This window comes from Triticum aestivum, chromosome 5A (genome assembly GCF_018294505.1).
Source record: "Triticum aestivum cultivar Chinese Spring chromosome 5A, IWGSC CS RefSeq v2.1, whole genome shotgun sequence".
NCBI lineage: Eukaryota > Viridiplantae > Streptophyta > Magnoliopsida > Poales > Poaceae > Triticum > Triticum aestivum.
This window is the reverse complement of record NC_057806.1, coordinates 682200908-682261855: the sequence shown is the minus strand read 5'-3', so window position 1 is coordinate 682261855 and position 60948 is coordinate 682200908. Positions and strand designations below refer to the sequence as shown.

Here is a 60948-nt window from a genome sequence, read left to right as displayed (position 1 = left end):
GTTTAGATCCTTCCGATTGAGCGACAAATAATATGGATCGGATGGAGTAACAATATCGTTGAATGTTAATATATACACACTTATTTATCATACTAAATGTTTTTTCTTGGCTTAAGTAAACACATGTTGTATTTTTCAGCAAAAATATTTTAGTTTAGACAATATAAGTAAATAGTGCATTATAATGTTTTTTTCACCCTAATTTGAAGCGAAAGCTAAAAACCTATTTGTCCAAAAATTTGTACCACTAGATGAATTTACAGTGTGTGCATCTGTTTGCATCATAGTATCCTTATATATGAAAATGTATGGGAAGTGTTTGAAAATGTGTACTCCTAAGAGAGTATGTTTGTAAAGTAGAGAAAGTGCTATAGGGCCGAAGTTACTTACGTGTAGCTAAGCAGAGGATTCTAACAGCAGTCTATGAGATGCCAACAAGGGATGTCAAGTGAAGTGTTTAGAATTCTGGAGCGTTTGTCAGCTCATGCTCACTCACCGAATCCTCGTCCATTCCCTGTTCGCCGAACATTACTCTTTGGTTGCTAGCACTAGATTGTATGAATACTACTTAATCAAGTTCTATTTATGTGTTTTTAGTGGGAATTAAGAAACAATGTCAAACTCCGAGGCTGTCACCACGCGAACACACATCATTGGTATTTGAAACCAAGTCTTACAGAGCTATCCACGTCAACGCAATGCAACCCTATCGCCATATAGGCTGGCGGTAGCTTGTGCAACCCTACCGTCGAGATACCTGACGGTAGGTGGGTACAAGCACTGTATTTTGATACTTAGAAATTTTTGACGGTAAGACGTGCGACCCTATTGACAGGGGCCTTGACGGTAGGCTGTTATACCCTACTGCTATCGACTCCGACGGTAGGGAAAATATTAGATATCGAAAAAAAAATCAAACTAGAGCCAGATCTAGCTTAACTTTCACAAAATGGTCAAAACAACAAATTTGGTCGCGAGCCACATGTAGCAAAGTCAGATGCAGACCGCCATGGCCGAGGTGTGGACATGCATCAGTTTCTCTATGAGTGTTGCAGTTTTCATAGATGAACTATCGAGTTTTTGGTTTCATTTCCTGTGACCATGACTTGTCTGCTCTTTTCTTTTCTATCGTATGGCATGCTACAGTCCCAGCAGATTTACCGGGATTTTTCTTCTTCCTCTTAATTTCATTTTAGTGGAATGTTTGTACCCAAAATTTTACAACCCCATCCCAACCTCCAAAAGGCACATGCGTACCTGGTGGATGTCCACTTTCTCTATGCAGCCAGCAGCCATGGCTTGAGGGAAACGTGACCATGGTATCTGGTTATAGTAGAAGGCACGACACTTCAGGGCGGTGGTCGAGCTTCATGGGGGTCAAAGGGGGCCATTGCCTCCTCCCCCCACCCCAGTGGCGAAGGCAGGCAATATTTTTAGGTGTGGCGGAGTATATGAAGGAGAAATTACAATAAAAAGATGGCTTGAACATAGAGCTCCGACTTAAACCATATAAGCCAATAGAACCAAGATTCAATATAACAAATGTACGTGTTTAATGTTACATTATGAACTGGAATGAACAATGCAAACAACTTTTTTTTATCAACAATACAAGATGATTCCACATTATAATTGAACAAATCAATGTCTCAAAACCATTCCCTGTCCTAATTGAGAAAAAAAATCAGTGTCCAGAAGATGTTGAAAATCAGCATTAAACCATATGATGCAGGGGACCTCTTTCACGCATATACTCCCTTCGTTTCGAATTACTTGTCTTGGATTTGTCTAGATACAGATGTATCTAGCACTAAAATGAGTCTAGATACATCCGTATCTAAACAAATCCAAGACAAATAGTAATTCAGAACGGAGGGAGTAACTCACACGGGGCGAACTAAGGTTCCGCGGAGTAGAATCGGAAGATGGGGCACGCGACATCGAGATTTGGGATTGGAAATCGTTTACTCCCTCCTTTCCGGTTTATAAGGCTCAGTTCGAAAATCTCACCAACCAAGGCAGATGATGAGTGGTGGAATATTTTTTGTAGTTTGTAAAAGCACCCAATCAATGCTTTTATTTTCCTCAAAAAATTATGTTTATGAATGCATTAATTGCAATGCATGCATGAATAAAGTGATGCATTGGTCAATTTTTTCTTAATACTTGCATGCAATGATTTAATGCACCTTAAAGTCTGAACATGTGATGGGAACAATCAAATTGAGCCATATAAAATGGAAAAACTAAAATTTTGAGATAAGCCCTATAAACCGGAAAGGAGGGAGTATTTTCAGTCTGATGATAACAGCGACACATAAGTCGCCTCGTCCTAGCGACGCGTGTCCCCACGTGGACCGGCAACGCGCACGGCTTATCCCCTCCGCGTGTCCCCTGTTTTCCTCGTCTTCCACCACTCACCGCTGAAATCTTATCCGCTTGTTCAAATCCCCATCTCCTTCCGACACAGCAACAGCAAGACACCATCGGCCACCGGCCTGTCGTCACCGGCGGCAACCACCGTTGCAAGAGCCAACCAATCGCCACTAGCTGCTGCAATCGCTCCACTTGCTTCCTCTCTTTTCTTTCTAGACGCAAGCACATCAGCATTGCGAGCCTGCGACCCACGATTTCGCCGTCGACGAGGTACGCTACAACGTGAATCTCGCCATGGCGGCGGATCTACAGTGCAGCAAGCTGCACACAACTCATGGAGCCGGAGCCCATCGGCGCTGCATTGGAGCTCCGCCGGAGTTGCGATGGAGCTTCGCCGGAGGCCTCGGTGTTGCGTTGGAGCTCCGTCAGGGCTGCAATGGAACTTCGCCGGAGCCGTCGGCGCTGCCTTGGAGCTCCGCCGGAGTTGCAATGGAGCTTCGCCGGAGCCGTCGGTGCTGCGTTGGAGCTCCACCGGAGTTGCAATGGAGCTTCGCCGGAGCCGTCGGCGTTGCGTTGGAGCTCCATCCGGGCTGCAATGGAAGTTGGCCGGAGTTGCAATGGAGCTTCGCCAGAGCAGCGGTGCTTCGGTGGAGCTGCAATGGAGCTCGCCAGACGCCCTCGGCGCTTCGTTGGAACTCCGCCGGGGCTGTGATGGCACCGTGTTGACCGTGTCGAAGCTGTCGCGCTCGCTGCTGCTGTGATCCAACGGTTATCAGCACGCTAATCCAACGGCTGAATAGGCGGATGATTTCTCCGGCTGATTCGTAGCAGCCCGGATTAGGTCCGTACCTCGCTCCAGCTGAGAGCCTGAGACCATTGTGCTGGACGTCGAGCGCCAGTCGCCACCTCGCCGTGCCTCACTTGTCGACAGCCATCGCTTGCCGCTGATTGCGGCCGCCTCTGATGCTCTGCCGCCTGCAGGCTGCAGCCTGTGCCACAAACGACCACGAAAATTAAACAACCAGTGGTGGTCATGAGGGTTCGGCCGTAATCGATTAATCGCAAGCAGTCGTGACCCACTGGCATATGACCAGCAATCAAGCCCAGCAGGAGGCACGGCCCAGGTCAAAGCTTCACGTATGCATGTATATTTACTGCTTTGTCTCAAAAAAAAGTATATTTACTGCACAAGTACCTAGAATTTACCCCTAAAAAAACCTAGTATTTGCAGCGTATTTTAGGTATGGCAGATTGCTGGCTTCGCCACTGCCCCACAACCGCCCCCCCCCTCCCCCCCCCCCACTGTTGGAAAATTATAAGGTTGAATTCATGCATAACTTATCTTCTTCGCTCCCTCAACTTTGATTAGCCCCCTCAAGAATCTTCATCAAGCTCCGCCATTGCTTCACGGAACAGACTGACTATATACCAGTACTAGTACACGCACAGCTCACCTGTCATGAATATTTTCTCCCATCAGTTGTCAAACGACCCCCTCAAATAAAAAAAAAAGAACAATTGTCAAACAAGGACTTGCACAGCTTAAACACGCACAAGTTTGTTGCTCCGACAAGGAATGTATGCTGAGTGGATTAGGTCCATGTAATTGTGCAATCGCTTGATGATTGGCCACGTCAGACGTTGACTAGACGTGTACTCCATGTCGATCGGTCCGCGGGTGCATGTGTAAATGGATGTAGTATATAGCCTTAATTTTCTCGGCTGTCAGATTATAAGCTAATCCAGTGGCGGAGCCAGAAAAAATGTATTAGGGAGGCCGAGGGATGTTTGAGGCAGGTTAGAGAGGGCCAAATCATATAGAAACATGCTTTTAGCAGCAAATAACCATGAATACTGCACTGTTTATCAGTAAATTAATCACAAATTCTTGATGTTAAGGGGGGCCAGGGCCCTTGCTGGTCCCTTCTGTCTCCGTCACTGAGCTAATCTGAATAACAATCCACATCCTTGCTGATGCCGACCGGGAGTTGAAACTTACAAGAGTATCAGCTAGCTTTTTTTAAAAAAAGGAGGAGGACTCCCGGCCTCTGCATCTGGTCAATGCATACGACCACTTTATTAATTATTCTCACAAGACCTAACAAAGTTATACAAAAGTAAGACTAAAGCCATCATCTAAGCAATAACTGTCGCTACTCCTATCCAATTGATGAAGGGGCGCTGACAGTCTGGGCCTAATACCAAACAGACATCGCAGCCAAACCTAAACATTTAAGACCTGAGGTCCCAACCAGGACGCCTGCCGGGTATGGGGCACCTACCAGTCCGGCGCACTCCTCAAACAGGACGCCTGCCGGGTATGAGGTCGGCGCAGCCACCCGCCATTAATCCATGTTTAGTGATGTACTGCTGCACCACATTGCCCGGCCTCTCTATCATCGACGCCACCACGATGCCTAATAACGTCACCCTCTTGCGCGAGTCCCACGACACACATCGGGCGCCGAGTCTTCACTGCGCCACGCCACCGAGAATCGCCACCATTAATGTGCAGGATGAATCACCGCTCCATCAATTATTCCGTCCATTGGTCCCTCGAGCCCATGAACACCTCCAAGAATGACGCCATAAGAGGGAAAACAACACGATAATGCCGCCGTCATCCGATCTAACAAGAGTATCAGCTAGCTAGCCGGTTCAAAATATAGGCCATTGGTGTTGCATAATGGAACCAAGGCCTGCCGCTGTCTCACTCGTGATAGCGATCTTGCGTGCATGTAAGTCCAAAGTTACGATCGAGCTCGAAGCATTCCCTAGATTGCGATCTCCCAACAGAAACGTTGCCGGTGCTTCTTTCTGTCTGGAGGTTTGCTACGACCGTTTCTTTTCTTCTTCTTCTTCTTTTTCATTTTTGCGAGGAGGTACAACGGTTCCGCAATTCGTAAAGATAATACTCTCTTCAATCGAAATTACTTGTCGCTCTAATTTGAAGAAGACAACGCATTGCATGGTTTTGCCATCTACGTATCACATACTCACGTTGGATCTCCTTCCATGGGTTTTCAAATGTCAGAATAAAATATGCAAGGCTTTTCTTTGACGAGGTTCGGAGAATGTAAATGGCGGCGACTGTCTCAGTTGCCTGGGATCAAATGTGTCGCCCGACTGAGCTTGGGGGATGAGTCACACACAATTTGAAACTTCTGAATGATGCCCTCGAAATCGGATGGTGGTGGCCAGAGAAAGTGGCCTGATCAGAGCTTGGTCGGGGCTCTCGATGTTGATCCCTGCGGAAGTGCCTAACCTCTTTCTGGCAACCAAAAGATGTGTCGTGGGCAAGAGTTAATAATCAGGAAAATGCGTCCACGATGAACTGTAAAATCGAAAGAAAGTGCTTGCTGGTCATGTTTTAGTCGGTAAAACGCAGTAAATTGCTGAATTCTTAACCCATTGGCACAAAATTCAGATAACTTGCCTCTTACATCTGATGAGAATGATCTTCTCTTTGCCGGAACTGATGAGAATAATCTTTACCAACGGAGACTTACACCAAACGGTGCTTAATTAGTCGTCCGGACCGGCCTACCGCCTACATGATGTTTTTCCTTGGCATGGCGGAGAGACACTCTGCGGAACATCTCTGTTTTACTGTCGGTTGGTGATGTGTAATCGTTGCTTTACATCAGATCGCCTCCCAAGTAAAGGCCTGGTCCATTTCCCAGTTTGCCCTCTCTGCAATCAGCTCCCTAAATCCATTGATCACCTTCTCATGACCTCATCCAACGTCTGTTGCTTCATGGTGCGATCCAGAGGGATTGCCTCCATGTATGAACACAGCGACCGTGCTGCTTCATGGTGCGTGTCCCGCCAAGAAAGAAACAATAGTTGCTGCTGCTGGTGGTTGCATTGCAGGTAGAGGAAATTATGGTTACGACGAGATTCCGGGGTCTTGATCAGAGAACTTCGTTGGCCATTGAGGTGGCCCCTATTGGGCAGTTCAAGAAATCAAACTCTGGAAATCGGCGAGGAGTGTACCAAATTAGATTGCCGTTCTTGACATTTTTTCTGGCTGTAGTTTTTTTTTTTTGAGACATTCTCGCCAGGCTTTATTTAAACTGTCCCAACATTTACAGGAATAAAATTCAAGTCTCCGGGTTGGCCTAACCAAACATGGCGACCAAACCCTAAAGAAAGTGCATGCCTAGCGTGATTGTGAGCCTCGAAATTCGAGCTCCTATACTCGTGAACAATGTTACAAGCAGTAAAAGAACGAGAGCGATCTATGATTTCATGTATGATTGCAGCATGTCTGGCTGTAGTGGCTGCAAGCACATGCAGCGTTCACGATCAACTAGAGCCCAATTTATTGCACGGTGGCATACCTCGCAGTGTGTGGGCGGCAGAGCGGGGGATAGCGAGCCGACGTGCACCCCGCAATGTTTGAGCTGGGGCCATGTCACGTGTTGAGAAATGTTTACAATTTTTATTATAAAGTAAATAAATTTAGTTTCGAAATAAAAAAATGTACATGTTCGTGAGTATGAAAATATTAGTCACAAATTTTAGATAAAAATTCACCGCCTATTTCCAAAAATATTCATGATGGATTTAAAAAAATGTTCACCGTGTATTTAGAAAACGTTAATCACATATCTGTATTTTTTATATTGTATTGAAAATGTTCATTGCTATATAAAAATGTTTTGTCGTGTATTTAAATAAGTTTTCCATATAATAAAAAAATCGTTGAGTATTTGGAACAGGTTCGCCCCATATTAAAAAATGTACACGATGTATTGCAAAAGTGTCCATCTCGGATTGTGAAAATGTTCATTTGTTTAGAAAAATCTTGAATATAAAGAATTAGAAAGAGAAAATGCAATTAAAAACTAATGAAATATACAATTCAATAGAAATGAAATGGAATGAACCGACAGAAATTGGAAAGGAAAAACAGAATTTACTTTTTCAAAAACCGGTAAAGGAAAAGAAATATAAAATGAAGATAAATCAGCGGTCCAACAGTTGGCTGGCACAAAAAGCTCCTCGGGGGTGTGCATTTGCACGGGGGAATAGGATTTGCCTTTGTTCTCGCAGTGGTAAAGGAAAAGAAATAGGATTCAGGCACGAAAAAAATGTGCATGTTCGGGAGTGCGAAAATATTCGTCACAAATATTACAAAAACAAATTCACCGCGTATTTAAAAAGTACTCATGACGCATTTGAACAAAGTTGACCATGTACTTTAAAAAATGTAATCACATATTTGAAAAATGTTAATCATGTATTAAAAATGTTTGTTGGTATCTAAAAAATGTTTATGATGTATTTGAAAGAATTTCGCACATAATACAAAAAATGTTCGTCGAGTGTTTGGAAAATGTGATGGTGTACTGAAACATGTTCGTCTGCATCGCAAAAATGTTCAGCTCATACTGTAAAAAATGTCCATTGTGTATTGTTTAAAAAGGCCGTGAATATAAAAAAGTTAAAAGAGAACATACTGAACATAAAATAAAAAATAATGCAAAAGTAAAATAGAATAGAGTAAAATGAAATGAACCGATAGAAATCGGAAAGAAAAAGACAGGAAGGATTTTGTTGTGCAGAAAACAAATTAGGAAAAGGAAATATAAACTGAAAAAAAAAATCGGCAGCTCAACAGTTGGCCGGCACAAAGAGCTCCTCAGGGGTGTGCATTTGCTCTGGGGAACAGGATTTGCCTTTGGTGTCGCAGTGCTGAATAGCATGTGAGGCAGGAGCTGGACTTTTTTATTCATTCAGGCATGGAACAAGACGGGCAGGTTACAAGCATCGCAAGGGTTTGTAAGTATCTGGCACTGGCACAAGCTTGTGCAACTAGGAGTATATCACAACAATTACTCATTCTCCAAGGGCAAACGCAGCAGCATCAAAGGTCTCAGACAGACCAGTGCCGGTCTTGAAGGTGACCTTACCAGGGGCCGCCACGCTCTCAACATACTGCTGAAATTTGAGATGGGCTTTAGGCCCATATAGCAATTTCTGAAAAATCTGTAAGGGCCCATGCGAGTTATATGACACTAGGTGTAGTGGGAAGTTTAGTCCCACTCTGAAAGTGGAAGAGGAGTTGGACCTCCTTGTAAGGGTTTTTCTTCTATATGCTATTGGAGCTTGAGAAGAGAAGAGGCCCTCGAGCACTCCTCCTCCGCCGCCCGCCCCGGCACGGGTTGCGGGACTGAGCTGAGCCGAGCTCACACCTACATCGACGGGAGAGCAGGTCTTTGAAACCACGCCCTTCTGGTTCCTGTATGGGGTGAGGGACCTGCTCGCTTCCGATCCGCTACTTCCTCTACGTCCGCGTCGCCCTCATCATCATCATGTCCACCGAAGCCGACAAGAAGGCCACCGAGGATGCTGCGGTCGCCACCACCGCCGCGGCGTCTGCATGGCCTACTGGAGGGTATAACGTGTTTATCCCGCTCCTGATTACTTTCGTATTAGAAGTACTAGCAGTATGTGTAGATTTGTCTACTATTTGCTTAGTACGTGCATGTTTAGATCAGAGTCAGTACGTCATCAATTTAGTCAATGCTATGCTAGTGATTTATCTATGGATTAAATTAGTTGAAAAATTGCCTATTTACTCAGCAATCCAAAAACCTATTATGTGTAGGATTTTTCGGCAAGTGGCTTTGTCGCTGCACTGAAACCGGATAAGTTTACCGGTACATACTTTAAGCGTTGGCAGACTAAGACCACGTTATGGCTCACGGCTATGAACGTGTTCTGGGTCATCGGTGTCTCCACAGGAACGATTGCTCCTGAACAGGAGAAGGCGTTCAAGGAGGCTACCGTTGTGTTTCTCGGAGCAGTTCTTAGTGTGATCGGAGATAAACTGGTCGATGCATATTTACATGTGCATGTCGCCAAGGACTTGTGGGAGGCGTTCGAATCTAAATTCGGGGCCGCCGATGCAGGGAGCGAGATGTATATTATAGAGCAGTTCTACGATTACAAGATGGTTGAAAACCGTCCTGTATTGGAGCAGGCTCATGAGATAATATGCATTGTTAAGGAGCTTGAACTTCTTAAGTGCGATTTACCGGGCAAGTTTGTCGCGGGCTGCATAATCGCTAAGCTCCCTAATTCCTGGAGGAACTTTGCCACCACTCTGAAACATCAAAGGCGTGAATTCTCCGTGGAGGATGTCATTGGTCATCTGAGTGTTGAGAAGACTTCAAGGGCAAAGAACTCGCACGGAAAAGGGGCCGAAGGGACTTCTGTCGCCAACATGGTGAACCAGAAGAACTTCAATTCCCACAAGCCCAAGGGAAAGAACGGTGTCCAACACAATACTGACTTTAAGAAGAAGGGTAAGAAGACCTTCAAGAAGAACAAGAAGGACGAGGGCTGCTTTACTTGTGGTTCGGTTGAACATTGGGCTAACAAGTGCCCAAACAAGTACAAGAAGTCAGGACATGACTCCAAGTCTGTCAACATGATTGTGGGCAACAATGAGACTGGTGCATCTGGGTACGGTAATTTATTTACTATTTTTTCAGTGTTTCAGCCTACTTATTGGTGGGTGGACACAGGTGCAGGTGTTCATGTGTGTGCTGACATTTCATTGTTCACTTCTTACCAGGTCACAGGTCACGGGTCCGTATTGATGGGGAATGGCACGAGTGCTTCTGTTCATGGTGTTGGCACGGTCGATCTGAAGTTTACTTTAGGAAGGATCGTGCAGCTGAAGAACGTGCAACATGTCCCTGCCATCAAGAAGAACCTCGTTAGTGGCTCCCTTCTATGTAGAAAAGGGTTTAAGTTGGTTTTTGAGTCTAATAAATTAGTTGTTACAAAATATGGACTCTTTGTTGGAAAATGTTATGAGAGCGGAGGGATGTTCCGCCTTTCCCTCGCAGATTTTTGTAATAAAGTCATGAACCATATTCGTTCGAATGTTAATGAATCTGAAGTTTGGCATTCACGTCTTTGTCACATTAGTTTCGGTGTTATGACGCGGCTAGCCAAGTTGGATTTAATCCCGAGTTTCACTTTAGCCAAAGGTTCTAAGTGCCTTTCATGTGTGCAAGCTAAGCAACCTCGCAAGCCTCACAAGGCCGCGGAGGAGAGACACCTGGCACCATTAGAACTCATACATTCTGATCTTTGTGAGATGAATGGTGTGTTTACTAAAGATGGAAAGAGACACTTCATGACATTGATAGATGATTCCACTAGATATTGCTTTGTTTATCTGTTAAATACTAAAGATGAGGCTCTACACTACTTTAAAATCTATAAGGCAGAAGTTGAGAATCAACTTGAAAAGAAAATTAAACAAGTCTGGTCAAATCGTGGTGGAGAGTACTTCTCGAGTGAGTTTGATTCCTTTTGTGCGGAACACGGCATTATTCATAAGAGGACGCCTCCCTATTCACCCCAGTCAAACGGGGTTGCCGAGCGGAAAAACCGTACTCTAACTGATTTGGTTAACGCCATGTTAGATACATCGGGTTTATCCAAGGCATGGTGGGGGGAGGCTATATTAACGGCATGTCATGTCCTGAATAAAGTTCCGACAAAGGATAATGAGATCACTCCCTATGAGAAATGGGCAAAGAGAAGGACAACACTCTCATACTTGCGCACTTGGGGCTGTTTGGCGAAAGTCAATGTGCCGATCCCCAAAAAACTTAAGCTTGGACCCAAGACTGTGGACTGCGTTAATTTGGGCTACGCTAAGAACAACATTGGCTGTAGATTTCTAGTAGTGAAATCTGATGTACCTGACCAGAAGGTTGGTACGATTATGAGGTCTAAGGATGCTACATTCTTCGAGGATATTTTTCCTATGAGATATATGCAAAGCACTTCTAGACAGGAATCCGAGGAGACTCCTGAGCCTGCCATTCCTATGGATTATTATGAACGAACACATGATGAAAATCCTGAGGAGGATAACGAGGAAACCCTTGGTAGGGTCAAGAGACAAAGGACTGCAAAGACCTTTGGTGATAATTTCTTTGTGTACCTCGTGGATGATACCCCCACTTCTATTTCAGAAGCGTATGCCTCTCCAGAAGCTGATTACTGGAAGGATACGGTCCGTAGCGAGATGGACTCCATCATGGCTAACGGGACATGGGAGATCACTGACCGTCCATATGGTTGCAAACCATTATGATGTAAGTGGGTGTTCAAGAAGAAGCTTAGACCCGATGGTACGATTGAAAAGTATAAGGCTAGGCTTGTGGCCAAGGGCTATGACCAGAAAGAAGAGGAAGATTTTTTCGATACTTATTCACCTGTGGCTAGACTGACCACCATTCGAGTATTACTCTCGTTGGCGGCCTCGCATGGTCTTCTTGTCCATCAAATAGATGTTAAGACGGCTTTTCTGAATAGAGAGCTAAACGAGGAAATCTACATGCAACAACCAGATGGCTTTGTGATAGATGGTCAGGAAAGAAAGGTGTGTAGGTTGCTGAAATCTTTATATGGCCTGAAGCAAGCACCTAAGCAATGGCATGATAAGTTTAATACAACTCTGACATCCGTTGGTTTCGTTGTTAATGAGTCTGACAAATGTGTATACTATCGCCATGGTGGGGCAAAGGAGTTATACTGTGCTTGTATGTTGATGACATACTGATATTTGAAACAAACCTCAGAGTCATTGAGGAGGTCAAATCGTTTCTATCTCAGAACTTTGAGATGAAAGACCTTGGTGTGGCTGATGTTATCTTGAATATCAAGCTACTGAGAGATAATGAAGGTGGGATTACACTTCTGCAATCCCACTATGTTGAGAAGGTGTTGAGTCGTTTTGGATATTCGGACTGTACATCATCTAAAACACCATATGATCCTAGCGTGGTGATTCGAAAGTCCAAAGGCACGGCTAAAGATCAATTGAGATACTCTCAAATCATTGGTTCACTAATGTACCTAGCGAGCGCAACGAGGCCTAACATCGCATTTGCTGTGAGCAAATTAAGCCGGTTTGTTTCCAAACCGGGTGATGTACATTGGCATGCTGTTGAAAGAGTTATGCGCTATCTGAAAGGTACTATGAACTATGGACTTCACTATACTGGAGACCCGTTGGTACTTGAAGGGTATAGTGATGCGAATTGGATCTCTGATGCTGATGAGATGAATGCCACAACTGGGTATATATTTACTCTTGGAGGTGGCGCTGTTTCCTGGAAATATTGGAAGCAAACGATCTTAACGAGATCGACAATGGAAGCAGAATTAACAACATTAGACACATCTGGTGTTGAAGCAGGATGGCTTCGAGATCTTTTGATGGACTTGCCATTGGTTGATAAACCGGTTCCGGCTATCCTTATGAACCGTGACAATCAGACTGTCATCACCAAGGTGAAGAATTCAAAGGACAACATGAAGTCCAGCAAACACATAAAAATGAGATTAAAAGCTGTCAGAAAATTAAGAAACTCCGGAGTGATAGCGTTGGACTATGTCCATACGGCTAAGAATCTGGCAGATCCTTTTACAAAATGGCTATCATGTGTTTTGATAGATAATGCATCGAGGAAGATGGGTATGAGACCCACATGAGCTGTCATGGTGGTAACCCGACCTATGTGATCGGAGATCCCGTGAAGTAGGACCTGAGAAAACAAGCCAGTGATGAACTGAGGAGAGTAACTATACTAACCCACTCCGTTGGAGATGCAATACTCTCCATACTGTATGGTAGGATGACTACTGTCTTAATGTGTTCCAAAGCTTATGAAAGCAAGATGCTATCCTACAGAGCGAACTTTGAAGGAACACACCTATATGAGCCCGACTACTGGTCACAGTCTATGAGATCGGGGTGATCTCTAGTAAGCTCATAAATAGGCCAGGAGTGTGACTTATATGCTCCACCCGAGGGGTCAGCCTTCGGCAGCCTAGTACTAGTAAGACATGTGGTAAAACTTCTTTACGCCAAACTGACAATTCAAGGCATAGTCCATTGTTCAGTTGTGAAGGAGTGTAGCTACTTGCTCTAGGTGAAGTTCAATCTTAACAGGTCTTCACTAAAACACTGGTATATCGAAACAGTAATTGGAACAGAGGACACAATGGGCCCTCGAGATCTGGTGGGGGATTGCTGAAATTTGAGATGGGCCCTAGACCCATATGGCAATTTTTGAAAAATCTATAAGGGCCCATGTGGATTATATGACACTAGGTGTAGTGGGAAGTTTAGCCCCACCCCGAAAGTGGAAGAGGAGTTGGACCTCCTTATAAGGGTTTCTCTTCTACATGCTATTGGAGCTTGAGAAGAGAAGATGCCCTCACGCACTCCCCCTCCGCCGCCCACCACGCCTCGTCACGACGCGCCGTGCTGTGGGTTGCGGGGTTGAGCCGAGCCGAGCTCACACCTACGCGCTTATCTTTGCCAATCACTAATGGAGAGTTCTCTGACAGCTGGGCCTAAGACGTCGGATCGTGGGATGCCACGGACTCGGACGTGGGTCGAGCCCATGTCTCTCCACGTGGCTGCGCCTATATGAGTGTGCGGTGTCTCCTAACCCTAGCCGCCACGAACAGATCACATATTCTCCACACGCACGTCCACCGTCGTTCCCTTGCTGCTGCTGCCGCCGGTGACGCCATCCCGTACGCCGCATACACGGTCGACGGGAGAGCGGGTCTCTGAAACCACGCCCTTCTGGTTCCTGTACGGGGTGAGGAGCGAATAGGTTTTTGGGCAGCGACTACGCGACTGCTCGCTTCTGATCCGCTACTTCCTCTACGTCCGCGTCGCCCTCATCATCATCATGTCCACCAACGCCGAACGTGCCGCCGCCGAGAAAGCTGAAGCCGACAAGAAGGCCGCCGAGGATGCTGCGGTCGCCACCAGCGCCGTGGCGTGTGCATGGCCTACTGGAGGGTATAACGTGTTTATCCCGCTCCTGATTATTTTTGTATTAGAAGTACTAGCAGTATGTGTAGATTTGTCTACTGTTTGCTTAGTACGTGCATGTTTAGACCAGAGTCAGTACGTCATCAATTTAGTCAATGCTATGCTAGTGATTTATCTATGGATTAAATTAGTCGAAAAATTGCCTATTTACTCAGCACATACACCTCCACCACGCTCAGCCACAGGAACAGCTCCTTGGTCTTCACGCCGGCAATCTTCCTCAGCTTCCCCGGCTCGACGAAGGCCGTCACCTCGCCGGCGTACGACACGGTCTGCTTCACCTTCTTGAAGGTGTGCTCCGTCTTCTTCCTCTGCACCAGCCACATGAAGCCGGCCGCGCGGTTGTACCCGAACTCCTCCATCTCCTCCAGGGGCAGCAGGCCCGTGGGGAGGCCCAGCCAGTGGCGGAGCCACCGCCCAGTGACCCTGCGCACTTGCCCGGGCTCTCTGGTTCGTAACAGTAGCGATCGATAGATTAAATAAAGGGCTAAAACAGATCGGTAACTTGCTTTACCCGGGCAAAAAACACCGGGCCTTCGTTTCTCACAAGCTCAGAGCCCAACAAACGAGTAGTATAAGCAGTCAGCCCATGCCGAAACAAAAGAAAACAACACAAGGAATACCTACGACGGATCGATGATGCTAAAAAAAACCTACGACGGATCGATCGATCCAATTCTCTCCTGTCTCTTCGTTTCTCAGGCGCGAGCACAGGGGCGCTGGCGGCTAGCCTTGAGGCTGTGCCCTAGACGACGGCCGGCGGCAAGCGAAGCGACCCCAGCGTCCCACGTAGTTTATTTGTCCGGTTGTTCCACAGCCTCTCCTTCCTGAATTTTTTTCAAAACTGTGATAGATTTTATAGCATTTTCGGAAACTATATGACGTAATGCAAAAAAACCACAACTAGTAGCCCGTCGGCCATCCTCTGGCTGAAGTAGGTCTTTTCGGCCAAAGCTAGGCCGAAGTAGGGCTTTTCGGCCAAAGCTAGGCCGAAGTAGGTGATTTCGGCCATCATTAGGCCGAAGTAGGTAGTTTCGGCCATCATTAGGCCGAAGTGGAGCATTTCGGCCAAAGCTAGGCCGAAATAGACTTTTTGGTCTAGTCTAGGCCGAAAAGTACTACTTCGGTCTCATGTAGGCCGAAGTTGCATGGCTCGTGCTGAAATGTTCCCGCCACCCCTTCCCGCCACCCGTTTCCCGCCAACCCCTTCCCGCCACCCGTTTCCCGCCAACCCTTCCCGCCATATGTTCCCGCCACCCGTTTCCCGCCAACCCCTTCCCGCCACCCGTTTCCCGCCAACTCTTTCCCGCCTTATTTTCTCCTCTGTATCTATAAAACCCCCTTCAGGCGAAGGTGGATAAGCATTCCAGTGTAGTGTAGTCGAGATGTCCCATTATCCATTCGATCGTAGTTTTCACCCTGGGATGAGCACCACTCTTCTGAGTCTAGTTACCGATTTCAGGATGGACAATAGGATAGTTCCATGGGACGAACTCACCGGTAGTGACACCATAATGAATGAGTTGGCTCACCAATTACGTAGGTCTGGGTGGCCTGAAAGGACCTATGAGGAGGTACGTCAAGAACTTCTTAGGTTGCATGAAAGGTGGAAGAAGGTAGTGGAGCCGAAGAGTGAAACTTTCAGAAGGACTGCAGCAAAGAATACATTTTTATGGACTGAGGAGAGCGAGGACGACGAAGATGTCTTCATGCCGCCGCTTCCGGGTTCTGCATCGTCGAAGGGCAAGAGTTCTGCATCGTCCAAAGGCAAGACTTCTGCATCCTCGAAGGGCAAGAGTTCTGCATCCAGCAAGGGCAAGAGTTCTGCATCCAGCAAGGGCAAGAGTTCTGCATCGACGGAGGGCAAGAGGACCGCATCGTCGAAGGGCAAGAGGGTTGCATCAACAGAGGATGACGATGATGACTTCATGTAGTATGTAAGATGTATTCCAGTTTGTATTGTATTATTGTAGGGCATTATGTTCTATCTGAATTTCATTTTGTAGTATGTAAGATGTATTGCACAAGTTCAGCCGCACCGTTTAATTCAGATGTACTTGTATCTTAATTATCGGTTGTAATCTATTTGGAAATGTAGCTGGAATAAGAATGCGAATTAATAGTAAGCATATGCGAATAGTCTGAAACTAACATAGATAATGAGTCATACATAGATAATAAGCATATCACTGCGGGGGACGGCGACGAGTCTGGGTCTTCCTCGGGCGAGGACCGGAAGGCGATAAGCGCTGAGGCGGTGGACGAGGCTCGCGATAACCACGACCATAGTTAACCTCGTCTGTCACGGTCTGTGTCTCCTGCGTCGGTGGTGGTGGTGGAGTGTGAAACACTGTCTGCGAGAAGCCATAAATGTTTGTAGCATGGTCATCATCCTCGCGGTCGCCCTCAAAGTAATCAGCACCACCACTAAGGATGGGTGACTGCTCTGAATGCATGAACGGTTGCGACAGGTTGCCGCCTGCGGTAAAGTAAAAAACTTGTAAAATTGATACAAATGCATGTAGGGTTACAGCAGCGTAGTGAGTAGGGTTACCTAGTTCCATCTGCTGATGCCAGTAAGAGCTCCCTGGCTGTGAAGGAGGTGGTTGATGCCAGTAAGAGCTCCCTGGCTGTGAAGGAGGTGGCTCATTCCAGGAAGAGCTCCCTGGCTGTGAAGGAGGTGGCTCATTCCAGGAAGAGCTCCCTGGCTGTGAAGGAGGTGGCTCATGCCAGGAAGAGCTCCCTGGCTGTGAAGGAGGTGGCTCATGCCAGGACGAGCTCCCTGGCTGTGAAGGAGGTGGCTCATGCCTGGAAGAGCTCCCTGGCTGTGAAGGATGAGGTTCTGCACGGTGCACAGAAGGTCGTGGTTGTGAACGTTGCACAGAGGGTCGTGGTTCTGAATGCTGTACAGAGGGACGTGGCGGACGATGTGCTGGAGGAGGAAGTGCAACATCCGAAGACCGTCTACACGTAACAGCAGCGTAAATCCCTCGTAGCTTGTCATCAAGACGCCTCAACCATGAGACGCCCTCTCGCGGTGGGATAGTTTCTCCCCTCTGAAAGCGCCGCATTAAAGCGGAAACCTCCTCTCGCGCCTCCTCTGTAGAATATCCGCGGGGCAACGTGCGTCAGCTATCTCTCGTGCAATACCGATGAGTCGTGCATCGACAGTGGTCACGTGGTTCTCCGTAAACATCGTCTTGCCGAACAGCCAAAGAATATATGCCTCTAAGGACCGGTCAATCTGTGCCTCCGACAACTCAACATTGGGATGTCCTAACGAGACAATCTACATAAAAACGTAATAATTGTATGAAAATCGGGCAACTAAAAAACAACATTTGTTTACGTGGCCGTGATGGTTACCTGAAACTGGCTCAACCATCTAAAAAGAGGTCCATGAGGATCGTTGTCTATGGCCCTAGCAGTCGGGACCGCAGCCAAAAAACGGGTCTGCATCGCTGTTTGCCACCCTGATTCTGCCTCTAAGGGACCTATGGCAGCACCGGCCAGAGGTAATCCCAACAAGTACGACACATCCTGTAAAGTAGGCGCCATCTCTCCCCATGGGAAGTGAAACGTATGTGTCTCTGGCCTCCATCTATCTACTAAGCAGGTAAGGAGTGACTTGTCGTAAGAGAAACGTCTCACTTGCCTCTTGTGTAACTGCACTGGTTCACCTGCCTCATCTAAGTCCGGACCATCAATCCACTCATCCAATGTACCCTGAACCAGCCGTGCCAAGGGTAGAAGTCCAGCCCAACTTAACCTACAAAATAAAAATATTGTTAGCGGCTATAAAAAGTATGTAAAACATAGTAAGTCATTATATGGACTCCATTATATGCACACATACCTATCAACCCATGAATCGTGTATCAGCCAGTTAGTCTTTGGGGTATGAGTGACCAACACGTCTAAGTTGTTGCCCGCTTCCAATAGGGCGCCCCGGTGCTTTCTATCGATGTTGCCATTAAGCAACGGATACAAAGACATATCTGCAATTCAAACAACAAATCTCAGGCGCAAATAAAAACATAGATCTGACATATTACAAATTAAAACATAGTCCTGACATAGTACGAATTAAAACATAGTCCATGAGGATTTACATATTAAAACAAAGTTCTGACATATTACAAATTAAAACATAGTCCTGACATATTACAAATTAAAACATAGTCCTGACATATTACAAATTAAAACATAGTCCTGACATATTACAAATTAAAACATAGTCCTGACATATTACAAATTAAAACATAGTCCTGACATAGTACGAATTAAAACATAGTCCATGAGGATTTACATATTAAAACAAAGTCCTGACATATTACAAATTAAAACATAGTCCTGACATATTACAAATTAAAACATAGTCCTGACATATTACAAATTAAAACATAGTCCTGACATATTACAAATTAAAACATAGTCCTGACATATTACAAATTAAAACATAGTCCTGACATATTACAAATTAAAACATAGTCCTGACATAGTACGAATTAAAACATAGTCCATAAGGATTTACATATTAAAACAAAGTCCTGACATATTACAAATTAAAACATAGTCCTGACATATTACAAATTAAAACATAGTCCTGACATATTACAAATTAAAACATAGTCCTGACATATTACTTCTTCCTCGTCCGCCCCTTCGGCCTCGACTGCCACGACCACGTCCGCCTCTTCCTCTTGTTGTCGCAGCCGTCGATGTGGAAGCACTCGTCGATGCGGAAGCACCATCTTTGTTCAGGTCGGGACAATATTTCATCCTATGCCCATAAGCCGCGCATAACAAACATTGCCTGGTTGCTCCACCAGCTTCAGACTGGTCCATATCGTTCCGGATGCGACGGGCCTTCCGTCTGCCCCTACTTGTTCGCCGAAGGTCTGGATGCGGGATATATACTCTCTCACCTTCGTTTACCTTGTTGAAATTGCCGACGACTCTAAACCCTGTCATCTCGCCTGTCCAGGTGTTGAGCACTGCCTCTTTTAAATAGTATGGGGACACGAAGGAGATAGCATCCAACTCAATCTGCCCACAGGCAGCCAACACATGAGAGCAAGGTAGGTGCAACAACTTCGGTTTGTTGCATGTACACTCACACGTTGGATAAAATTCCGTTCCAATTTTTACCTCCTGTGTCTTCACCTCATTTCCAGAACCAAAACCATCGGTAGGAAGCTGAACCTCATACCTCCTTTCTTGATTCCCTATAAGTCTGACAGTGTGCTTCTTTGCTTTCTCTATCTTCTTTGCCATGTATTCCATGACACGGCTACAATAAGGTGTGTTCTGATTATCTTCAATATGCTTCTGTGCTAACTCGTGCCTTTCTCTGAAATATCTCAAAGTGCCATGGAATACAGCCTCCACAATAGCTGTGAGTGGCAATGCTCTGTCCCCTCTCAGCACAAAGTTATACACCTCTGCAAGATTGGTTGTCATGTGGCCATACCTAGCTCCATGTGTGTCATGCAGCAAAGACCAATTCACTGGAGGCTCTTTCTCTATCCACTCAGAAAAATTCTTTATTGCCCTTCCCTTCTTTCTCGTAGTATTAGGAGGGTCAATTCCTGGCAAGTCACAAAGACCTACTGGCTCCTCTAGCTCCGCGATGAGTGCTGCTAATTTAACTTGATCTTCTTCCATTTTCTTCCTCGCACGGACCTGCTTCTTAGTAAACTCATCTAGTTTTGACCAAATAAATTCGTATTTGCGCTGCTGGCTCTGCTTGCATAATTTTTTGAACAAGTTCATCAACCGCTTGTTCTTGAACTGTGAGAAAAAATTAGCCCCAAGATGGCGCATGCACCACCGGCTCTGCAAGTCCCTCCAAGGTGTTCGTTCGTCATCTGTTGGATTACGAAGTGTCTTCACGGCCTTCAATATACCAGCGTGTCTGTCATGAATGACACACACGTTTGGTCGGTCCTTCACAATGGCAATTTTCACTTGGCGGAAGAACCATACCCAGCTGAGAAAGTTCTCACCCTCCACAAATGCCATGGCAAGTGGGATGATTTGATTGTTCCCGTCCACACCAATAGCAGTCAGGATTTGCCCTCTATACTGACCGGTCAGGAATGTACCATCCACAAACAGAACAGGAGGACAATGCCGGAAAGCTTCGATGCACATACCAAAAGAGAAGAACACTCGTTTCAACACCTTGAAATCTGGTATACTCAGCAACCTCATGTGTTGTACGTTCACATAAGTGCCGGGATTCCTCTCCTTCAGTATGCCCAGGAGACGGACAACATTATCATATGAGTCGAAGAACGTCCCAAACCTTTCCTCCATAGCCTTCTGCTTAGCCCTCCAAGCCTTCCCATAAGGAATGACATACTTCCATCTGACCTTCACTGCTGTCTGGATGTGTTTTGCTTCCATATCTTTCTTCTCTACTATCTCAGTATACATGAGTTGCGCAATGAGACTTGAAGTCAGGTTCGGATGCTTCACCAGCAGGTTCTTCCTCACACAATTATGTGGGATGACAATGGTGACAACCCAGTGGATGTCGTACTTCGGCACGTGCCCGTGCACCTTCCCTGGACAACCTTTTTCAACACATTTCACGGTATAGTTTGTTGGACTTGATATGTGTGTCTTAAAAACCCTCTGCGTAGACATAACCCACTTTATCACCGCATACTTCAATTTTTTCTTTGTATCAAACATAGCCCCTATTTGTACTTGGTTCAGATTATACTGCCATGGAGTCTCATGGCCATCGTTCACCGTAAGGCCGGTGGATATGTCCTGCTCCCATGCAGAAGGAATCGGTACCTCAACTTCATCCTCAGAATTTTCAGAATCCAGTTCCTCCACCAATCCATCCTCGTCCTCTTCCTCCATCACCCTCTGCATTTCATCCCCTTCCTCATCCCCATCAGCAAAACCTGAACCAGCTAATATTATCGACTGGCTGCTCTGCCCAGTATCAGGACCACAAACATTGTGTGGCACGTAGTCTGACTCTTTCTCGGGTTGGCTAGCATCCACATCTTGTGGCTGTGACCCGGATAAAACAATCTCGTTAGCCACTTCACTGCCTTGGCCGGGTTCATACCCCCTGTGGAGTTCTACGGTATTCTCCTCCTTCGGCACAGGTTGCACAAGTGCATATGGGTGGATTCTTCGGTCTCGACAGCGTCTTAACAGGGACAACCAATGCTGGCTCCTATCTACCGGCATCAACTCCCACTTGACATTTTTACAGGATTTGGTCCACAATGCATGAATACTGACAGAACATACTTCAGCATCCAGACCGAAACTAGTTGTCAACCAGTACTTCAACTGTCTAATGTCCAGTCTGTCCGGGTCAGCTAGTGTCATGACGCCATTTTTAAACTCGCTAAGATCAACCCCCAACTCATTATATCGAACATTACCAGCGCCGTAGTAAACATTCAGATTTACTGATTCAGACATTTTCACCTGTCAGACATTGCCATCTTCTCATTAATCACAATATACACTAATATTATCCGCTACACGGACTATGCGCTAAAATGCCTCCAAAAATATATTAACACTAAAATTCACAATATACACTAATATTATCCGCTACACGAACTATGCGCTAAAATGCCTCCAAAATTATATTAACACTAAAATTCACAACGAACACTAATATTATCCGCTACACGAACTATGCGCTAAAATGCCTCCAAAAATTTATTGACACTAAAATTCACAATATGACTTATATACACTAACTAAACTATACAATTTACATAATATTTGTGACGCCGTGATTATACCTTCGAAGTGTGTGTACGCTTCTTGCACCACCGGAGAACGACAACGCCGCCCCCGACGACCGGAGGTTCAACTCCGGTCAGCCCCTAACCTGCTCCTCCTCCTCACCACCTCCTCCTCTGCTTCTACTAGTCACCACCACCTACTACCCGTCCTCCTCTCCACCATGGCTCCTCCTCCCCACCATGGCTGCTCCTCCCCAAACACATCAAAAACTATCCCATAGCAAAAAATAACACCATAGGCCGGTGGAGATTGCGATGATCTACCGATTCTGTGGGTTGGATTTGCAAATGAGTGGCAAATGGAGGAGATCGGCGCGGGGGGGCGTTTCTACAGAGAAGAACTGAGAGAGAGAAAGGGAAACGAAGAAGAACAGAGCGCTCGCGTCAGCGACCGGTGCTTATCCGCACCTTTTCGGCCGCAGCCTGGCCGAAAAGCTCCACTTCGGTCACCGGTGGGCCGAAAACGGCCCAGTTCGGCCTCTCAGCAGCCGAAGCTACTATTTTCGGTCGGGCCCCAGCCGACAGCGTGTTTTCGGCCCAAGCGCGGCCGAAAAGCCTACTTCGGCCATGCCCTGGCCGAAAACCACCTTTTCGGCCCACCCCTGGCCGACGGGCTACTAGTTTTGCGTTTTTTTCATTCTACACTATAGTTTCCGAAATTGCTACAAAAAACATGATAGTTTTGAAAAAAATTCCTCCTTCCTCTTATTCGGCTTCGACTTCGACTTCCTTTGGCAAGAAATCTCTGTCAAAATTAGGGCCAACGATCTCTCATCTCTGAAGTCTGAATAATTGGTCTGAGAAGTAGGATTGATGCAAAGTACCGATTGAGATACACACACTAATACAAGGAGTTTTGTACTGTGAACTTGTCACTTGTTGTAGCTTATTTTCTTATTTACTTGTTTAGCCACTAATTTCAAATTTTATCATTAAAATTCAGAGATGTGGAGGTTTTTGGTTAGCAGAGCAAGCACTGAAAATGTGAATGATGTGCAACCAGAGATAGAAGTGGAGCCACAACCACCTTCTAAGTTCTAACATTGCCAATGAATTTAATCCAAATGATATTGAGCGTGATCCAGGAAAGAGGAAACACATTTGCGAGTATCCTCCTAATATTCAAGATCAAGTGAGTAGGGCATATGTATTGAGTGGTCCAATGCAACCAGATTTGAATAAATTTCATCGTACTGAATTTGGCAGTTCACGTTCATCAAGAGCATTTTCTAAATCTTGGTAGAAAAAACATTCATGGATTGAATACAGTGAGTGGAAGAAGGTGGTTTATTGTTTTTATTGCTTTCTCTTTAAGCAACCTGGAAGGGCTGAGCACTTTGGTTTTGATGTATTCACCAAAGAAGGATTTACAGATTGGAAGCATGCATCTAAAGCCTTCAAAGATTATATTGGTGGCCCTGGTAGTTCTCAGAAAGGGCATTTGTCTCGTGATTTTCTTTAGTGCATTGTCGGTATGTTTCATCTGACTATCTCTATTATTGCAAGCTTTTGATTTCAAATCTCACAACTAATTTATTTAATTAGAAATCCATTTTTATATTGTAGTGCCTTCGAGGACTTTGGGAACATGGCAAGTTTGCCTCTACGCAAGGTTGATTGTATGTCTTTCTTTTGGCAAAAATGAACAAGTGAGAGATACTTTTGGCCATGGTGGAAGAAATTGCACGATCACATCTAGTGACATATGGTATGGATATATTTACTTTTGTTGGCAACATGGCGAGTTTGTCTCTATGCAAGGTTGGCTATGTATCTTTTGTTGTCATTTCTCAACTTTATTTGCTCTATGAAGTGAATATTGATATATTAGCTCACTTTAAAATTAAATTTTGTGTGACTATTATGGTTATGGTTTCACTTTATTATTAATGCGGATCTGTGATTCCGAAGCTTGACGGTATATTATATGTTGTGTATTCGAATACCCGATTTTTGATTTCTAGATTATACACTTAGGCATAATTTGCCCAGGCTCCACAAAAGTTCTGGCTCAGCCACTGGGCCCAGCTCCTCCAGCACCTCCACCGACTTCTTCTTGCACATGGCGTCGTCGCCGCGGAATATCTCCGCGCCGACACGATGGCTCTCGACGGCTTGGGATGCCATGTCAGGTGAGGTTCTTTCCTAGTACAATGCGGTGCTGATCTTGCGAAACGGGAGAGCTAGTTAACCGTGAATGATGGAGTCTGATATGGCAATTGCCAAGCCAAGGTGTATATATAGCTAGTTATGTAGTAGTAGATGCGAGAAAGCTTCAATATTGATCACCGTCTATATATATATATATATGAGTATTTTCTGTCTGAGAGCTAGGGGTTGCTAATTTCTAGTGGGATGTCAATACGTTTGGACCTACGTACTTTTCTGTCTTTTGATTGAATTCGTCAACAGATGTGAGCTTTATTTGAGCACTTAAGTGGCGAACAACGAAGATACGGTGATACTCACACAGCCTTCTCTGACTAAGTCCAGAAAGGGTCGCGACGGCATAGCACAGCCCGCCAGCCGCTGAATTGAATGGATATGCAATGTCATTTTAGCTTCGATACAACTCCCTAAACACATGAAGGGCTGAGATTGATCCGTATCTTTTCGTAATAAAGAACATGATGATCCTATTTGAAATAACCTTCGGTCGCCGATCCGAGCTGTACATAGAAATACGTACGCCTAAGCAGCCACGGAGGATGCGTTTGGGCCAGCGCATTTAATCCTTCTTTTTATGGTAACCTCCAAAAAATTATGCTCAGTCGCTCGGCCCCTTCCTCAGGAGTATACAATACAGTAACCTTTTTTTTGAAGTAACCAAGCGGGACAACTTGCTGCCTTTGTCTGTGCTCCATTTTGCTTCTCTTGTACAAAACGACGCGGCATGCTTGGGCCGAACCAACAGGCCCCGACGGCGTGTTAGGCCATGGATGCCGCATTTTTTTCTTATCTATTTTTTTCTTTCTTTTTTTCGTTATTTCATTTTTTTCCTTTATTCACTTTAGTTTTTTTTTCGTTCACAATTGTCAGGAACTGTTGGGAATTGTTTAGAAATTTTCATAAAATTGTTAAAGCTTTTATCATTTTCATAAATAATTTAAAATTCCAAAATTATTGATAAATTTAAAATAAATGGTTAGAACATAACAATATGTTCATGTTGATTCATAATTATGGAAATGTCATATTTGAAATAACAGGAGCATTGAATTTAAGAAAATTACGTGCTCACGGATGTAGCCGTCTAGGCTAGTCCCGCACCCTACTCTTAACTGGTGTCCTTTTGCACTATGGATAAATGACCCCAACTTTTTGCAGTAGCCTCTCATGGACATAATAGGCAACCATGCCTGATTGGAACGACTTACGACACTGTCGGGACGTTGCGACATGTGTGACCATTATATAGGCCGTTATTCACGGAAATAATTCAACAATATCAAAAACATGTCCTATGGAAGTACCAGTTGGCATGGTGGCATGAAATGGTGATACAAGGTGATGGAAAAAAATAGCGAACAAGGTGTCTAACATGGTTTTTTTGTACATGTGAGAATGACCCTGAATTTTGCCACCAAGGGTGCATGCCCGTTGTAGGAATACATGTCTGATTTGAATGAATTTAGACACCATTTGCGCCTTGCAACACGTCTGGTCATTTATCAGCCTTTTTTCATCGAGAAAACTTTAGAGTCCCGCACCTTACTCTTAACTGGTGTCCTTTTGCACTATGGATAAATCACCCCAACTTTTTGCAGTAGCCTGTCATGGACATAATAGGCATCCATGCCTGATTGAAACGACTTACGACACTGTCGGGGCGTTGCGACATGTGTGACCATTATATAGGCCGTTATTCACCGAAATAATTCAACAATATCAAAAACATGTCCTATGGAAGTGCCAGTTGGCATGGTGGCATGAAATGGTGATACAAGGTGATGGAAAAAATAGCGAACAAGGTGTCTAACATGGTTTTTTTGTACATGTGAGAATGACCATGAATTTTGCCACCAAGGGTGCATGCCCATTGTAGGAATACATGTCTGACTTGAATGAATTTAGACACCATTTGCGCCTTGCAACACGTCTGGTCATTTATCAGCCTTTTTTCATCGAGAAAACTTCAAAGTCCCGCACCCTACTCTTAACTGGTGTCCTTTTGCACTATGGATAAATGATGCCAACTTTTTGCAGTAGCCTGTCATGGACATAATAGGCATCCATGCCTGATTGGAACGACTTACGACACTGTCGGGGCGTTGCGACATGTGTGACCATTATATAGGCCGTTATTCACCAAAATAATTCAACAATATCAAAAACATGTCCTATGGAAGTACAAGTTGGCATGGTGGCATGAAATGGTGATACAAGGTGATGGGAAAAAAATAGCGAACAAGGTGTCTAACATGGTCTTTTTTGTACATGTGAGAATGACCCCAACTTTTGCCACCAAGGGTGCATGCCCATTGTAGGATACATGTCTGATTTGAATGAATTTGTGCACCGTTTGTGCCTTGCAACACGTCTAGTCATTTATCAGCCTTTTTTCATCGAGAAAACTTTAGAAAATAGGAAACTTGTCGAAAAAGAAAACAACCTGACATGATGGCATGAATTGGTGATACAAGGTGATAAAAAAACTGAGGCCATTTAAGGGATGCAAAATACCATGTGTTCACAAATGGACCATTCTGGCTACCCGAACACCCTCTATCATACATGATTTTTGTTGTACATGTGAGGAATGACCCTGAATTTTGTCACCAAGGGTGTGTGCCCATAGTAGGCATCCATGCCTGGTTTGAATGAATTCAGACGCCATTTGCATATTGTGACACGTTTGGCCATTTATCGGCCTTTTTTCACCGAGTAAACTCCAGAAAATACAAAACTTGGCAAAAAAATAAAACAACTTGACATGGAAGGTGATGAAAAAAATGGGGCCATTTGACGGATGTGAAAAACCAGGTGTTCACAAACTGACTCTTCTGGCCTACCCGAACACCCTTTGTCTAACATGGTTTTTGTTGGACATGTGAGGAGTGACCAAATTTTTTGCTACCAAGGGTGTGTGCATGTGGTAGGCAATCATATGTCTGGTTTGAATGAATCCGGACATCATTTGCACGTTGCGACTGGTCCAACCATTTATTGACCTTTTTTCATTGAGAAACTCCAAAAAAATACTAAACTTGCCAAAAACAGAAACAACTTGACATGATGGCATGAATTGGTGACACAATGTGATGAAAAAAAATTAGGACCATCTAACGGATGTCAAAAACCAGGTTTTCACAATCAAACTCTTCTGGTCTACCCGAACACCCTTTGTCTAACATACTTTTTTTGGACATGTGAGGAATGACCCCTGCCAAGCGTGCTTGCCCATGGTAGGCATCCATGTCTGGTTCGAACGAATTTGGAATCCGTTTGCATGTTGCGAGACGTTCGGTCATTTATCAGCCTTTTTTCAACAAGGAAACTCCAAAAATATGGAACTTGTTAAAAACCGAAACAACTTGGCATGGTAGCATGCATTGGTGATACAAGGTGATGAAAACATTGAGGTCATTTCACGAATGTTGGAAAACGAGGTGCTCACAACTCGCTTACTCGCCCGCTCGCCCGTTTGCTCGCTCTCTTGCTCGCACGAGATTTTCTTGGTTTTTTTGGTTGGTCTGGTAGGGAAACACTGCAGGTTTTTTATTACTGTTAAAAAACTCAGGAAATAAGGTAAGTTCGCAAAAAATCAAAAAACAATCACTGAAAAACGAAGAAAAGGTCACAATTTTGAAAAAAAGTTCATCGATACTGCAAATGAGTTCATAAAAGTTAAAAAAGTTCATCGATTTAAATGTTTTTCATCAATTTGAGAAAAAACATCACAAATTTGAAAAAAGTTCATCGAGTTTGAAAAAGGTCATGAATTCTAAAAACAATTATGAGATTTTTAAAAGTTCACGAAATATGGAAGAAAAAAAATCAGAGATTTGAAAAGAAAAGAAAAACAAAGAAAGTGCACGGAATTGTAAATTCACGAATTTGACGAAAACAGAAAAAAACGAAAAAAAAACCAAAAAAGGAAAAATAAATAAAAAACCGACCAGCGAACAACAAGTAGAAGAGACAAGTACATTCATACACAAAACGTGGGCTTCCTAGTTGGTTATGGTGAGTTGTTGTGAACCTTGAGGTTGTGAGTTAAAATCCCACATGCGCATTCATTTTTGGACTTTGGCGCAAAAAGAAGTGCACCAAAAGAAAGTCTAAAATGGGCCGGTCCATGACTGAGGGGAGGTGGCCAGGACGTGCAAATGTGTCCAGGTGTGCGAGTGCAAAGCTGCACGAAAGTTGGATTTGTGTTCAGAAAAATTGGATCATATGAATTGTTTGCATCGTTCTAATTGTGTAGGACAAAATTTCCCAACAAAGATACAAAGACAAGAAAGCTACGGAAGGCGGATTCTTCAAACTAGAGTATTGTTGGGACTTGCTCAAGAATTGCGAGAAGTGAAAGTTGATTGAGAAAGAATCCCCACCGAAAAGAGGTCCACTTACGAACATGTATGAAGATGAGGATGATGATGGCCCAAGAAACTTGAACAAGCCCGATGGCGACAAGAAGACTAAGGAGAAACTGAAGAAAGAGCATGAAGCGTCGAGCTTGAGGGAGAAGATGGATGCCATGGTGCAATCAAATGAGATGATGTTATTGAAATCGTTGGAGATCAAGAAAGACTTGGCTGAGAAAAAGGCACGGGAGAAGCAAGAGAAATGGCAATTGCTGAAGGAAGAGGGGCTGCGCAAAGTGGCCATTGAGAAGAGAAGAGTATGTGCCGCTGAGAACGAAGTCACGTCCATGTTGCTCGCCGAAGAGAACAAAATCATGTCAATGAACCACAATGACATGGATGACCTTACCAAAAAATGGCATGATATGACAAGAAGAGAAATCTTCAAGAGGAGAATGGTTGCGTCGGCCAGTACGTGTTACAGTGCGGGAGGTGGATTCGGTGCGGGGTTTGGAGCCAATGTCGCCGATGTGTTCAGTGCATCAGCCGATGATTTCGGTGCGGGAGTTGGAACAAGCGCCGGAGGTGGATTCAGTGGTACCGAATGATCTCCATGGACTTGATGGCGCAGAGTGAAGATCGACCAAGACAATACCGGACGTGATCGTCGCTTTTGCAAGTCCTTTTGCGTTTGTCCTACCCAAACTATGCTTTTATTTTGCGCGCGAACTATGTTTTAGCGTTTGAATTTGAACTCATTTGTCGGAATCACTGTCAAATGCGCTTATTGAGGTTTTCGATTTGCGGATCGGTGCGGCGCTGCACGAGCAGACCCGGCGTAGCCGACCCGTAAAATAGCATATTCGCCGTTTTGCGGGGTCTGAGTCTGACCTCACCGTGCCGGCCTGCATACACACTTTTGCGCGAACTGCAAAACACTAATGCGGGTTCGGATTTTACAGGGTCTGCTAGAGATGCTCTAAGATGTTCATCAACCTGAGTTCCGCTCGCTTTGCCGTCAAGGTGTATATTGCATTGTATGGACCGTTCTTCTTTTCAAAACGCCCGCTGTGCCGCCCTGATTGAGAAGCGTCATCAAACACAACCTGCAATGGTGTCGGAGTCGCAAGCAGGGGACGTGACAATGGTCGAGAGACCATAATGGGAACTCCTCCATCGAGACTAGATGAGCCTCGACTTGAATCGCACTAGCATCGGCACACCTTGTATCAGCCTAAGTCCCAATGGAATGTCTGAGTCGTCGATCATGTCGGCCTCCAAAGAAACATGTGGCTCTGCCAAATGCAGCACCGGATGTGCAAGGAAAGATACGTCGACCGCTACGAACGGCTCGAAACATCCAACGTCAAAGTCGTGCGACCACGATCTGTTTACCTCGGCAAAACCGAAAAAACCGGTGTAAGCAAAATCAGAAGAAAAATAGCTGTCAAAATCTCGTTAATCTCGCCACCCTCCCCAAAACAAAGAGAATTAGAAACCTACACGGTTTAGTTTCGTAATAATCTATAAGAGTTTGTGAAAAAATTAATAAGAATTTTTTTCTCAATTTTGTATTTTGCCTGGTTTTACATAAGAATGTACGCTAATACAAAAATATATTAGTGAATTTGAAATATATTCTTGAAATAATTTTTTATGGATTAAAAACTTGTGGATTGAAGCAAATATTCATGAATTTAAAAAATGTTTTTGAATTTGAAATACTTTCATGAATTGGAAAAATGATCAAGAATTCAAAAATTGTGGATTCAAGAAATGTTCAGTAATTAAAGAAACGTGAATATTGTAAATACTTGTCAATTGAAAACAATTCATGGATCAAGTAAATGTTCACAGATTTGAAAAACAAAACTTTGTGAAATCATTAATATCATTAAAACTTTGTGACACCTATATATGTAGTACAAGGATGTTGAAGACAGATCACAACATCGATATCTCTAGGTTGTGATCTGTCTTGACAAGATATACCTGTTGGGGAACGTAGTAATTTCAAAAAAATTCCTACGCACACGCAAGATCATGGTGATGCATAGCAACGAGAGGGGAGAGTGTTGTCCACGTACCCTCGTAGACCGAAAGAGGAAGCGTTAGCACAATGCGGTTGATGTAGTCGTATGTCTTCACGATCCGACCGATCAAATATCGAACGCACGGCACCTCCGAGTTCAGCACACGTTCAGCCCGATGACGTCCCTCGAACTCCGATCCAGCCGAGTGTTGAGGGAGAGTTCCGTCAGCACGACGGCGTGGTGACGATGATGATGTTCTACCGATGCAGGGCTTCACCTAAGCACCGCTACAGTACTATCGAGGTGGACTATGATGGAGGGGGGCACCGCACACGGCTAAAAGATCAAACGATCAATTGTTGTGTCTCTAGGGTGCCTCCCTGCCCCCGTATATAAAGGAGCAAGGGGGGAGGTGCAGCCGTCCAGGAGGAGGCGCGCCAGGAGGAGTCCTACTCCTACCGGGAATAGGACTCCCTCCCTTCCTTGTTGGAATAGGAGAAGGGGGGGGGGGGAGAAGTGGAGGAGAAGAAGGAAGGGGGGGGGGCGCCCCCTCTCCTTGTCCTATTCGGACTAGGGGGGAGGGGCGCGCGGCCCTTGCCCTGGCCGCCTCTCCTCTTCTCCACTAAGGCTCACTATGGCCCATTAACCCCCTGGGGGTTCCGGTAACCCCTCGGTACTCCGGTAAAATCCTGATTTCATCCGGCACACTTCCGATATCCAAATATAGGCTTCCAATATATCAATCTTCATGTCTCGACCATTTCGAGACTCCTCGTCATGTCCCTGATCACATCTGGGACTCTGAACTACCTTCGGTACATCAAAACATATAAACTCATAATATAACTATCATCATAACTTTAAGCATGCGGACCCTACGGGTTCGAGAACTATGTAGACATGACCGAGACACGTCTCCGGCCAATAACTAATAGCGGAACCTGGATGCTCATATTGGCTCCCACATATTCTACGAAGATCATTATCGGTCAAACCGCATAACAACATACGTTGTTCCCTTTGTCATCGGTATGTTATTTGCCCGAGATTCGATCGTCGGTATCTCAATACCTAGTTCAATATCGTTACCGGCAAGTCTCTTTACTCGTTCCATAATACATCATCCCGTAACTAACTCATTAGTTACAATGCTTGCAAGGCTTATAGTGATGTGCATTACCGAGTGGGCCGAGAGATACCTCTCCGACAATTGGAGTGACAAATCCTAATCTTGAAATACGCCAACCCAACAAGTACCTTCGGAGACACCTGTAGAGCATCTTTATAATCACCCAATTACGTTGTGACGTTTGATACCACACAAAGTGTTCCTCCGGTAAACGGGAGTTGCATAATCTCATAGTCATAGGAACATGTATAAGTCATGAAGAAAGCAATAGCAACATACTAAACGATCGAGTGCTGAGCTAACGGAATGGGTCATGTCAATAACATCATTCTACTAATGATGTGATCCCATTAATCAAATGACAACTCATGTCAATGGTTAGGAAACATAACCATCTTTGATCAACGAGCTAGTTAAGTAGAGGCATACTACTAACACTCTGTTTGTCTATGTATTCACACATGTATCAAGTTTCCGGTTAATATAATTGTAGCATGAATAATAAACATTTATCATGATATAAGGAAATAAATAATAACTTTATTATTGCCTCTAGGGAATATTTCCTTCAGTCTCCCACTTGCACTAGAGTTAATAATCTAGTTCACATCACCATGTGATTTAACACCAATAGTTCACATCACCATGTGATTAACACCCATAGTTCACATCGTTATGTGACCAACACCCAAAGGGTTTACTAGAGTCAATAATCTAGTTCACATCGCTATGTGATTAACACCCAAAGAGTACTAAGGTGTGATCATATTTTTCTTGTGAGAGAAGTTTAGTCAACGGGTCTGCCACATTCAGATTCGCATGTATTTTGCAAATTTCTATGTCAACAATGCTCTGCACGGAGCTACTCTAGCTAATTTCTCCCACTTTCAATATGTATCCAGATTGAGACTTAGAGTTATCTGGATCAGTGTCAAAAACTTGCATCGACGTAACCCTTTACGACGAACCTTTTTGTCACCTCCATAATCGAGAAACATATCCTTATTCCACTAAGGATAATTTTGACCGCTGTCCAGTGATCTACTCCTAGATCACTATTGTACTCCCTTGCTAAACTCAGTCTAGGGTATACAATAGATCTGGTACACAGCATGGCATACTTTATAGAACCTATGGCCGAGGCATAGGGAATGACTTTCATTCTCTTTCTATCTTCTGCCGTGGTCGGGTTTTGAGTCTTACTCAATTTCACACCTTGTAACACAAGCAATAACTCTTTCTTTGACTGTTCCATTTTGATCTACTTCAAAATCTTCTCAAGGTATGTACTCATTGAAAAAACTTGTCAAGCGTCTTGATCTATCTCTATAGACCTTGATGCTCAACATGTAAGCAGCTTCAGTGAGGTCTTTCTTTCAAAAACTCCTTTCAAATACTCCTTTACGCTTTCCAGAAAATTCTACATCATTTCTGATCAACAATATGTCATTCACATATACTTATCAGAAAGGTTCTAGTGCTCCCACTCACTTCCTTGTAAATACAGGCTTCACCGCAAGTCTGTATAAAACTATATGCTTTGATCAACTCATCAAAGCGTATATTCCAACTCCGAGATGCTTGCACCTGTCCATAGATGGATCGCTAGAGCTTTGCACACTTTGTTAGCACCTTTAGGATCGACAAAACCTTCTGGTTGCATCATATACAACTCTTCTTTAAGAAATCCATTAAGGAATGCAGGTTTTACATCTATTTCCCAAATTTCATAAAATGCGGCAATTGTTAACATGATTCGGACAGACTTTTAAGCATCGATACAAGTGAGAATCTCATCGTAGTCAACACCTTGAACTTGTCGAAAACCTTTTGCGACAATTCGAGCTTTGTAGATAGTAACACTACTATCAGTGTCCGTCTTCCTCTTGAAGATCCATTTATTCTCAATGGCTTGCCGATCATCAGGCAAGTCCACCAAATTCCACACTTTGTTCTCATACATGGATCCCATCTCAGATTTCATGGCCTCAAGCCATTTTGCAAAATCTGGGCTCATCATCGCTTCCTCATATTTCATAGGTTCGTCATGGTCAAGTAACATGACCTCCAGAATAGGATTACCGTACCACTCTGGTGCGGATCTCACTCTGGTTTACCTATGAGGTTCGGTAGTAACTTGATCTTGAAGTTACATGATCATCATCATTAGGTTCCTCACTAGTTGGTGTAGTAGTCACAGGAACGGATTTCTATGATGAACTACTTTCCAATAAGAGAGTAGGTATAGTTACCTCATCAAGTTCTACTTTCCTCCCACTCACTTCTTTCGAGAGAAACTCCTTCTCTAGAAAGGATCCATTCTTAGCAACGAATATCTTGCCTTCGGATCTGTGATAGAAGGTGTACCCAACTGTCTCCTTTGGGTATCCTATGAAGAGGCATTTCTCCGATTTGGGTTCGAGCTTATCAAGTTGAAACTTTTTCACATAAGCATCGCAACTCCAAACTTTAAGAAACGACAACTTTGGTTTCTTGCCAAACCACAGTTCATATCGTGTCGTCTCAATGGATTTAGATGGTGCCCTTTTAACGTGAATGTAGCTGTCTCTAATGCATAACCCCAAAACGATAGTGGTAAATCGGTAAGAAACATCATATATTGCACTATATCCAATAAAGTACGGTTATGACGTTCGGACACACCATTATGTTGTGGTGTTCCAGGTGGCATGAGTTTGTGAAACTATTCCACATTGTTTTAATTGAAGGCCAAACTCGTAACTCAAATATTCTCCTCCACGATCAGATCGTAGAAACTTTATTTTCTTGTTACGATGATTTTCAACTTCACTCTGAAATTCTTTGAACTTTTCAAATGTTTCAGGCTTATGTTTCATTTAGTATATATACCCATATCTGCTTAAATCATCTGTGAAGGTGAGAAAATAATGATACCCCACTTTGGGTGTCAAAACCGGCGGATCTCGGGTAGGGGATCCTGAACTGTGCGTCTAAGGCGGATGGTAACAGGAGGCGGGGGATACGATGTTTACCCAGGTTCGGGCCCTCTTGATGGAGGTAATACCCTACTTCTTGTTTGATTGATCTTGATGATATGAGTATTACAAGAGTTGATCTACCACGAGATCGTAGAGGCGAAACCCTAGAAGCTAGCCTATGATATGATTGTTGTTTTTCTACGGACTAAACCCTCTGGTTTATATAGACACCGGAGGGGGCTAGGGTTACACAGAGTCGGTTACAAGGGAGGAGATCTACATATCCGTATTGCCAAGCTTGCCTTCCATGCCATGGAGAGTCCCATCCGGACATGGGACGAAGTCTTCAATCTTGTATCTTCATAGTCCAACAGTCCGGTCAAAGGATATAGTCCGGCCATCCGAGGACCCCTTAATCCGGGACTCCCTTAGTAGCCCCTGAACCAGGCTTCAACGACGATGAGTCCGGCACGCAGATTTGTCTTCTGCATTGCCAGGCGGGTTCTTCCTCCGAAAACTCCATAGAAGATCTTGAACACAAGGATAGTGTCCGGCTCTGCAAAACAAATTCCACATACCACCATAGAGAGAATAATATTTCCACAAATCTAATCTGCCGACGCATTTTGCAGCATGACATCACACCATGGCCCGGTCATTATTCGAACTGCGTTTTTCTCAACCAGCCACTGCACGTATTGCGAGGCGGTTTTCTTGGCTCGTCTTGTCGAAGCAGAGATCGTGTCCCCTTATCACAGGATTCTCATCAATACGGATATGGGTAACCCAACCGCGCCATCAATTACGGCGCTTGGGGAATAAGCGAATTTTACTAGGCAGGTGGGGAGGCGTATGCCCCTATAAAGGGACAAGGATTCCTCTTTTTACCCACGCCTTCTTCCTCCTTGCTCATCCATTCTTGCGCACTCGATCTCCAGCACCCAAGTTCACGTTTTTCCCCTAAAACCACTCCAAGCATGTCCGGAGTGGGAGGCAAGTGGATGGTCTCCTCCGTCACGGAGGAGAACATCACAAAGCTACGGGGAGCCGGATATCTGGCCGCGGACATCACACACCGGCTGCCAGATGCGGGGTAGATCATCCCTATGCCCGAACCCCATGAGAGGGTGGTTTTCCTTACCCACTTCGTCCGCGGACTGGGATTTCCCCTCCACCCATTTGTCCACGGGCTCATGTTCTACTACGGGCTGGATTTTCACGATCTGACCCCCAATTTCATACTCAACATCTTGGCGTTTATCGTCATGTGCGAGGCCTTCCTCCGCATCAGGCCCCACTTCGGCCTGTGGCTGAAGACCTTCAATGTTAAACCGGAGGTGGTGGTCGGCCAGCAAGCGGAGTGCGGAGGCGCCATGGTGGGCAAAATGCCTAATGTCACCTGGCTCGAAGGCTCCTATGTGGAGACCATAAAGGGGTGGCAATCGGGGTGGTTCTACGTCACCGAGCCGTGCGACACCAACTGGGTGGCGGCCCCTGAATTCCGATTCGGAATCCCCACACGGCTCACCTCCTGGAAAGAGAAGGGCTTGTCCTGGGGTTCACCGGTGGAGCTGACCGGACTCCAGAAATGCATCAGAAACATGATGAGCAAGAAAATCAAGCTCGTCAACGTGGTCCGGGTCATGCTCTTCTGCCGGATCCTCCCGTGTCAACGACGGGCATTAAATTTGTGGGAGTTCAACCCGGTCGAGCACAAGACGCTGCTAGAGCTCTTCGACACGACGCACAAGGACATCTGGAAGGTGCTGTTCAAGGGCGCCGAGGTACCTCCTCCCCTTACCGAGGACCGCAGACTCAACGCAAAGCGCCGTATCAATCCGGTAAGTTTTTTATATCTCATAGGGTGTTTATTTTCCCCAGTTTAATGATGCGCGGGATCTAAGTCTCCACGCCATCAACAGGACTGGGTAGAGATAGCGGAGCAGATAGATTGCCCAGCCCCCCTGCCTAAGGATCCAGCAGATGCTCTCTTAACGGAGATGCTGGTCCCGGCGCCTTACGAGGTGCCGATGAAGAAGGCCAAGAAGAAGGCCACGGGGACCTGAAAGGGTCTCCGTCGCACGGTTGTATCGGACTCATCGTCCGAACACTTTGAGGCGCACTCCTCCCATGAAAATGAGGAGTAGGAGGAAAGTTCTCCCCCCCAGCCGGGGGAGACAAGAAAAGGAAGGCCGCCCCAATCGGGGAGGCCGAAGGGTCCAAGAAGGGAAGGACCCTCCTTCCGGACTACTCCACGACCGCCGTCTACAGCGACGATGAGTGGTTGCCCAGGGACAAGCCCCTGGCGAAGTTGTAGTATCCGGATACCATAGTAATTCATGGTATGTTTCTATTGCACCGCTTCTCCTTACGCCGAACATGATTATGCAGTCCGTCCCGAGCCCGTATCGACGTATCTTCGTCGGATGGTTCTTTGGACCTGTCGGATATGAATAGAGATTCACTTCCGACCGTCTCCACCCCTCGCCCTACGGACAACTTCGAGGTGTTGTCTCAAAGGGCACCAAGCCGAGGGGAGGTAGTCCCGGAGGCGCCTCGAGGCGACCTTCCGGACCCTGAGCGCAAAGGGAGCAAGATTCCCATGGGCTCCGATTTCGGCCTCCGGCTGAACACTGCACCGGGACCTCCAGTGGTTCCAGACTCTGTCAGGCGACCCCCCGTTAAGAGGGGCAAGCCGCCCGTGCCGGTGGCCTCTATCCATCCAGAGGCACCGTACGACTTGCTGGAAGCGCTTCACGGCGCTTCCATCGATGAAGAGCACCGCACTATCATGAGTGCGGTGATCGAGAAGGTTTAGTCCTCCAAAAGCGGACTAACTGAAGCTTGTGCCAGCCTCCTAACAGGCTTTCAGGCAAGTAATCAAATTATAGGGAAATATTACTGCATAGACAGTAGCCCCTGATGCTCTGTTTGGCGTTCGTGAAGAAAGGCCGAATAGAGGATCAAATAATGACTCAGGAGTCTAATTAGAATATGTCTTATGTGCATATGCAGGCTTCACTGCTGGCTGCTGCCGCACGTACCGCGGAGGTCGCTGCATTGAAGCAGGACCTTGAGCGGTCTAAGGAAGAGCTCGACCTTACCAAGAGGCAGCTCGAAGAGAACAAAGGTAAGCGATACCCTGTCTATATATTAAAAATAAATTTGGTTGTAGAATAATTGGATCATCATGAATTTGCCAGGGGTCACGACTGAAGTGGCGACCCTGAAGAAGGCGCTGTCCGAGGCCGAAGACAAAGCGGCCAAGGAGCGCATCGAGCGAGGAAAGCAAGAAGCCTGGGTAGGCGAGGTGCAGCAAGAGCTCGAGGCTCTCGCAAAAAAACACGAGTCCTTGGAGCTTGACTCTAAGACGCAAGAGTCCGAGCTTGCGAAGGCGCTCGAAAGCGCACAAAATGCCAAGGCTGAAGCCCACAAGGCCCTCCAGGAGATTGAGGCGGTGAAGAAGATAGCAGCGGGTAAGGCATTCATTATGCAAAGCAAGCATGTGAAGGAAACTTTCCTTTTACTTACCCGAGTTCGGAGCTCTCCATGAGCGTTCGCAGATCTTCCCCGAAGTGTGTTGGATGCCGCGGAGTTTTACCGAGCTGAGGAGGGGAGCTCGACGGAGAAGTTGTTCTGGTCTCAGTATACTGGGACCGAACACCCAATGCCCTTGAGTGACCAGCTGAAGCAACTGGTCGAGCTTCACAAGGCGGCCGAACAGGCCATGAAGGGTCTTATAGTCCGGATGTGGCCTAGCGATCCCCTGCCTGACAGGTACTTCAGTCTGGTGAGGCGGCTTGTGAATGCCTGCCCACGGCTTGAAGTCATAAAGCGGTCCGTCTGCATTGAGGGTGCGCGCAGGGCTTTTGCCTGGGCGAAGGTGCACTGGGCGAAGCTGGACACCGTAAAGCGGGTGAAGGAGGGGCTGCCGGAAGGCAAGGAGCACCGCCGCCCCAAAATGTATTATGATAGTGTCCTAAAGGGTTCCCGCCTTGTGGCGGAGGAATGTGCTAAAGATGTAATTTTTGAATGAACGTCCTCATGTGATCCTATAATGTGAAACGAGTTCATTTGCGTTATGCAACGCCTTTTGAATTTAAAATATTACCTTCTATGCGGCTGTTTATAAAATCTGAGAGTTGGCCAGTCGTCGGCTTCTGCCCCCATGTAACTAGTACTGAGGTGTTTGGGATAAACCTGAGCACTCTTTACCCCAAGTTTGGGTCCTTCGAGGGAGGTGTTCAGCACAATGAACCAGGCAATCAGACTATAAGGCTTTATCACTCTCACTTAGCCATAGAAGTCTACAATTTTAAATTTTGGCGAAGCCCCTAGTATTCGGAAGGCCGAATTTGGGGCGCTATATACGCCTAAGTCGGGCAAGGCCGACTCCTCGCCCGAAGCGGAAAAAGTCTTTAAGGACTTGAGACCTCTCGAACAGCGACCAACTCTCGCCTTATCATGACAGTCAGTTTTCGGCTTTCTCTACTGAGGTGCTCGTCCGGAAGAACTGGGACACAATCGCAGTAGTTCTCCCAACGCTACCTTAGCCGATATTGCGGAATGTAAGGTACCAAAACATGGGAGCCGGGCAAACCCAACTATTGACCCAAGACATGATTCGGTGCTGATTCATATAATGCTATAAGTTCGGGGTGCCGCACTGTCAAAAGTGTTCGGACTTCTCACGCCGTATTATGGGGTATACGAAAGCCCCCGGCGTACTGGTCATACCAGAATGTACGGGTGCAAGTTGTCGTAAATAAACAAACAAGAAAAAGGAAGGATAATGCAATAATAGACTAATGCTATGCATTGTTATTTAAATAATACGTCGAAGCGTACTGATACAAGTAGTGCAATAAGCAAAAAATAGGACTATTTGACATGTCCTATCCAAGGGCAAGCTGCGTATGGGTATTAAAAAACGGGTATGTCGATTGTTATTAGAGACCACCTAGGGATTCCCTTGTACGTCTTAGCTTCTTGCCTACTTGGTTGTTCCTTCCCATAATGTGTCCAGCAATCATACTGCCGGAAAGGGCTTCCAGAGAGTAAGGTCCTGAAACAGAGGTATGCAGCCCCTGGGGCGGTTGAGCCGCATTGTGGGACATGCCCTGGTCGTGCCCCTGCCTATGCCCATGGTATTTTCAGTGCGTAATTATGTACGCGCGGCACGGATATCGTCGCTTGGCTGGGACTAGGACGGGGACCGAATTGCTAGGCGAGCCCTGAACATGCCAGGCAATCCTGTTGCAGGTTACTACGGAATCGCTTGACAGTATCCGGGGGCTTTATCGCCGAATTGGCGGTTTGCCTTAGAAGGCTGCTTTGTGCCTCAGCTGCGAGGTCCGCAGTGTGTTCCTCCGTGCGGAGTGAGCGCTCTGTGTTTCCATTGACTGTTATAACCCCACGCGGTCCTGGCATTTTGAGCTTGAGGTATGCATAATGCGGTACCGCATTGAATCTGGCAAATGCGGTTCGCCCGAGCAGTGTGTGATAGCCACTGCGGAACATGACGATATCGAAGATTAACTCCTCGCTTCGGAAGTTGTCCGGAGATCCGAAGACCACTTCTAGTGTGATTGAGCCTATGCAATGGGCCTCTACACCTGGGATGACACCTTTAAAGGTAGTTTTAGTGGGTTTGATCCTCAAGGGGTCTATACCCATTTTGCGCACTGTATCCTGATAGAGCAGGTTCAGGCTGCTACCGCCGTACATAAGGACTCGAGTGAGGTGAAATCCGTCGATGATGGGGTCAAGGACCAATGCGGAAGATCCGCCATGTCGGATACTAGTGGGGTGGTCCCTGCGATCGAAGGTGATCGTACAAGAGGACCATGGGTTGAACTTTGGGGCGACTGGCTCCATGGCATAGACGTCCCTTAGTGCATGCTTCCGTTCCCTCTTGGAAATGTGGGTTGCGTATATCATGTTCACCTTTTTCACTTGTGGGGGGGAACCTCTTCTGTCCTCCCGTGTTCGGCGGCTGGGGCTCCTCCTCGTCATCGCTGTGCAGCCCCTTGTCCTTGTTTTCAGCGTTCAGTTTGCCGGCCTGCTTGAACACCCATCATTCTCTGTTGGTGTGATTGGCTGGCTTGTTGGGGGTGCCGTGAATTTGACACGAGCGATCGAGTATGCGGTCCAAACTGGACAGGCCCGGAGTACTTCTTTTGAATGGCTTTTTCTGGTGACCGGATTTAGTGCCACTGAATCCGGCATTGACTGCCGTATCTTCGGCGTTATCGCCGTTGTTGCGGCGCTTATGTCTGTTACGACGTGGTCTGCCGTTATTATCTTTGGTATCTGAAGTGCCAAGATTCCTTGATATGTTGTTGCTGCGAGCCAGCCAGCTATCCTCTCCCGTGCAAAAGCGGGTCATGAGTGTCGTGAGTGCTGCCATAGACTCCGGCTTCTCCTGGCCGAGGTGCCGGGCGAGCCACTCGTCACGGATGTTATACTTAAATGCCGCTAAGGCCTCTGCATCTGGACATTCGACAATTTGATTTTTCTTAGTTAGGAACCGTGTCCAGAATTGCCTGGCCGATTCCCCTGGCTGCTGAGTTATATGGCTCAACTCATCAACATCCGGTGGTCGCACATAAGTGCCTTGGAAGTTGTCAAGGAATGCATCTTCCAAATCCTCCCAACTGCCAACGGAGTCTACTGGCAAGCTATTCAGCCAATGCCGAGCTGGTCCTTTGAGTTTGAGTGGGAGGTACTTGATGGCATGTAGATCATCACCGCGATCCATGTGGATGTGGAGGAGGAAATCCTCAATCCTTACCGCGGGATCTGTTGTACCATCATATGATTCAATATTTACGGGTTTAAAACCCTCCGGGAATTCGTGATCCATTACTTCATCAGTGAAGCATAGGGGGTGTGCGGCGCCTCTGTGCCGGGCTATATCACGATGCAATTCATATGAGTCTTGTCTGCTGTATTCGGCCCGGCCGGATTTACTTTTAGTGTATCCGGCGTGACGGTCATCATCCCGCGTTGGTGCGCGCCCCCGTGATCCGTATATCGATCTTGCATGTTTTGCCTTGTTTTACAATACGTCTCGTAGGTCCCGCGTATTGCCCCAGGCCTTGGTATTTTTGTTTGAGTGGCGGCGGGGTGCAGGCTGCACTTGAGGCTAAAATGCCTCTCTGTCTCAGCCACGAGGTGGTCGATCAGCCGCATCGTACGGTGGTGATGTAGGTTTCAATGCTCCCTCCTCGAGTCGGGGTAGCAACCTACGCTTTGGGTAACTCTTGGAGGGGCGTTCGAGTTCGTATTCCTCGGCCGCAAGGACTCCGGTCCATCTGTCTGCTAGCAAATCTTGATCAGCTCGAAGCTGTTGTTGCTTTTTCTTCAGGCTATTTGCTGTGGCTATAAGCCGGTGCTTGAAGCGCTCCTGCTCGACGGGATCCTCAGGCACGATAAATTCTTCGTCGCCGAGGCTCACCTCGTCTTCAGAGAGAGGCATGTAATTTTCATCCTCCGTTTCTCCTTCTACTACCTGTTCTGGAGGGCTAGCTCGTTCATTCTCCCACTCTAAATCTTGTTGGAGGGGATTGTTGTCGTCTTCGGCACTATCCGGAGTGTTATTGTCTCTTGTGCCGGTATCACTACTTTTTCTATGGCGGGACTTAGAGCGGCGCCGCTGACGTCGATGCTTGGGTTGCTTCTTGGAGGGGTCATCCTCCGCTGTCTTATCGTCATTGCCTTCTTTGGGGGTATCCACCATGTATATATCATATGATGAGGTGGCGGTCTAGCGCCCTGTGGGCGGTGGTTCCAGTTTGTCTCCTGCATCGTCGTCCATACCGTCGATGTCTTCGGAGTCAAAGTCGAGCATGTCGGTTAAATCGTCGACAATGGCTACTAAGTGGGTGGTGGGTGGGGAGCGAATTTCTTCGTCGTCCGCATCCCGTTCTAGCCGAACATAGTTCGACCAAGGTTCTTCTGACAAGGAGAGGGACCTTAATGAATTTAGCACATCGCCAAAAGACGAGTGCTGAAAGATATCCGTGGGGGTAAACTCCATGATCGATGCCCAATCAGATTCGATAGGCACGGACACAGGCGGCTCGGAGCCCGTGGCTGGGGACAAATACAATGGTTTGGCATCACGGCTCTCGTAAGGGGTGAAGTCAGTATCCGGCTCTATCGCCACTGAGAGTGCGGCCTCCATGGCGGGGTCTATCCACCCATCCTCGGATGGTGTAATTTGCTCCGGATTGAGGGCCGGAGTAGTTGCAGGTGTGATCTCCCGAACATTGTCCGACGGTAGAGTTACGTCATGCTCGTCGTGATTGTGCGGCGCACCCGACATGGGTTCGAATCCGTCGAAGATCAAGTCTCCGCGGATGTCGGCAGTATAGTTCAAGTTTCCGAACCTGACCTGATGGCCAGGGACGTAGCTCTCGATCTGCTCCAGGTGGCCAAGCGAGTTGGCCTGCAGTGCGAAGCTGCCGAATACGAATATCTGTCCGGGGAGGAAAACCTCACCCTGGATCACATCGTTGCCGATGATCGAAGGAGCCATCAAGCCTTACGGTGACGGCACAGTGGAACTCTCAATGAAAGCACCAATGTCGGTGTAAAAACTGGAGGATCTCGGGTAGGGGGTCCCGAACTGTGCGTCTAAGGCGGATGGTAACAGGAGGCGGGGGACACGATGTTTACCCAGGTTCGGGCCCTCTCGATGGAGGTAATACCCTACTTCCTGCTTGATTGATCTTGATGATATGAGTATTACAAGAGTTGATCTACCACGAGATCATAGAGGCTAAACCCTAGAAGCTAGCCTATGGTATGATTGTTGTTTTTCTATGGACTAGACCCTCCAGTTTATATAGACACCGGAGGGGGCTAGGGTTACACAGGGTCGGTTACAAGGGAGGAGATCTACATATCTGTATTGCCAAGCTTGCCTCCAACGCCAAGGAGAGTCCCATCCGGACACTGGACGAAGTCTTCAATCTTGTATCTTCATAGTCCAATAGTCCGGCCAAAGGATATAGTACGGCCATCCGAGGACCCCCTAATCCGAGACTCCCTCACCCGCTGCGAGCCTCAACACTCATCGGATCGCATACGTCAGTATGTATCATTTCCAATAAGTTAGTTGCTTGCTCCATTGTTCCGGAGAACGGAGTTTTAGTCATCTTGCCCATAAGGCATGGTTCGCAAGTATCAAGTGATTCATAATCAAGTGATTCCAAAATCCCATCAGCATGGAGTTTCTTCATGCGCTTTACACCAATATGACCTAAACGGCAGTGCCACAAATAAGTTGCACTATCATTATTAACTTTGCGTCTTTTGGCTTTAATATTATGAATATGTGTATCACTATGATCGAGATCCAACAAACCATTTTCATTGGGTGTATGACCACAGAAGGTTTTATTCATGTAAACAGAACAACAATTATTCTCTAACTTAAATGAATAACCGTATTGCAATAAACATGATCAAATCATATTCATGCTCAACGCAAACACCAAATAACACTTATTTAGGTTCAACACTAATTCCGAAAGTATAGGGAGTGTGCGATGATGATCATATCAATCTTGGAACTGCTTCCAACACACATCGTCACTTCACCTTTAACTAGTTTTTGTTCATTCTGCAACTCCCGTTTCGAGTTACTACTCTTAGCAACTGAACTAGTATCAAATACCGCGGGGTTGCTATAAACACTAGTAAAGTACACATCAATAACATGTATATCAAATATACCTTTGTTCACTTTGCCATCCTTCTTATCCGCCAAATACTTGGGGCAGTTCCGCTTCCAGTGACTAGTTCCTTTGCAGTAGAAGCACTTAGTCTCAGTCTTAGGTCCAGACTTGGGCTTCTTCACTTGAGCAGCAACTTGCTTGCCGTTCTTCTTGAAGTTCCCCTTCTTCCCTTTGCCCTTTTCTTCAAACTAGTGGTCTTGTTAACCATCAACACTTGATGTTTTTCTTGATTTCTACCTTCGTCGATTTCAGCATCACGAAGAGCTTGGGAATCGTTTCCGTTATCCCATGCATATTATAGTTCATCACGAAGTTCTACTAACTTGGTGATGGTGACTAGAGAACTCTATCAATTACTATCTTATCTGGAAGATTAACTCCCACTTGATTAAAGCAATTGTAGTACCCAGACAATCTGAGCACATGATCACTGGTTGAGCTATTCTCCTCCATCTTTTAGGTAAAGTACTGAAAGTGCGTTATATCGACTAGAGGGGGGGGTGAATAGGCTATTTTTATGAAATTATTCACTGAGGAATTTGCCGGTGAGGAAATTCCTTAGCGAAGAACTACTAGCAGCGGAATAAGTACTCAACAGTAAACATAACAGAATACGAGCATAGTCATCATGATGAAATGAAGACAGGCACAGGGTACAGAAAGCGTAAGCACAGGATAACACAGGATGAAGACAAACAGACTGAAGAAAATTGAACTGAGGAAATTGAGAAAGTCTTCAGTCAAAGTCTTCAAACACAGATATGAACAAGTACACAACTCAATTATGACGAAATGAAAGAGTTGAGGAAATGGAACCAGTAAGCTTGGTGAAGACAATGATTTGGTAGACCAGTTCCAACTGCTGTCTCAGTTGTACGTCTGGTTGGAGCGGCTGAGTATTTAAACTCAAGGACACACAGTCCCGGACACCCAGTCCTGAACATGCAGCTCAGGACACCCAGTCCTCACCGTATTCTCCTTGAACTAAGGTCACACAGACCTCATCCAATCACTCGTGGTAAGTCTTCAGGCGACTTCCAAACCTTCACAAACTCGGTCACTCGGTGATCCACAATTCCTCTTGGATGCTCTAGACCATGACGCCTAACCGTCTGGAAGAAGCACAGTCTTCAAAGGTAACAAGCGTCGGATCCACGCAGGATCAATCTCTTCAGTGATGCTCAATCCCTTGGGGTTTGTAGGTGTTTGGGTTTTTGGTTTTTCCTCACTTGATGATTTTCGCTCAAAGTCCTTGGAGGATGGGTTGCTCTCAAATGACAAATGTCAGTTTCTCTCGGAGCAGCCAACCAGCTAGTGGTTGTAGGGGGCGGCTATTTATAACCTAGGGAGTAGCCCGACATGATAAGACATAAATGCCCTTCAATGATATGACCGTTAGGTGGATAGATATTTTGGGACAGCTGGCGCATAGCACAGCAATGGTCGGAATTTTGAGTAGCAAAATCCTCAGGGCTATCATGTTCCTCACTGTGTAGGAAATCCGCACTGGCGAATTACTAACTCCTCAGTCAGAACAAATTCCTTAGAGACCAGAAGAACTTCGTCTCTGTCACTGAAGAATATGACTGGACTGTATGAGATTTCCAATGGCTTCACTCGAAGGGATTGGTAGATGTAGGATTTTGAGTTGAGCATCACATGGAAATTTTTCGTTAGTATTTCCTCAACCCCCTTTAACAGTATGGTGTTTCCTATGACTCAAGAAAGAGAAAATGAAACTATGAAAACAAAAGTCTTCACGCTTTATGTTGCTCGAATGAATACCAAGTCTTCAAGGTCACACCATTTTATTCACTTTCAAAGTCTTCAGAAAGTCTTCAGAATACCAAAGTCTTCAGACGAAGAACTTCATTTTTAGGGGTCGACTTTCTCTGTAAATATCAAACTCCTCATAGACTTATAGACCTGTGTACACTCATAAACACATTAGTCCCTTAACCTATAAGTCTTCAATACACCAAAATCACTAAGGGGCACTAGATGCACTTACAATCTCCCCCTTTTTGGTGATTGATGACAATATAGGTTAAGTTTTCAACGGGGACAAACATATGAAGTGTAACTACTAATATTGAGGAATTTGATTGCAAGATATAGAAGAACTCCCTCTGAATATGTGCATAGTGAGGAATTTGCTTTTGAAGCAATGCACACTTGAAGAGTTGAATCATGGAGATCTCCCCCTATATCTTGTAATTCATACACGCATTTGATATATAACAGTGAAGAATTTGAAATGCATGATAAATATGGTGACTGATGTAACTCAGCATGCGTGCAATAATATTAACGAGGAATAAGCATGCAAAAAAACGTATCAAGAGTATCAGAGCACCATCGGGTTTAAGTTTACAACTCGATCCAATAAAGTCGCAGAAGAACGAGAGTTGTAACTTAACAAAAACGCCCATATAGAAAGACCCGCTTGAAGACTAACTCAAAATTCTCCCCCTTTATCATCAAATGACCAAAAGGAACGAATATGAGGACTAACGCCCTGAAGAATATCAAGTTGATGAAGGAGCGCCAGCGTTGTTGGGGTCGTTTGTTGTAGTAGGGCCTGCCGCAGTGTCGTCCAAGTCTTCATTTTCATCAGTGTCGCGCGATGAAGAATATGAGCTGGCCACCAGAGAAGGAACCTTGACCTTCTTGAATTTCTTCAGTGGAGGTGCAGACCAGTCAAAATCTTCTTTGAGACCCATGTTCTTCAGATCTTCTTCACCATACAGATGTGACAGGATTGCCCAAGTGCGACCGAAGACTTGATGGAGGTAGTAGTGGTTTTTCTTCACTGCATTGTGTGTGGCAGTCATGTTGTGAAGAAGTGAACCAAACTGACGCTTAACCCATTTGTGATTTCGATCCACCTTCTGGTGAAGACTAAGCAGAAGTTCACGGTCAGTCATCACGCACGGAGCAGTGGCTTGAGGAGTGGACTTGGGTGCATTGGCAGAGTCATGTGTGGCAGAGTCATCATTGGTGGAATAAGATGCAGCTTTGCGAAACTGACCATCCAATGGACGAATGCCTTCATCTATTACAGCTGGTGCCTTGCCCTTTCCATCAACTGAGGAATATGTCTGCTTGAGGACTTCAATTGGGGGCAAGTAGCTGAGGTGATTCTGGAAATCAGCTTTGTAGTTGAGTGAAGACCTTGTCCTGAGGAATCTCATAATCCAAGGTGCATAAGGCTTCAGCTCAAACGGAGACAGTGCAACATTGGCCATAGTCCTCATGAAGAAATCGTGATAATTGACAGGAATGCCATGAACGATGTTGAATACCAGATTCTTCATGATGCCAACAATTTCCTCATTAGATGAGTCGTGGCCTTTGATAGGACTGATTGTCCTCGTAAGAATACGATAGACAGTTCTGGGCACGTACAACAATTCCTTCACGAGGAATTTGGTTCTTGGTGCCTGACCTGGCTTCAAAGGTTTCATCAACACCTGCATGTAATGATGTGTGAGCTCAGGTTCACTGTAGATGCAGCGAGCTTCTTCAAGGGGAGGACTGAGTGGTAGAGCACGAAGCAATTCAGAGGCTAGTGCAGTGTAGTGAGTGTTTTCAGACATCCAGTCCAACACCCAGGAATTCACATCTTCAGCATCTCCAGTGATGTGCAGCGTTGCATAGAATTGAAGAATCAGTTCTTCATTCCAATCGCAGATGTCAGAGCAAAAGTTTAGCAGTCCAGCGTCGTGAAGAACACTGACGACTGGCGCAAAGCACGGTAGATATTCCATATCCACGTGAGGAATATGCTCATGGTAGAAGATCTTCCCCTTGTTGAACAGCACCAAGGAATAGAAATTGGCTTGACTAGCAGTCCAGAAACGCCTCTTCCTAATGCGAGCAGAGTTATATGGGTTGTAATCTTCGAAGAATACGTGCTCTCCGAAGAAATCATCAGCCTTGAACTTTTGCTTACGTGAGAATGGGTCCTTTGGCTTCGGCAGAGGAGTGTCAGTGAGTTGCATCACGACCTCAGGAATCTCAATCGCATGTTCTTTAGGCTGAGGAATTTCTGGTGCCTCCTTAGTGACAGTCTGCGTCGTTGGTTGTTCAGCAACAGCAGTTTCTTCAGCGCTAGTGGCTGGAATTTCCTCATGGACAGATGTAGTGGGATGAGTTTCTTCAGAGCCCATATGTACAGTTTGTGTGGGGGACTGAGGAATTTGCTGTAGAGGGGTGAACATTGGTGAGTTTGGATGCTGACTTTCCCAGAATTCATCACTGATTACGGGTGTGGAGCAGCCAATGTCCATATCTTCATCTTCCATTTCTTCAACGCCAGCCTCTTCAGCTGTGAACTGAGGCATAGGCGAGGAGATGATAGGTGTTGAAGGGATCACATCCACTTCAATTTCTTCATCCAACGGTTCAGATGAAGCAGCAGAAGGAGTATCTTCATCAGATCCGCTGGGGATCACATATTCTTCATCAAAAGGAACAAGGTCCTTTGATGGCCTGGTTGAGATGGGAACAACATCAATCGGATTTGCAAATGAACTTGTCATAGGCTTCATTTTCTTCGGAGCTGAAGAATCTGAAGTAGCTGATGCTTTCCTTTCCTTCACTGCAGCATGCTCTGCAGCCTTGGTCTTCTTCACATCCGATGCAGATGGAAGGATTGGAGTTGAAGTTGGTGCAGGAGCAGCTGAGGAATCTGGTTGATTTTCTTCAGGCACAACTGATGCAGTTGCCCTGAGTTCTTCAGTTTCTTCAGGCGGACCACTAGTGGGTGCCCTGGCAATTTCTTCAGTGGCTGGAATGCAGTCATCAGCCCTGGAACTCACATTTTCTTCAGCAGCCTGATTGTCATCAGCGGTGCTGGCATTTTCTTCAGTAGGCTGAGCAGATGCTTCAGCCTGAGGAATTTCCTGTTGCGTTGGGGCTGCAACATTGGAAGTGAAGTTATCCGCAAGTTTCACAAAACGAACCTTGGCTCCAAGCCAATCAGCGCGATATGTGTCAAAGTCATCACTGAGTTTCTTAATCTCAGTCTGAATAGTGACAAGTTCTTCAGTTGTCATAGAGACGACGTTTTTCTTAAGATAGCGCTCTTTCTTGTACTGCGCTTTCTTGATCTGCCTGGCCTTCTCAAATTTCCACTTTTCTTCTTGAATGAAGTGGGTCAGCATGTGACTCTGGCCAGGAGTCAGCTTGAAGTCAGGCAAGGGAGTGTTGGGGTCCTTGTGCCAGTCATCAATGTAGTCGAGGATCAACTTGGGATCCAAAAGTAGTGGCACCTCTGATCCTTTGGCTCTAGCGGCCCTGACTTGCCTGTCTCTGATGATTTCTGCAAGTTCATCATCATCAGCTTCGTCTTCTTCAGACGGTACTTGGAAAGCGACTTGTTTCTTTTGAGGACTTGGGCAAGGACCTCATCCAGTAGTGGCCTTTGTCTTCAGCAGTGAGGGGCCAGCTAAGGAACTTGGTGCAGCTGAGGAACTAGCTGAGACACCTGAGGCAATGGAGATGCCTACGGTCCTTTGGCATGAGGCGAGATGCACAGGTGCTGAGGATTTAGTCGGAACAACTGAGGGCTTTGGCGGAGGAGCTGAGGACTTTGGAGGAACAGGAGCAGCATGAGGAATTAGCCGTGAGGGCTTTGAGGATTCTGGCCGTGAGGGCATTGCTGAGGAACTTGGCCTTGAGGGCATTGTTGGTGAAGCACTTGGCTTGCGCGCAGGCTTCTTTGACATAGCCTTCTTTGGCTTGACAGCAAAGGCCTCAGCTGCTTCTTTGGCTTGCTTAGCCAACTTGGCTTGGCGCTCGGCCCATTCATCAGGATAGTCCTCACCGTGCTTGAGGCTGGTGGGATCAGCGATTTGGCTAGGTGCCAATGGAGGTCTTGGGCATGGAGGATTGAGTGCGAATTTCTTCATGTACTTAGGAGTGACATATCTGTATTCCCTCCACTCTCTTGCCCATCTCCTCTCTATCTTCTGAATGCGCACTTTGCGCTCATTCTTGGTTTCCTCAGTAGGTGTGCAGTACCCAGCATATATTTCATCAGGGATCTCAAACGCTGTATTTACCTCAGGCCTCTTTCCTCCCTTCTGTGGCTTCTTACCGTCAGCCATTTTCTTCAGTTGAGGAATTTGAACAATTGAATTATTTGAAGAAGTATGCAACTTTTCTTCGAGGAGCGCTGCAAATGAGTTAAGTTGATGAGAACCTAGTGATTCAGCAGCTGACATGTGTACCTGTGAACAGAGTATAGTTGCGAGGAATTTGGAGAGGTCATATGCGTTCTCAGAAGGTTTTGTAAAAAGAACAAGTTAGAGGAATTTGACCAGATGAGTCTTGAAGAATTTCACTAAGCGTTCTTTGTCTTAGGTTCCAGAGATGTGTAGATTAAAAATCCACACATTTTAGGAATCTTGAAGAAAAAACATGACTTAGAGAAATGAATCAAGAATAGATGACCTGTGAGGTGTTTAGTGTGTGAATCTATGAAGAAAAACACCTTTGAAGATTTTGAAGATAATCATTCGAATCAACGAGGGTAGTAAAAGTAACTTTTAATTACCCTGGACGAAGAACACGACGAACTAGAGTGAGGAGATGTGAAGTTCGTCTGTGCAGATCTTCCACGCCCTAACTTGGCAGAGGAAGACGGCTACAGCGGCGGCGGAGTGAAGATTTCCGCGGTCGGCGCGAGTACGTCGGCGACGAGGTCGAGGCAGTGAAGCTCTTCCTCACCGGCGGTGATGAAGTAGCGGTGGCGCTAGGGTTTGAGAAGCTCGAGCTGGAGAGAGATCGAGCGGAGTAAAAGAAGTGAGGAAGAGAAGGAGGGGTATTTATAGCCAAAGTGAAAAACTGCTCGCCCGAAGAAATTAGACGAACGTGCCCCTGACCCTTCTCATTCGCATGACATGTGTCACCCACGTAGTGAGAGGTGGAGATCATGTTAGATCGTGGGTGAGTGGATAAGTGTATCATGGGATGCGGAACAGTTTGAGCGGCAAAGCCAAAATTTTTGATAAGATGGGTTTTAAAGTTTCGTTCGCAATTTCTTCAGCTGACAAGGACATAGTGAAGATTTTGAACGAGTTTCAAATAGAACGCACATGAAGAATGTGTGAATAGATTGGGTTGAGTATAGCATAGAGGGGGAAGTGTCCGATCACATTCACTTAGCAGAAAAACCAACTTGAAGAATTAGCAATAAATGAATGTTGTAGAGGACATAAACTTATATATATATATATATATATATATATATATATATATATGTCAATGAAGAAAAACGACGGAAGCAGTGAAGACAATGCAAAGTTGAAGAATATGAATAATTGAGGAATTTCAACTTTTGGTGGTGGCGTGACCCACCGTATAAGAATGATGATTTCAGACATCGCGTACAATTATCGTAGGGTTCTGAGAATCAAATTCTTCGTTAATTTCTTCACACTAAGAGTGTTGTTCTTCATTGAATTGAAGAAAAATGTTTCTTCATGTGTTGCACATCTAAGTCATCAATTTTGCATAAGTGTTAGGATGAGTGTCCTTTTCAAAGAACATTCGAAGATTCTAGGATATTTAGCTCACACAGCAACTTGCTAAATCTCTTCTCATCCAAGGGTTTTGTGAAGATATCGGCTAGCTGTTCTTCCATATTCACATGCTCAATAAAAATGTCGCCCTTCAACACATGATCACGAAGAAAATGATGACGAATATGAATGTGCTTTGTCTTCGAGTGCTGAACTGGGTTGTGAGCAATCTTGATGGCATTCTCATTGTCACAGAAGAGAGGCACATTCTTCATGTTGATGCCGTAGTCCTTGAGAGTTTGCTTCATCCATAGCAATTGGGCACAGCAAGAACCAACAGCAATGTACTCAGCTTCAGCAGTAGATAGTGATACGCAGTTCTGTTTCTTCGAGGACCAACAGACCAAAGATCGTCCGAGGAAATGACATGTACCAGATGTTGACTTGCGGTCCACACGATCACCAGCATAGTCAGAGTCAGAATATCCAATGAGATCAAAAGCCGAGCCCTTGGGGTACCATAATCCAAGTGTTGGTGTGTGAGCTAGATATCGAAGAATATGCTTCACAGCCTTATGGTGTGATTCCTTTGGTGTAGCTTGAAATCGGGCACACATGCAAACACTAAGCATTATATCTGGCCTAGATGCACATAAGTACAATAAAGAACCAATCATGGAGCGGTATACCTTATGATCGAAGTCAATACCATTTTCATCAGTGCACAGATGGCCATTTGTGGGCATAGGAATTTTGACGCCTTTGCAATCTTGCATGCCGAATTTCCTCAGTACATCCTTGAGGTATTTCTCCTGAGATATGAATATGCCATTGCGTTGTTGACGAATTTGAAGACCTAAGAAGAATTTCAACTCTCCCATCATAGACATTTGATATTCTTCACTCATCATATAGGCAAATTCATCACTATAACGTTGGTCAGTACAGCCAAAGATAATATCATCCACATATATTTGGCACACAAACAATTCAACATCATAGGATTTAGTGAAAAGAGTAGTGTCGAGTGAACCGGGTTTGAAGCCTTTCTTCATGAGGAATTCCTTCAAGGTATCATACCAAGCCCGTGGGGCCTGCTTGAGGCCATAGAGGGCCTTGTTGAGTCTGAAGACTTTGTCAGGATTCTTTGGATCTTCAAAACCTGGGGGTTGAGCAACATATACTTCTTCCTCAAGCTTACCATTGAGGAATGCACTTTTCACATCCATTTGATATAACGTGATATAATGATGGTTAGCATAAGCAAGTAATGTGCGAATAGCCTCAAGTCTAGCAACAGGTGCAAAAGTTTCATCGAAATCAATTCCTTCAACCTGTGTGTAGCCTTGAGCTACAAGTCGTGCCTTATTCCTCACCACAAGGCCATTTTCATCTTGCTTGTTGCGGTAGATCCACTTTGTGCCAATGATATTGTGCTTGCGAGGATCTGGACGTTTGACCAGTTCCCAGACATTGTTGAGCTCGAACTGATGTAATTCTTCTTGCATGGCCTGAATCCACTCAGGCTCCAGAAATGCTTCATCTACCTTAGTGGGCTCTGTAATAGAGACAAAAGCATAGTGCCCACAAAAGTTAGACAAATGTGAAGCTTTTGAGCGTGTGAGAGGACCTGGCGCTTTGATGTCATTGATGATCTTTTCAACTTGCACTTATTTTGCAATGCGAGGATGAGCTGGTTGTCGTTGAAGAATTTGATCAGCATTTTCTTCAGCACCATTCTTCATTTTCTTCAGGTGCATTAGCTCGCCGTTCTTCATGTTCTGGAATGAATTCTTCAGCAGATTCTTCAGTAGGAATGACATCCTCAGTAGCCTTGAACTTGATAGTTTCCTCAGGTGCTGGTTCATCTATCATAGTAGGTAGGTGCTCTCTTTGCGAGCCATTAGTTTCATCGAACTGCACATCTACAGTTTCAACAACCTTGTGAAGAACGTTGTTGAAGACTCTGTAGGTGTGCGAGTCCTTTCCGTAACCAAGCATAAAACCTTCATGTGCTTTCGGTGCAAATTTTGAGTTGTGATGAGGATCTCTAATCCAACATTTAGCACCGAAGACTTTGAAATAACTTACATTGGGTTTCTTATCAGTGAGGAGTTCATAGGCAATCTTTTTGAAGAATTTGTGAAGATATACTCTGTTGATGATGTGGCACGCAGTATCAATTGCCTCAGTCTAGAAATGACGAGGCATTTTGTATTCATCAAGCATAGTGCGAGCCATCTCAGCAAGAGTCCTATTCTTGCGCTCCACGACGCCGTTCTGCTGAGGAGTATAAGGAGCAGATAACTCATGAGTAATACCAAGTTCATCAAGATAGTCATCGAGACCAGAATTCTTGAACTCAGTGCCATTGTCACTTTTGATGTGCTTGATCTTCACACCAAAGTTGGTTGAAGCCCTCAAGGAAAATCGTTTGAAGACTTCCTGCACTTCATGTTTGTAAGTAACAAGGTGTACCCATGTATAGCGAGAATAATCATCAACAATAACAAAGCCATATTGAGATGCTTCATTTGAAATAGCAGAATAATGATTAGGACCAAAGAGATCCATGTGAAGCAATTCAAATGGGCGAGTGGTGGTCATGATAGTCTTCGCTGGATGCTTGGCCTTGGTCATCTTCCCAGCTTCACAGGCTCCGCATAGGTGATCCTTGAGGAATTTGACATTCTCGATGCCAATGACATGCTTCTTCTTCGCAAGCGTGTGCAAATTCCTCATGCCTGCATGACCAAGTCGTCGATGCCAGAGCCAGCCTTCTGAAGCTTTTGCAAGTAAGCACACGGCTGGTTGTGGTCCTGTAGAGAAATCAACAATATACAGGTCTCCTCTCCTAAAGCCTTCGAAGACTTTGGAATTGTCAGCTTCCATAACCACAACACAATGGTACTTGCCAAAGACAACAACCATATCAAGATCACAAAGCATTGAGACAGACATAAGGTTGTATCCTAAGGACTCAACAAGCATGACTTTGTCCATGTGTCGATCCTTTGTGATCGCAACCTTACCTAGACCCAATACCTGACTTTTGCCTTTGTCAGCAAAGATGATATGCTTCAGATGCGACGGAGATAATGGAGCATCCATCAATAGATTCTTGTCACCAGTCATGTGATTTGTACATCCACTATCGAGGACCCACTCAGTGGCTTTGGGTTGATCATCCTGCAGATGAATTAGTGCAGCTTACAAACTCATATACTTCATCAGTGAAGAATATGACATCAATTCATCAGATCAATTTCATCAAGTAAAAGAACTAATAAAGCAATATGAGGATGTGAGAAATGAAAGTTCATTTCTTCATGATTAGCCCGCGTCCTATCAGGCATACTCAGGTCTCCAGCAAATTCTTCAGACGATTATGTACGTCTGGAGACCCGACCCTGCAGAAGAGATTAGTTCTTTTTCTTCACCACCCACATCTAAAGTGGTGGCAAACAGTTCATCACTCTGCGAGCTCCACACAAGAAGGATGGCATAGAAGCCAGTCCATTTCATTTCACATAAGAGGGGTTAGAGTAAGCATAAGAGTATGCAGAGAAATTCTTCGAGGACTTATGGACATAATGATCTGAAGAATAATGCACATATCCATAATACTTAGATCTTCCCTGCGAAACAGACAGGTTAGCTTGATGATGTTCATATGAGGACTTTGATCCATATGAGGAATTTGGTCCGTATGAGGACTTGAATCCATATGAAGAATTTGGTCCATATGAAGAATTTGATCTGGGGTTCCTATTCTTCACAGGTGGCGTCATGATGACATTCACCTGAAGATTTTCAAGGCATCTTTTGGGAACCCAAATTTTCTTCATAGGGGAGCCGTTCCTGCAGTTAGTGCCAACATATCTAGCAAATACTTCACCATTCTGATTTTTGAACAATTTATAGTTGGAGTCAATTGACTCATCATTAGAATGAGGAGATTCACATGCAAATCCAGATAAGTTAGATGGATCAACTGGAGGTCCCTTTGTAGCAACCCATGTAGTTTTGGGGTACTGCTCAGGCTTCCAATATGTACCATCAGCATTGAGTTTCCTCTCAAAGGCGATACCCTCTTTCCTAGGGTTCCTGTTGAGGATCTGCTTTTTAAGCACATCACAAAGAGCCTGATGCCCTTTGAGGCTTTTGTACATTCCTGTCGTGTACAATTCCTTCAGCCCTGCATAGTCAGTGATACTAGCAATGTCCTCAGATGAGGAATTAGTGATAGCAGAGGCATGTGAAGAATTTGAAACATTAGCAGCATTTGAACATTCATGTGAAGAATTAGCAGATTCACGTTCAATGCACTTCAAGCATGGAGGAACAAATTCTTCCTGAGAAGCGCTGATTTGTTGAGCAAGTAATGAATCGCGCTCCTTCTGAAGATCTTCATAACTCACTCTTAGCTTCTCAAGGTCTTGCTTTCTTTGAAGAAATTCATAAGAAAGCTTCTCATGATCGGATAAGAGAGTGTTATGATGACTTTGAAGATTGTCAAACCTAGTCTGAAATCTCTGAAGATTTTCAGTCAAGGCTTTAGTGCGATCCATTTCTTCACCCAACATATCATCACTTTTGTCTAGCATGTTTTGAACCTTTTCTAAAGCCCTTTGTTGTTTTACAGCAATCTTAGCAAGTTTAGAATAGCTGGGCTTAAGGTTTTCATCAGATTCATTCTCACTTGATTCAGATGAGGTATATTTGAGTACCTTGGCACCCTTTGCCATGAAGCAATAGGTGGGAGCGTAGTCATCATCCCTTCATCAGCCTTGTTGGTGAGGTCATTTTCTTCAGTGTTGAAGATAGACTTGCTGACGAATGCAGTAGCGAGAGCTAGGCTCGCCACTCCGGATTCGGACTCCTCAGATGACTCCTCTTCCTCATTTTCTTCAGATTCAGCCTCAGAGTCCATTTCCTTGCCAATGAATGCCTGGCCTTCTTGGAGCTGCTCTTCTTGTGATATGAAGGCTTTGAGGATTTTGATGATGAGGATTTTGTGGATTTCTTCTTTTTCTTCGCATCATCAGAACTGTAATCCTTGTATTTCTTCTTCTTTGATTCCTTTTCCCATTGAGGACAATCTTGAATGTAATGTCCAGGCTTCTTGCATTTGTGGCAGAGCCTCCTCTTATAGTCACTTGATGAGGAATCACTGCTCCTTGAGGGTCTCCCAATGCGACCACGTCTTGAGAACTTTTGGAACTTCTTCACAAGCAGAGCCAGATCATGGCTTAGTTCTTCAGGATCACCAAGGCTGCTACCAGAGTCTTCATCTTCGGACTCAGATACGGCCTTAGCCTTCAGTGCACGTGTTCTGCCATAGCTTGAACCATAGAGATCTCTCTTTTCAGCAAGTTGGAACTCATGAGTATTTAGCCTTTCAAGAATATCAGCGGGATCAAGTGACTTGTAATCAGCACGTTCTTGTATCATCAATGCCAGAGTGTCAAATGAGGAATCAAGCGATCTCAGTAATTTCTTCACCACCTCATGGTCGGTGATGTCAGTGGCACCAAGTGCTTGAAGCTCATTTAAGATGTCAGTGAGGCGATCGAAGGTTTGTTGAACATTTTCATTGTCGAGTCTTTTGAAGCGGTTCAAGAGATTGCGAAGAACATCAACTCGAGAGTCACGCTGAGTTGAGACTCCTTCATTCACTTTGGACAACCTGTCCCAGATAAGCTCCGCTGTCTCCGAAGCACTCACTCTGCCATACTGTCCTTTGCTCAGATGGCCACATATGATATTCTTCGCTTGAGAGTTGAGTTGCTTGAATCTCGTCACATCAGCAGCATTCAGAGAAGGTGTGACTGAGGGAACACCATTTTCCACAACATACCAGAGATCGTTATCAATTGCTTCAAGATGCATTCGCATCTTATTCTTCCAGTAGGGGTAGTCCGTCCCATCGAAGGTAGGACACCCAGCAGAGACCTTGATCATACCTGCGGTCGACATAACTAAAACTCTAGGCGGTTAAACCAAAATCACACAGAACAAGGGAGTACCTTGCTCTGATACCAATTGAAAGTGCGTTATATCGACTAGAGGGGGGGTGAATAGGCGATTTTTATGAAATTCTTCACTGAGGAATTTGCCGGTGAGGAAATTCCTTAGCGAAGAACTACTAGCAGCGGAATACTCAACAGTAAACATAACAGAATACAAGAATAGTCATCATGATGAAATGAAGACAGGCACAGGGTACAGAAAGCGTAAGCACAGGATAACACAGGATGAAGACAAACGGACTGAAGAAATTGAACTGAGGAAATTGAGAAAGTCTTCAGTCAGAGTCTTCAAACACAGATATGAACAAGTACACAACTCAATTATGAGGAAATGAAAGAGTTGAGGAAATGGAACCAGTAAGCTTGGTGAAGACAATGATTTGGTAGACCAGTTCCAACTGTTGTCTCAGTTGTACGTCTGGTTGGAGCGGCTGAGTATTTAAACTCGAGGACACACAGTCCTGGACACCCAGTCCTGAACATGCAGCTCAGGACACCCAGTCCTCACCGTATTCTCCTTGAACTAAGGTCACATAGACCTCGTACAATCACTCATGGTAAGTCTTCAGGCGACTTCCAAACCTTCACAAACTCGGTCACTCGGCGATCCACAATTCCTCTTGGATGCTCTAGACCATGACGCCTAACCGTCTGGAAGATGCACAGTCTTCAAAGGTAACAAGCGTCGGATCCACATAGGATCAATCTCTTCAGTGATGCTCAATCACTTGGGGTTTGTAGGTGTTTGGGTTTTGGGAGTCGGGGTCAAAACCGGCGGATCTCAGGTAGGGGGTCCCGAACTGTGCGTCTAGGCCGGATGGTTACAGGAGACATGGGACACGAAGTTTTACCCAGGTTCGGGCCCTCTCGATGGAGGTAAAACCCTACGTCTTGCTTGATTAATATTGATGATATGGGTAGTACAAGAGTAGATCTACCACGAGATTGAGGAGGCTAAACCCTAGAAGCTAGCCTATGGTATGATTGTTGATGTGTATGTTGTCCTACGGACTAAAACCCTCCGGTTTATATAGACACTGGAGAGGGTTAGGGTTACACAAAGTCGGTTACAATGGTAGGAGATCTTCATATCCGTATCGCCAAGCTTGCCTTCCATGCCAAGGAAAGTCCCTTCCGGACACGGGACGGAGTCTTCAATCTTGTATCTTCATAGTCCAGGAGTCCGGCTGAAGGTATAGTCCGGCCATCCGGACACCCCCTAATCCAGGACTCCCTCAGTAGCCCCTGAACCAGGCTTCAATGACGACGAGTCCGGCGCGCAGATTGTCTTCGGCATTGCAAGGCGGGTTCCTCCTCCAAGTACTTCATAGAAGATTTGAACACAAAGATAGTGTCCGGCTCTGCAAAATAAGTTTCCACATATTGCCATAGAGAGAATAATATTTACACAAATCTAATCTGCTGACGTATTCCGTAGTGTGACATCACACCACGACCAAGCCTTTATCCGAGTCGTTTCATTATCCCACCTCAGCGCGTCATGCGAGGCGGTTTCCTTGGCACGTCTTGTTAAAGCAGAGATCGTGTCCCCTTATTCCGGGATTCTCATCAATACGGGCGTGGGTAACCCAACCGCTTCTAGGACGCCTAGATTGTAGGCAAGTCCAAACGGACATGGAGAGGACGCTTGATATTCACCCTCTTTATAAAGGGGACAAGGCTTTTATTTTTCCCTCCCGTGCTCAATCGAATCCTTCCCCCACCTCAAGCTCAAACGCCCGAAGTTCAGGTCAGGCGCCCCGAACCTTCAGTCATGTCCAGATCTAGCCTTCAAGGCCGATGGATGCCTTCCTCCGTCACGGAAGAAGACATCAAGAAGTTGAGGGAGGCCAGATATCTGACCGCCGAGATTTTGCATCGGCTGCCTCCCCGAGGGCAGGCTGTCCCCACCCCCGAACCTAACGAGAACGTCGTGTTCGTTTCCCACTTCCTCCGAGGCCTAGGCCTTGCCCTGGATCCTTTTGTCAGGGGTTTGATGTTTTACTACGGGCTAGATTTTCATGATCTAGCTCTGGACTCCTTTCTTCATTTCACGACATTTATTATCGTGTGCGAAGCCTTCCTCCGGGTTACCCCTCACTTTGGCCTATGGCTCAAGACCTTTGAAGTGAAGCCGAAGTTGGTCGAGGGGGAGCATGCAGCGTGTGGAGGTGCCTCAATACGCAAGATGACGGGAGCTCCGTGGCCCAAAGGTTCCATCCCAGAGGTGTCTGAATTGTGGCAACAGGAGTGGTTCTACATCACGGCTCCTAGAAGTGCCAAGTGGGCGGCCCCCTGTTTTCCGCTCGGGCCCCCCACCACAACTGATGTCATGGATCAGCAGAGGTCTGAGCTGGGGGCCAGCCAAGGACGTGCCTATACTGCAAGGCCGCATTCGAGATCTCTTCAATGGAGATTTCAGTTTGGTTGCGGTGATACAGGTTATGCTGGTTCGTCAAGTCCAGCCTTGCAAACGCCGGCCTCTTCGTCTGTGGGAGTTCAATCCGAGGGACCGCGTGCCATTCAAAATTTTCTCGGCCTGACGCACGAGGAGATGTACAAGTCATTCTTCGGACCTCAGAAGGAGTGTCCGGAAATCACCGAGGACGTGGGCCTGAGTAGCAACCGCACCGCCGAACAGGTAAGGCATCTTCCGGCCGAACATACTTTCTCTACTTTGTTACGAAGTTATCTCTAAGAGTTCGCTTTTTGACCAGGACTGGCTAACAAAGGCGAAGTTGATTCGGTGTTCAGCCCCCCTCCCCGAGGGTTTGGAAAATCCGGTATTGGAAAAGATGCTCCAGACAGCACCTTGCCCGGAGCCCTTGAAGGAAGATATTATGGAGGATAATGTGGGCGGACGCGGGCCCCCAACGCTGCCCATTCTAGCCGAGGGAGCGAGCGTCTCCATGAAGGAAGACGACCAGAAG

General features: G+C 45.6%; 2 protein-coding genes across 2 annotated transcripts; both read right to left on the bottom strand.

Annotated features, from left to right (window-relative positions):
- Window positions 1-8220: 8220 nt before the first annotated feature.
- On the bottom strand, window positions 8221-24189 carry LOC123108390 (uncharacterized). Its single transcript, XM_044530187.1, has 3 exons — window positions 24092-24189; window positions 14428-14668; window positions 8221-8319 (listed from the first exon to the last, which is right to left on the bottom strand). The coding sequence occupies exons 1-3, from the start codon at window positions 24187-24189 to the stop codon at window positions 8221-8223; spliced, it is 438 nt and encodes a 145-aa protein (XP_044386122.1).
- On the bottom strand, window positions 16431-16866 carry LOC123108391 (uncharacterized). The gene is made up of 2 exons (XM_044530188.1): window positions 16824-16866; window positions 16431-16748 (listed from the first exon to the last, which is right to left on the bottom strand). Exons 1-2 carry the CDS (start codon window positions 16831-16833, stop codon window positions 16456-16458), a joined length of 303 nt encoding a protein of 100 aa, XP_044386123.1. The 5' UTR covers window positions 16834-16866; the 3' UTR covers window positions 16431-16455.
- Window positions 24190-60948: the final 36759 nt, after the last annotated feature.

What these genes read in the sequence shown, in the direction of transcription:
- LOC123108390 (XM_044530187.1), bottom strand. Translation starts at nt 24,189, where the DNA reads ATGGCATCCCAAGCCGTCGAGAGCCATCGTGTCGGCGCGGAGATATTC. An exon ending in TCGGTGGAGGTGCTGGAGGA is followed by an intron (nt 14,669 to 24,091) that starts GCTGGGCCCAGT and finishes GCTCCGCCACTG; the next exon opens with GCTGGGCCTCCCCACGGGCC. An exon ending in TGAGCGTGGTGGAGGTGTAT is followed by an intron (nt 8,320 to 14,427) that starts GTGCTGAGTAAA and finishes AAATTTCAGCAG; the next exon opens with TATGTTGAGAGCGTGGCGGC.